This window comes from Oncorhynchus gorbuscha, linkage group LG23, assembly GCF_021184085.1.
Source record: "Oncorhynchus gorbuscha isolate QuinsamMale2020 ecotype Even-year linkage group LG23, OgorEven_v1.0, whole genome shotgun sequence".
Taxonomy (NCBI): domain Eukaryota; kingdom Metazoa; phylum Chordata; class Actinopteri; order Salmoniformes; family Salmonidae; genus Oncorhynchus; species Oncorhynchus gorbuscha.
The window spans coordinates 47,190,622-47,262,710 of NC_060195.1; the positions used below are offsets into that span (position 1 = coordinate 47,190,622).

At 42.6% G+C, this 72,089-nt stretch overlaps 3 protein-coding genes across 4 annotated transcripts; all 3 read left to right on the plus strand.

Moving 5' to 3' along the window:
- The first annotated feature begins 5,027 nt into the window (after positions 1-5,027).
- On the plus strand, positions 5,028-9,423 carry LOC124011086 (glutathione S-transferase P-like). 2 transcript variants are annotated; one of them, XM_046324080.1, is made up of 7 exons: positions 5,028-5,153; positions 5,960-5,995; positions 7,755-7,861; positions 8,192-8,279; positions 8,407-8,510; positions 8,695-8,796; positions 9,025-9,423. In XM_046324080.1, coding segments are annotated over exons 1-7 (627 nt in total). In that variant the 5' UTR covers positions 5,028-5,152; the 3' UTR covers positions 9,214-9,423. The 2 variants fall into 2 exon arrangements, with proteins under 2 accessions (XP_046180036.1, XP_046180037.1); XM_046324081.1 differs by lacking the exon at positions 5,028-5,153 and adding an exon at positions 5,335-5,353.
- A 4,892-nt stretch (positions 9,424-14,315) lies between these two features.
- On the plus strand, positions 14,316-27,275 carry LOC124011313 (protein farnesyltransferase/geranylgeranyltransferase type-1 subunit alpha-like). Its single transcript, XM_046324552.1, has 9 exons — positions 14,316-14,523; positions 14,883-14,968; positions 16,717-16,831; positions 16,970-17,074; positions 17,351-17,477; positions 18,372-18,520; positions 18,891-18,953; positions 24,978-25,149; positions 26,616-27,275. Exons 1-9 carry the CDS (start codon positions 14,324-14,326, stop codon positions 26,781-26,783), a joined length of 1,185 nt encoding a protein of 394 aa, XP_046180508.1. The 5' UTR covers positions 14,316-14,323; the 3' UTR covers positions 26,784-27,275.
- A 28,881-nt stretch (positions 27,276-56,156) lies between these two features.
- On the plus strand, positions 56,157-56,954 carry LOC124010681 (transmembrane protein 271-like). Its single transcript, XM_046323340.1, has one exon. The coding sequence runs from the start codon at positions 56,157-56,159 to the stop codon at positions 56,952-56,954; it is 798 nt and encodes a 265-aa protein (XP_046179296.1).
- Positions 56,955-72,089: the final 15,135 nt, after the last annotated feature.

Genomic DNA, 72,089 nt, shown 5'->3' on the forward strand with positions numbered 1-72,089 from the left:
AGGTGTTGGGTCCATTCTGGGGATACACATTCTTGTGACAATGTAAAAAATCGAATTTGTTATTACAGGGTTTTCACACAGAGGCCTGAGTCTGCTAACCAGTTTGTGTGTCAGGATGGTGTTGAAAGTGGAGCTATCAAAGAAAACGCAATCTGACGTATGTAAAATGCATAACTGACAAATTTGTTGGGACAACAGGCAAACTGGAATTGGTCCAGTGAATTATTCTTGGTACACCGACACAGACACTGCAGTCAAAAATGCCAACCAGCGGCTCTCTATCCTACGGTGGCTGAAGAGGTTTTGCCTGACGTCAAACATTAAGAGATTCTGATTGAAGTGTCTGAAAAAATTAAAACAGAACCATAATAGCAGATTCCCTTTTTTGGTAATCTTTACTGGCACAGTGGTTTTAAAATCATTTCTAATTGTAGTCACTTTCAATTGATTCATTGACTCCAAGAACTATAGATTGTTTGCAGTTCGTAACATGAACACACAACTAACATTAAACGTTGCTTGACCGTAGATTGGGATACATGTTTTAATAACATTGGATATTTGATTGGACTTAATGTTGCGTACCTTGCAGTGTTGTGCATGCCAACCAAGTGAGAATCACCAGAATGAATTGATACTTGATGAATCAGGTCTTCTCTGCTGTTTTATCAGCCTCCCTCTTGCCCACTCCAAGCTCCTCTTCATGGTTTCCTTTTGCAAGACACAATTGTGTGAAAATAAAGCGGAAGGAATGGGAACCCTACTCCTTTGAAGCAGTACTATATAGTACTGGTACATGCCTGAAGTTGTTGTGTTACCCTAATAGGCTTTGATGGAATGTAAATATACCAAAAACGAAGTGAAGGTTAAAGTCTACTCGGTTAGAAAGCTGATGTTGTAGATGTTAGCAAAGGTTTTACAAGGTTGTCACTGGCCAAATTTGCTTTATGTGAGCTTTTCAGTTTCTTATGCTAATCGCGAGCTAGCGCGGCTAACGCGAGCAGTAAAATACAAGGTTGTCACTGGCCAAATTTGCTTTATGTGAGCTTTTCAGTTTATTATGCTAATCGCGAGCTAGCGCGGCTAACGCGAGCAGTAAAATGACAGCCACTCCGGCTGAAGAAGTTGCCTACCTTCAGCTGTTGTTTTGCTTAAATACAAGGCTTTGGGCTAAAAACGTAACTCAAAGACATGTCCTGCTTCAGTACTAGTCTATAAGTCACATTTAGGAAGCTTGTCTTCCTTTAGTCAAAGATAAAGCAAAATAGAGACAACATAGTCCAAAAATCAACAACGACCAGGATTAATAGCGTTAGCCCCAGCAGGATGTTTTTGGAGTATCACCGTCGTCTAATCTATGTATGCCTGGCCCTGCATTCAAGCAACAATTGTGCTAATATTTAATTTACCTTGATAGTATTAACATTCAATGTGTTTCCGTGGTGGTTATAGTATACATGTTTTTAATAAAACACAAGACGGCACCGTTCACTGCGGTTAGCAGTGTGGCCGGGCAGAGTTTGAGGCTAACTACCGTTATATGATATAATATGGCAGGGTTTCAAGGCTACCAACGTTAGCTAAATTAGCTAGCCAGTATATGATTCTGGTGCTAGATTAATGTTAGCTGAATGTTATAGCCAGTGATGAGAAACAGATCCTTCCACTGTAAACTGGATGATAAACTTTATGATTCAGTAACAACAAATTTCAAAGACAAAAACCGTTAAATTGTGAAGGTTCATACTCTGCTTGCAGTGGAAAAGGAAGTTCTTTCAAACTGTTAAATCTGGTTGAAAGGAGGAGCTAGGGAAATTGGCTGGTAAAATTAGCATATTAAAGAAAATGTTAAGTAAAGCGTGTATACAGTGCCTTGCGAAAGTATTCGGCCCCCTTGAACTTTGCGACCTTTTGCCACATTTCAGGCTTCAAACATAAAGATATAAAACTGTATTTTTTTGTGAAGAATCAACAACAAGTGGGACATAATCATGAAGTGGAACAACATTTATTGGATATTTCAAACTTTTTTAACAAATCAAAAACTGAAAAATTGGGCGTGCAAAATTATTCAGCCCCTTTACTTTCAGTGCAGCAAACTCTCTCCGGAAGTTCAGTGAGGATCTCTGAATGATCCAATGTTGACCTAAATGACTAATGATGATAAATACAATCCACCTGTGTGTAATCAAGTCTCCGTATAAATGCACCTGCACTGTGATAGTCTCAGAGGTCCGTTAAAAGCGCAGAGAGCATCATGAAGAACAAGGAACACACCAGGCAGGTCCGAGATACTGTTGTGAAGAAGTTTAAAGCCGGATTTGGATACAAAAAGATTTCCCAAGCTTTAAACATCCCAAGGAGCACTGTGCAAGCAATAATATTGAAATGGAAGTAGTATCAGACCACTGCAAATCTACCAAGACCTGGCCGTCCCTCTAAACTTTCAGCTCATACAAGAAGACTGATCAGAGATGCAGCCAAGAGGCCCATGATCACTCTGGATGAACTGCAGAGATCTACAGCTGAGGTGGGAGACTCTGTCCATAGGACAACAATCAGTCGTATATTGCACAAATCTGGCCTTTATGGAAGAGTGGCAAGAAGAAAGCCATTTCTTAAAGATATCCATAAAAAAGTGTTTAAAGTTTGCCACAAGCCACCTGGAGACACACCAAACATGTGGAAGAAGATGCTCTGGTCAGATGAAACCAAAATTGAACTTTTTGGCAACAATGCAAAACGTTATGTTTGGCATAAAACCAACACAACTCATCACCCTGAACACACCATCCCCACTGTCAAACATGGTGGTGGCAGCATGATGGTTTGGGCCTGCTTTTCTTCAGCAGGGACAGGGAAGATGGTTAAAATTGATGGGAAGATGGATGGAGCCAAATACAGGACCATTCTGGAAGAAAACCTGATGGAGTCTGCAAAAGACCTGAGACTGGGACGGAGATTTGTCTTCCAACAAGAAAATGATCCAAAACATAAAGCAAAATCTACAATGGAATGGTTCAAAAATAAACATATCCAGGTGTTAGAATGGCAAAGTCAAAGTCCAGACCTGAATCCAATCGAGAATCTGTGGAAAGAACTGAAAACTGCTGTTCACAAATGCTCTCCATCCAACCTCACTGAGCTCGAGCTGTTTTGCAAGGAGGAATGGGAAAAAATTTCAGTCTCTCGATGTGCAAAACTGATAGAGACATACCCCAAGCGACTTACAGCTGTAATCTCAGCAAAAGGTGGCGCTACAAAGTATAACTTAAGGGGGCTGAATAATTTTGCACGCCCAATCTTTCAGTTTTTGATTTGTTAAAAAAGTTGGAAATGTCCAATAAATGTCGTTCCACTTCATGATTGTGTCCCACTTGTTGTTGATTCTTCACAAAAAAAAAGTTTTGTATCTTTGTTTGAAGCCTGAAATGTGGCAAAAGGTCGCAAAGTTCAAGGGGGCCGAATACTTTCGCAAGGCACTGTATTTAGCAGCTGTAGGCGTTAATTTGACTGTGCGGGACCGCTTGCAGCAGTTTATTTAGCACAAGTTGGACCACCTGCAAGCACATTAGCACGGGCTTATTTGATGCGTGTAGGCGTTAATTTAGCGCCTGCACCTGCAAACACGGAACTCAAACCGGCTGCGCGCGTGCGCCATCATGCATAAATGGTTTTGTCCCCCCACACCAAACGCGATCACGACACGCAGGTTAAAAATATCAAAGCAACTCTGAACCAATTATATTAATTTGGGGACAGGTCGAAAAGCATTAAACATTTATGGCAATTTAGCTAGCTAGCTTGAACTTCCTAGCTAATTTGTCCTATTTAGCTAGCTTGCTGTTGCTAGCTAATTTGTCCTGGGATATAAACATTGAGTTGTTATTTTACCTGAAATGCACAAGGTCCTCTACTCCACTAATTAATCCACACATAAACTGGTCAACCAAATCGCTTCAAGTCATCGCTCCTCCTTCCAGGCTTTTTCTTCTCTTGTCTTTACATAGCGATTGGCAACTTTCATAAATTACGTGCATTACCACCACCGACCTATTTCTTCTTTCAGTCACCCATGTGGGTATAACCAATGAGGAGATGGCACGTGGGTCCCTGCTTCTATAAATCAATGAGGAGATGGGAGAGACAGGACTTCCAGCGCGATCGGTATCAGAAATAGAACTGACTTCTATTTTAGCCCTGGTCAACGCAGACGCTCGTTGGCGCGCGCAATAATTGAATAACATACATTTATAAATGTATTTTGCAACGCTCGCGCAAGTGACGCGAGTGGTGTAGTCAGCCTGTTAGCCCTTGGCAACGCAGGTGCGAGCAGTGTGTATGCAATAACTGAATAATATAGATTTTTAAATGTATTTTGCAATGCCCGCACATGCAAGCAGTGAAGTCAGGGTATTACTTGACACGAGTAGCATTGACAATATTGAGTTTTGACCACGGGCTTTTTGACCCACACGGCGTTCCATACAGTGATGCCAATTTAGTAATTTTGTTGCAAAATTGTATATCAACTTTTCAGACTACCCTGGCAACTTTGTTTTCAAACAGCTCCTAGCAACAAATTTAGATACTTAAAAAAATGTATTTGGAACTTTTAGCAACATTTGAAAAGTGACTCAAACGCTGAAATGCACGTATTTACCCTCTGAATGACACAAAAACGATTTTCTCTGTAACACACTCAGTCACAACACGTGCCTGGTTGCAAAAGTGCATTGTGAGTTACGTCAACAGCAGGCGCTCAGCTCGTACACAGGCATGCAAATCATTGTTGGCTGACTGCAGCAGTAGTAGTACGAGATCGACGAGCCAAACCCAATGAATATAGTTGGTCACGAATGTTTGATCTTGAACAGAACGCACAACATCAATCAACATCATACAGCCAGAATTACGAAAAGAGTGGAAATCTGTACCGGAACAAATGTCAAATCATATTTTTGCGGAGCTGAGCCAGTCAATTTGAGTAACGTGATTGTGTATTATACGTAATGACGTAGTTTGACGTACAACGTGATTTAGCAACTTTTAGCAACAAATCAACCTGCCTCTAGCAACTTGCCCTGAAAATTAGTTGGCAGCACTGGTTCCATAGTTACTGTCAGGGCCACTACGACTCTTACAGCATTAAAGTAAGTAACTAGCTATATACAGTAGTGCCTTTTAAACATTGTAAAGCGATGTGCAATAGCTAATCTAAATTAGGATTTTACCCCTCATACTAGCACACAGACAGCTGTCTGTCGTGCACTCAGTGTGCCATTTAATGAAGATAGTTTTGAACTAGCCTAGTGATCTAGGACTAATCGTTTTTGCAACTTGATCGTCGACGGTAAACGAAAAAATACGACCAAAAAGCACTATAGTTAGCTGGAAGTTAGGCTATTTTCTTGGTTTAAACGGAGGGTTCTTATGTAACGGCACAACCGATAGCCCTTCTACCCAGTTATGCATGGATGACGTTTTTAATTCATTATATTCTAGCTAGCTGAAGGTGCAATGTTTTCACGTGCAGATAAAAATTTCGTATTCGAGCATGTCTATATTTTAGTCGGTTGAGATGTGTTGTAAGACAGTGGCCAAAGATTGTTATGTTCCTTGCATAAGTGGTGTGGGGTGAACTTTACTCGACCAGAAAGTACCCGGATACTCGATATGCTAAAAAGACCCACAGACCGGTCACACTGACAGTTTTGTTGCCAATCAAATCTATGTCAAGCAATATGTAATGTTGCATGGCATTTTCACATGCAAATAGCACTTGATACTATACATTATTAAATGTACTAAAATCAGCTATGTAATTAGTTGAAATATCAACGGGACGCAGACTTGTCAGAATCCATGTAATAAGTCAGACTAATTAAGCTACATTGATTTTAAAATATTTTTATTTCAATAACTTGACGTGTGTTGTGTTTTTATCTCCTCTCCACAGTGGGTCCCTACACAATCACCTACTTTGGAGTCCGAGGTATGTTGAGTCAGTTAATCCTATTCAACATCACATGCTAGAGCCTGGCTATTGTTTCGAAGTAATAATAGCCTACTATTGGAGAGTGCATTCCCTGTTATAAGCTTTTCATATTGATAATTTATTACTAAATCTTTCCTTCAATTTGACAGACATAAATGTTATATTGTGATGGAGTAAGATTGCTTGAAGTCAAAGACAAAAGCCTTGCAAATTCTACTGCGCATATTCATAAACTTTGCATTTAAGTGTCATATCCAAAGACCTTATCTGTCATTCATTACCCAATAGCCCAGGGTTTCCCAAATTGTGTGTTTTAGTTTTTGCCCTAGCACTACACAGCTGATTCAAATCATCGACTAATCTTGAAGTGTTGGTCATTTGAATCAGCTGTGTAGTATTAGGGCTAAAACCAAAACGTTCACTCCTAGGGGTCCCGAGTACCGAGTTTGGGAAATGCTGCAATAGCCTACTGCTAGCAGCTTGAATCAACACTCAAAATTGTGTTTTCAAGGCGGTGGCCCGTTCCTGTAGGTTCATGCTCTACAACATCCGCAGAGTACGACCCTGCCTCACACAGGAAGCGGCGCAGGTCCTAATCCAGGCACTTGTCATCTCCCGTCTGGATTACTGCAACTCGCTGTTGGCTGGGCTCCCTGCCTGTGCCATTAAACCCCTACAACTCATCCAGAACGCCGCAGCCCGTCTAGTGTTCAACCTTCCCAAGTTCTCTCACGTCACCCCGCTCCTCCGCTCTCTCCACTGGCTTCCAGTTGAAGCTCGCATCCGCTACAAGACCATGGTGCTTGCCTACGGAGCTGTGAGGGGAACGGCACCTCAGTACCTCCAGGCTCTGATCAGGCCCTACACCCAAATAAGGGCACTGCGTTCATCCACCTCTGGCCTGCTCGCCTCCCTACCACTGAGGAAGTACAGTTCCCGCTCAGCTCAGTCAAAACTGTTCGCTGCTCTGGCTCCCCAATGGTGGAACAAACTCCCTCACGACGCCAGGACAGCGGAGTCAATCACCACCTTCCGGAGACACCTGAAACCCCACCTCTTTAAGGAATACCTAGGATAGGATAAAGTAATCCTTCTCACCCCCCTTAAAATATTTAGATGCACTATTGTAAAGTGGTTGTTCCACTGGATGTCATAAGGTGAATGCACCAATTTGTAAGTCGCTCTGGATAAGAGCGTCTGCTAAATGACTTAAATGTAAATGTAATGTAAATGTGTTTCTATTAGTTTTAAACTGTAAGTGAAGTCATCCCAGGTAATCTTATCACCGTGCGTGATCTTTCACACAAGATATGACCTGGATTTCACCCACAGTTGCAGTTTAGCCTCACCCATACCTTTTTGATTGTTATCACAGGAAATACTTGGAGTATTAGTTTGGCTCAGCTGGCCCCCATGATCACAGTTCATAAACTTAAGCAGTTTTGTTTCCAAAGTACTCCTATTTGTTTACATTATTTATGGTGCTTGAGTAATGAGGCGGGCTGGCTTTCTGTCAGGAGCATGTGACCCAGATTAATGCGGAGTGCATTGGTGAACAATTGTGTCATGGGACTAAGGGTTCATTGACTTGAACCCATAAAAGGTTTTTTACTTGAATAATCATGAAAAGTTGTATATATAAATAATTATCTAGTCTGGAAACATATGTATGACTTGTTAGATCTGTGCCAAAGTGTCTTATGATTGAGATCTGTTTTGGTTGACCTGTGCTAACAGAGACTCTTGTTTACCACAGGGCGCTGTGGCGCTATGAGAATCATGATGGCCGACCAGGGACAGGAATGGAAGGAGATCGTGGTGGACTTTGCGGACTGGATGAAGGGAGATCTGAAAGCCACTTGTGTGAGTGGGGAATGGATCATTCCTTTGTTACCATCTTTTTCATTTGTCAACCTGTTCAGTTTAGCCAGTGATAGTCTAGTGATAACAGCTGGGATGTGCTTTTGAAGGATGATCGGTTTGTTTAGTATACACTGTTTGTTTCTACAATCTCTGCCTGCGCTTTCCATGAGTCTTATTTAAGTAAAGAGATTAATCTCTTGTTCCATTATTTACCTGTATCTTCTGTTATCATCAATGTAGATTTGATTCAGCTACAACAAATGTAAACCCCCATGTCCCCATTAGTTGTTAAAATCTATAATAAATATCACTTCCATTTTGGGGTTTTAGGTATTTGGTCAGTTGCCCAAGTTAGAAGATGGAGGATTTGCCCTGTACCAGTCAAATGCCATTCTGAGGCACTTGGGCCGCAATCATGGTAATTGATCTCAATCGTTATGTCATATATTTACATTGTTTTCCTCACTCTATTTATCCTTTATAATCTATCAAATATAGGTGAAAGTATAATTTACATTTTATGCTTAACTCGAATACACACACAGATGCCTATGGGAAAGATGGCAAGGAGGCTGCCCTCATTGACATGATGTGTGATGGTGTTGAGGACCTTCGTCTTAAATACGTAAAAATGATTTACCAGGAATACGTAAGTATTCATAAAAGCTAAAAATCAGACTAAGGGTACAGTTCATAAAACGTTTTACCTGTATTGTGCAGTAAACATTTGTTTCAAAGTGTAGAGACCAAACATTTTTTATTTTATTTAATACAGCTTAATGGGTAAACATTTATTAAGTGTCATTATGATGAATCACTTTGTCTTTTCATAGGATACTGGTAAAGACGTATACATCAAAGACCTTCCTAACCACCTTGACAAGTTTGAAGCTGTGATGGCCAAAAACAAGACTGGTTTTCTTGTTGGCGACAAGGTAATCGATGCTGCAATGCACCCAAAAATGGGGTTCTTGAATAAATGGAGTTCTAATATAGTACATACTGCAATCATTAGTTGTATATATTTACCAAAATGCATTAACTAAATGGTTTGGTTCTCTTGTAATCACAGTGTCTGTTACAAAACTAGAATGAATAGAGCAGGCATCCCCATTGAAGTTAATAATGCGAGATTCTATTTCTATGATCCCTATCCTACGTAGCCATCCTTTGCTGACTATAGTCTGTTTGAAGTCCTTCTCAACCACCTGGTGCTCTGCTCCAGTTGCCTGGATACCTTCCCCTCCCTGAAGAGTTTTGTCGAGAAGATGTCTGCCCGTCCCAAAATCAAGACCTTCCTAGACTCTGAAGCCTACAAGAAACTGCCCATTAACGGCAATGGCAAACAGTGAATTCTGCTGAACAAAGGAGGCTAAATTCCACCCCTTATACTGTAACCGGTCATGGATAATAGCCATTTTTTTTGTGTCCAACTTACAGATTAGCCTACAATAAGCTTGTAGTTAACTTTATGTACAATTGTTAGATACTAATGACTTTTGTATGACATGATGAATTGTAATTGTCATGTGTTCAAAAAATAAAGGGCTTTTTGAAAAGCACTTTTGAACTTAAACTTGAAATTTAGTAGACATTTACAGGTTCAATAGTACATGTATCACTTTGCAGTTCTGTGAATGTTATGGTAATTGTCATTATAATGACAAGCCATGAAGAATTGGTACAGTACATACAAAAGATGGTCAGTAGGGGGCACTCCTCTCCTTGGCCTTTTGACATACCGAGGTAAAGACCGATTCAGATTGGATATTTGGCTGTAGTTTTCCTTTGTCTTCCAACAGCAGTTAGGGACCATCAACATAGTGACAAATCAAAATGTTCAAATTTCAATGGCTCTTTAACCATTACTCCTAAAACTTTAAACTGGTTCTAGCTAACCCGATGGCATAGACACATTGCACACTTTTTTTTTTGTAGATTTACATCTCGCACTATTATTTATTTACATTTTTGAAATTCAATAGCACCCACACATTTTAACAAGGTTCATGATGTACACTCAGTGGGCCTACATATTGCACACCCATTTGCATCTCACGTGATTTTAGTTTTATTTTAAATGTTTTTCAATGTTTCTAATTACAATTGCTCCTTGGTCATGTGGCCTACAATTCTCAAACTACTTTCAGAGTATCCACTCACTAGCAATATATATTGCACACCCTATAGATTGTCCATTTTAATCTCAGGTGATTTTACTTGAATTTCTTTGTTTTTCATTGTTTAGAATTTCAATAGCAACTACTGGACAAACAAGGTTCAGGAAGCCTACTGACTACCCTTCTATATTGCACACCCTTTAGTTTGTCCATTTTCATCTAACACGATTTTACATAAATTGTGTAAACTTTAGAATTTCAATAGCCCCTTGGTCATGTGACCTACTGACCTCAAACAAGGTTCACTCAGTGGACCTACATATTGCACACCCTTTCGTCTGTCCATTTTACATTAATTTTCCTGCTCTGCCCACCCCCCGGAAGGATAGTCTCACTCACACACCAATTCACTTGGGCCTTCTTCCTGGGGCCTTCCTGAACTCCAGGCAGGCCCCCAGTGACCTCTGACTCCCTGCCCGCCTGCCTGCCCTCTCCCTGGGCCTGTGAGTATAGCTTACTTCCTGGAACTACAGACCTCCAGGCCTCCGTACCTACTCTCCCTACCCAGTCAACACTCCTCTCCGCCTTAGAGTATAGCTTACTCCCTGGAATTACAAAACGTCTAGTCCCGGCTGTCAGGAACCATGTGCACATGGTAACCCAAAAACAGACTGTGCACCTGGTGACCTGCCCACTTTTCACCCACTCAGACTAAGTCCCTACTCCAACAGCCTGAGTGCCTACTACACAGCCTGAGTGCTGACCCCAGTCCGGCCGCCCCTGCTCAGACTGAGTGCCCCCCCCCCCCTTGGGGGAGGCCTCCTCGTGCACCTTGTGACCCTTTGACTTCCACAGCGAGTCACAACCTGACTCGAAGTCCCACCAGAGCACGGGCACCTAGTCCCCTACCTATCCAGAGCCCAATGTCAATGTCTTACGCCTTCTATCCGCCTGCCTGGGCTCTCACACTCTGTGTCTGGCCTCTGGCCCATCTGTGTGCACCTGGTAACCGGTTAGTACAGAAGGATGGTGGTGGAGGAAGACGCCTTCCGTCCCCGACAAAAGCTTGGATCGACGGCTGACTTTCAATAAATCGTAGTGTGTGAGGTTCTCTGCTACGTATGAAACCTTGACCCTCAACCTTGACCCATTCACTTGTCTACGAGTGAATTAGCACCAGGTTCCCCACAAATATGCAGTGCGCATCAGGAGAGGGGTGGCAACTCATCCGGCTGCACCCCAACCCCGTCATGAACGGCTCTAGTCACCTGCCAAAAGAAGCAGGCTATGCCGGGCCAACCGAAGATCCGCAGCGCTACGGTATCATTGCGTTTAGGGCTATTCCACAGGTGGTAGCTTCGCAACATTGGCTCCTCAGCCAAGCACATACACCAAATGTCTGAACCTGCGGTTCCTCTCGTACTGAGCAGGATTACTACAGATGGGTACGCTCCTTTGAATTTCATGAAGTTGACATTCAGTGATCCCTGCCCAGTGGGTACCTAGGCTTCTACCGTCCGTTTTCTGAGGTCTGCAGCAAATCAATAGGGTAGATGGTGCTACCCACATCAGATGTAGTCCTCCCTCCTCATACAAGATACCTCTCTCCACTTCGTAGGGCATGAGCCAGATCCATGCAATTCCGTATCACTGCGGGTTCAATGGGTTAAGTCTCAGCCTCGAGTCTAGTGAGCATAGAGGAGACCTCCCCACCTACAATGTATGATGTCCCGCACTCAGGCAAGCCTGAGGACTGGTAGCGTCAGCTAATGGTAAGGCACATACCATCTCCACTACATGCTCCAAGGAGCGTGGAGGAGAGCTCCCACATAGAATGTGTGATGTCCCGCACCCAGGCGAACCTGAGACCTGGCAGTATCCATAACCGCTAAACACATTCCATCTCCACCTTAGTGCTCCACTGTTAGCGGGTCTAGTCGAAGCCAGCGTTCGATTCAAACCTTTGTGGTTTAGAGTTAGCTAAGTATACGGGGGACGCGTATTTAAACGGTTCACCAGAGCCGCTCTGTGATCAGACTGATGCCAGTACTATACTTTCATCAGCTGTCTCCCAGGACTTAACTCCCCCCTCCCAGCTAAAGCCAGGGATGTGTTCAAGCCATCATTCTCAGATTGGCTTCCTGTCAAGGTCAGGATTAATTTACAAGAGCCCCACAGCAAATCATTGAGTCTGGTGGAACCGCCCACACATTTTCATGCTTGACCCATATTCCAGGATCGACTTCCGCCATCCGTAAACGATCAACAGCCATCACCATCTGCAGGTAACTCCAGTTTGGATTGCATCGTTAGCGACACCTGAAAACAGGTGACACAGGGAGGGATCGGAAGAGTCCTGGTAGAGGGCTATCTCGTTATCTCCCTTACACCCCGTGTACTAGAGACAGTTTTCCTCCTAGCCGTTGGAGAGACTCCCTCAAACAGGTGACACAGAGTAGGAGTTGGAAGAGCCCTCCAAGGGCTATGGTACTATTTATCCCGAAGTTATGGAACTGACTTTTCCGTCTTTCCTTATCTCCCCTGTCTTAACCTATTCGAGGTAGTCACTCTCAGCCGGACCAGGGTTTCGTTCGACCTGAAGGCACCTTCTGCTCCAGTTTGTTGCTATGTTAGGGCCATCTGCAAGCAGGTAACACAATGTATGGTTTGGGGTCGCCCATATTTGACTTTGCATTCATTCGGGAAGTATGGATCCCCAATGTCCTGGTGTAAGGACTCCTTAAGAAGGTCATAGTTACTCCTGCCGTTTATGACATTCAGAGCAATGGGCAGAAATCACATCACGTCAACACCCACATTGGGGCTTCACGATGCTTTGTTTTAATTAAACAGTCGGATTCCCCTAATCCACACCAGTTCTAAGTCAGCTGCTAGGCGCCGTCCGAAGTGACCCCACGTGAACAGGGCGGGCGAGCGCCGCAGCTAGGGAGATCCGCAAGAAGGGCCTGGTGCGTGTCCAGAGTTGCGACCGCCAACCGCCGGACCCAACCACCCACCTGCCCGCCAGACGGACACCACTCTGACAAACACTGGCACGCAGCTCATTGCGAGACCACGCACGAGAGATCGCGAGATGGGCCGCACAAAGAACTTCCAACGGTGGCGAATGCTCCCCCAGCTGGCGGCTTGAGCCCAGCCCCACTTCGCACCCCAACCTTCGCAACCTGACCCAGCCCTTAGAGCCAATCCTCATCCCAGTTACAGATCTGACTTTCCAATTTCCCTTACCTACATTGCTATAACATCACAGAGCCTGTTCACCTTGGAGACTTGCTGCGGATGTGGGTACAGCCCGGCTTGAGATTTACACCCTCCCCCGGATTTTCAAGGGCCAGCGAGATGTCACCGGACGCTGTCGGAACCGCAACTCTTTCCAGGGCTTGGGCCCCTCTCTCAGGGCGAACCCATTCCAGGGTGCCCTGCCCTTCACAAAGAAAAGAGAACTCTCCCAGCTTCTCTGGAAACAGTCACTTTACCGCATTGGACAACTTGCGGCGACCGTCTTCGCCAGTCCGTGGACATTCTGAAAGTAGTTTGAGGTCATTAGGTCACATGACCAAGGAGCTATAGAAAATCAAAAGTTTACAAAATTAATGTAAAATCGTGTGAGATGAAAATGGACAAACTAAAGGATGTGCAATGTGTAGGCCCTCTGAGTGTACATTCTGAACCTTGTTTGAAGTCAGTAGGTCACATGACCAAGGAGCTATTGCAATTCGAATGTAAAAAAGTTTATACTTAGTTTAACTAATTCAACTAAGAAAACAAAATGCTGCTCACATTTCCACATGTTTATTAGCTTTTGAAAGAGAATAAATGTCCAAATCGTGAAAATAAGACCTGTGCAATTTTCTTCCAACATCATGACACTTTGGAGTCTGGAGTCTGTGGCTCAAGTGGTTTGAAAGCAATTGAGGGTTGAAAGCGCGAATATCCGTCGAATTTCCCAACCTGAAACTGGCTTTAACTCGGTTTTTGGCATTTATGGATAGATCAGTGATGGGATACATCCTTAAACTCAAAACGGTGTACTGAATCTCTCAAAAGATCCAAAACAATTAATCCAGTTTATGGAATAAAATACATGTTCGTGCCAAATGTAATATGCTCTTTGGTAAACCTGTGTGCATACTAACGAAACGCACACATATTAATCAATTCGTAAGGCTATTTATTCGAGAATGAGATGAAAGACTGCGGACATTAACGCTAAATATTTAAAAACGTTCCTTTATATACATTTTTATCAGCCCCTACACGGAGCATACGTGCTCCAGTACACTGCTCCTTTACGATTAAATAGAGTTGCACAAAACAGGAAATGACGTCAATGAGTGCAATAACACAGAAGACCGACCTTGCAAATAAGGCAGCTCTTATTCCGCTTGCGACCGAAAGACCAGCTTATTACAGAATGTCAGGTATTGAAGAAACTTCAAATGTTTCCTCAGAATTTCAGGAGGAGAGAAGCGAGGAAGAGGAGATTGGCTATGAAGACCAGTTGCGTTATGTGTTTTACAGGTAGGCTAAGCTAGCTAGTTAGGCTAGCGTTAAGTAGTGTAGCTAGCTGAACCAGTATCTAGACGAGTATGACGAGTCCGTGAAGTAAAATATTGTTCTCTGTGTTGCAATACGCCAATTCCCCCCACTTCACTAGCCGGTGTGAGTTCGTTAATTAACGTTAGCTATTGCTCGCCTTGATCTATACTTGATAGTAAGTTTACAATTAGCTAGGTATTCTTGTTTTCTATCTTTAATTGATTTAAAAGTGATACCTGAAATTCACGTCAATTGAGGTAGGCGCATTGGACGAGACTGAACAGTTGCCCCATTCGCTAATGTCTCCATCTTCACCTTCCCTCTCTTGCCCTCGTGTACAGAGACAGGAAAGAATGGGCTGATTTAGAGCCTGTTCCTCAAGATGATGGTCCCAATCCTGTTGTGAAGATTGCCTACTCTGACAAGTGTAAGAAATTAAACTTGGCATATCATTTATAACCAGCCATCCATATTGTTTTATGTTGTCAATGTCATGCATTTAGCCTACCAAATACAGTTGAATTTGGAAGTTTATATACACCTTAGCCAAATACATTTAAACTAAGTTTTAAACAATCCCATTTAATCGTAAAAATTATCTGTCTTAGGTCAGTTAGGATCAACACTTTATTTTAAGAATGTCAGAATGATAGTAGAGATTTATTTAAGCTTTTATTTATTTCATCACATTCCCAGTGGGACAGAAGTTTACATATACACCCAATTAGTATTTGATAGCATTGCCTTTAAATTGTTTAACTTGGGTCAAACATTTTGGGTAGTCTTCCACAAGCTTCCCACAATAAGTTGGGTGAATTTTGGCCCATTCCTCCTGGCAGAGCTGGTGTAACTGAGTCAGGTTTGTAAGGCCTGCTTGCTCACACACGCTATTTCAGTTCTGCCCACAAATGTTCTGTAGGGTTGAGGTCAGGGCTTTGTGATGGCCACTCAATACCTTGACTTTGTTGTCCTTAAGCCATTTTACCACAACTTTGGAAGTATGCTTGGGGTCATTGTCCATTTGGAAGACCCATTTGCAATCAAGCTTTGACTTGCTTCATTATATGCAAAAAAAATCCCCTCTTGATGCCATCCATTTTGTGAAGTGCACCACTCCCTCCTGCAGCAAAGCACCCCCACAGCATGATGCTGCCACCCCTGTGCTTCACGGTTGGGATGGTGTTCTTCAGCTTGCAAGCCTCTCCCTTTTTCCTCCAAACATAACAATGGTCATTGTGGCCAAACAGTTCTATTTTTGTTTCATCAGACCAGAGGACATTTCTCTCAAAAGAATGATCTTTGTCCCCGTGTGCAGTTGCAAACCGTAGTCTGGCTTTTTTATTGTGATTTTGGAGCAGTGGCTTCTTCCTTGCTGAGCGGTCTTTCAGGTAATGTCGATATAGGACTCATTTTTACTGTGGATATAGATACTTCTGTATCCATTTCCTCCAGGATCTTCACAAGGTCCTTTGCTGTTATTCTGGGATTCATTTGCACTTATTGCACCAAAGTACATTAATCTCTTGGAGACAGAACTCCGCTCCTTCCTGAGCGGTGTGACGGCTGTGTGGTCCCATGGCGATTATACTTATGTACTATTGTTTGTACAAATGAACGCGGTACTTTCAGGTGTTTGGAAATTGCTCCCAATGATGAACCAGACTTGCGGAGGTCTCCAATTTGTTTTCTGAGGTCTTGGCTTATTTCTTTTGATTTTCCCATGATGTCAAGCAAAGAGGCACTGACTTTAAAGGTAGGCCTTGAAATCCATCCACAGGTACACATCCAATTGACTCAAATGATGTCAATTATAGCCTATCAGAAGCTTCTAAAACCATGACACACTTTTCTGGAATTTTCCAAGCTTTTTAACGGCATAGTCAACTTAGTGTATGTAAATTCTGACCCACGAATTGTGATACAGTGAAATAATCTGTCTGAACAATTGTTGGAAAAATGACTTGTCATGCACAACGTAGATGTCCTAACCGACTTGCCAAAACTATAGTTTGTTAACAAGAAATTTGTGGAGCGTTTGAAACACTTAGGTTGGAGTCATTAACTTGTTTATGTGAACTTCAACTGTATCTCTGAAGTCACTTTAAATTATTTCACTTTGCATCAGAAACTTTACATTTCACACGTAACCAAACATGTTACATTTGTCTCCAATAGTCACAGATGTGTATGACTATTTCCGAGCTTTACTGAAGAATGATGAAAAAAGTGACCGGGCATTCTTGCTGACAGCTGAAGCCATTGAGCTGAATGCTGCAAATTACACTGTATGGTAAGCAGGTGTTATTATGATTTATGATTTATGAACAGAACAGTGGAAAACCAATTATTTTTCTTATTTCCCCTCTTTTGAAAATGAAATCATACAGAAAGGGTAAACTTTTCCTCTCTCCATTTTGTGTATGTGAAGGCACTACCGGCGAGTGTTACTGCAGGCCCTGGAGAAGGACCTAAGAGAGGAGATGAGGTACATCACAGCCATCATCGAGGACCAGCCCAAAAATTACCAAGTCTGGTGAGCTTTGCCAATCCAGTGTCACGACCATAGTTGATTTTCGATGAAGCAGACTAAACTCTATGGGCCTTTAAGAACCTAATTTATGTCAAATATTGTGTACTATACTGTTAAAGAAATTAACAAATGTGACTGGATGACAACATCAGGCTGTTTGTCTCCAACATTGGGTTGTGAGCATAAAGACACATTTCCGTTCTCTGCAAGTTGGACAATAAAGTTCTTATTTTTTTTCTTCGGTTCTGCAAAGACTTAACCGTCTGCTCCGTATCCTAGGCACCATAGACGAATGGTGGTGGAGTGGCTGAACGACCCCTCAGATGAACTGGAGTTCATTGCAGAGATCTTAAGTCAGGACGCTAAGAACTACCATGCCTGGCAACACAGACAGTGGGTCATCAAGGTATGAGCCTCAACAACCAGACTTCTTTTGTAACCAATGGTGAATTGTTAGCTAGTTATCTGTGTGTGCGCTAGTAGCGGCCATCGTGCAAGTGACATCTCCTGCCCTGAGACTTAAAATCGTTGTCCTGGACCTAGCTGAACCTTTGCTTGCACCTTGGCTCTTCTGGGTCCATGGTCTTAACGGTGCTTCTTGAGCAAGAAGTGTTGTTCTGCAGAGTGTCTCTGGTTAAGCCCAGTTTGGGTTAGGGACTCTTAAACATTCACAATCAAAATTACCAATTTATTTTTGCAGGTCTGTGTAAATGAAGTCCCATTTGAATTCTGCCACCAAACACTAGCTCTCTGAAATGGACTGCATTTTTTATTTTATTTTTATTTTTTTTAAACCTTTTATTTAACCAGGCAAGTCAGTTAAGAACATATTCTTATTTTCAATGACGGCCTGGGAACAGTGGGTTAACTGCCTGTTCAGGGGCAGAACGACAGATTTGTACCTTGTCAGCTCGGGGGTTTGAACTCTCAACCTTCCGGTTAGTAGTCCAACGCTCTAACCACTAGGCTACGCTGCCGCCCTGTGCAGTATCACTGTGCAGTTTTATTTTAATACAGTTGTGTGATTGAATCAATGTATTGTCTTGGAAAGTATCTAGTAGTGGATGGATCAAAAATATGATATCAGAATGAATGGTGATATCTGAACAAGAAAATCCTTTGTGCGATGAATATTAATCACAAATCTGAATGGACACATGCCATTGGAATAGACAATAGCAAGGACAATGGTGTTTGTATGTCAGTACTAAATAAGTATACTCCAGAAGTACAAGCTGTGGGACAGTGTGTCTGTACTAAGTTAATTTGTGTGTCAGTACTAAAGTGTCATATTTTCTAGGAGTACAAGCTCTGGGACAGTGAGCTGGAGTATGTGGAGCAGTTATTGGAGGAAGATGTGAGGAACAACTCGGCATGGAACCAGCGGCACTACATCATCTCCCACACGACAGGCTACTCAGACCCAGCCATACTCAACAGAGAAGTGCAGTACGTACCTGCTCTCCTTACAAGCCGTATCTCATGTCAGCCCCAGAAAATGAAAATGGGAAAGGCTTGGTCCAGAAACAACCTCCTAGCCGCTGCCCACTTGGCACTTCAACCTCCAAGCCCCTACCCACTCCATATATCTAAAAGGATGAGATGGGTATGAGCAGCATGATTGTAACTCCACCTTGCCCTCTGATAGGCTTGGTAGGAGTTTAACCGGCATTAAAGCTATCAAACCCTTTTGGATATCCGTGGTTAGGGATTGTTTTTGAAAATGCGGTAGGTCTTGTTTCTGGATTGGGCACAGTTCACCAGTGTGCTATATCAAACAAATATGTGATAAATGTGTTCTCCTTTTGTCTTTTTTAAGGTACAGTCTCAAACAGATTAAGAAGGCTCCCCACAATGAAAGTGTGTGGAACTATTTAAAAGGGTAAGCGTCATAGGATTCATTGAGGGAATTAAATCCTACTTACTTTCTGAGTCTACAACGTTATGGGTAATAACACATTTGCCATGCAGTTTCTATCTTCCACCAGCAGATGTCAGAAGTCACCAAAAAAGTGTTGAGAGCCGCACAAGAAATGTGAGCCTTTTCAAGCCAATAGCGGCAATATCTTATATTCAGCACCACGGATAGCAGTCAGATCAAATTACCATGAAATCTGACGTTCAGGTTCACAGAGCAGTGGACACAGAGCGGCTGTCTGGTGAAGGTGTAGAGAATAAATCTCGTGAACATACAGTAAATGTGCTACAGGAGTGATGTTACTTTTTGATTTGGAAAAACAGTCTGGACAACACCCTGTCATTCTCTGCAAATCTCAAAGCAAGGACTCGCTCCTGCAGGTTCTTGCTCTACACAACATCTGTAGAGTACGACCCTATTTCACACAGGAAGTGGCACAGGTCCTAATCCAGGCACTTGTCATCTCCCGTCTGGACTACTGCAACTGGCTGTTGGCTGCGTTCCCCGCTCATGCGATCAAACCCCTGCAATTTATCCAGAACACCACAGCCTAGTGTTCAACCTTCCCAAGTTCTCCCATGTCACCCTCGCTCCTCCGCACACTCCAATGGCTTCCAGTTGACGCTCGCATCCACTACAACATCATGGTACTTGCCTATGGAGCAGCAAGAGGAACTGCCCATACCAACATTCAAGCTATGCTCAACCTACACCCCAACCTGTGTAATGGGGATTATTTATTTTCTCCAAAATCTATCAAGTTTCAATACCGGGAATAATTCATATTTATCATGAGAATCCCGGGAAATATCGCAAAAAATCGGAAGTGCCCATTTAAAGTGTTTAAAACCAAGATATGGCCACTATGCCAGGGTTCTCCCCAAATAGATGGGCGCGGCACCACCTTGTTGGCTTGGCTGCGGCACTATGTGAAGATTTCATAGCAAATTAAACTGATATTTAGTAATGATAGAGTAACTGTTTGATCAGGAATGATGTGAATTGCCAAACAGACGGTTCACAAATTCAAGGCATTTCAGCAGTAAGCCATCTCGACACCGAGCGCACCCGAGTATAGCGTTGTCGAATCATACATATTTGAACGGCAGTCAAACAAAAGTCAAATGTCCAAAGTTTCTAAGCTTGATGGATAACCTCGTTCAAAGAATGACAGAATATCTCCTATATTTTGGCCAAATCGAGATGTTTATACAGATAGCAGATCAGTTCTTGAATAACGGTCAAACGAAGAATGGAAGTAGGTTTAAATATCAAGGTATCCTAACTGGGACTAACTCCTGAAAAATAAATATCAATATCTACGCTCGTACCGTATGTGGATCACACGTTCTCTACCGAAGCGCTCATGTGGGCAGCAAGTACGAGAAATGAGAAATGTTAGACTTCTATTTTGACATGATGTATAGGCGAGAGATGTGCTTTGATAATGTAACCTATGGATTACAGAAGAAAGTTAGGAATTTTCAAGCAAGATAAGAGTCAGGATTTGGGGTTTCAGTGGGATTGGGACTGGATAGGAAAATAGCCTAGGGTCTAGGACAGGAGAAGATAACAATTCAGTGGCATGACAGAAAATTGTCTGTGACCGAGATGCCTATGTAGTGAATTGTGTATAGGCCTATCAGAGGCACACGCTATTTTATAGGCTGCCCATCTTCCCAAATATTCTGAAACCCTACCTCTTCAAAGTGTATTTTAAATAATCCCACTGCACCCCCCCTCCAAAAAAAAGATTTTAAGTGAAGACTTGTCTCCCCCCACCAACCCACTAGCACTGACTTTGCTGATAGCTACTTTATTGAGAAAAAAAAATGCTGCAGTGATTAATTGAAAATCCCATATCAAGCCCCACAAGAAATTCTATAATGAAACACAGATGCATGTATTGTAATGCAAACGGGTTGATTAATCAATATTTATTATACTGCTTTAACTAAAGTGTTTAAAAACAGAATAAATTAAAAGTAAGATGAGGTTTTAACACGTATTGTCCTGTATATTGTAACGTCGCCCATCTCGGATAAGGGCTGTTTCAGTGAAGTATTACTGCCCACATAAGTCATGACCACAGTAAAATTCCACGACTTGCTAACTAACATCAGGTCTCCATAGAGGCACATACCAGCTCTACTGGTAGTACTGCTACTACCAGCAGTACTACACCTGCACCTGTCGACAACACACGTTGTTCTGCTTCCACATGCACATCCAATGCTAGCCTCCGTAATTATACGTTTGTTGTTAGCCGGTTCATGGACACTGACCGTTGTGAATCTGATGCAGCCGAAGAGCTACTGCCCCCTTACCCGGGAAAGCACTGAACAACAGAGGGATGTTGAATCATCGAAGAGGCGCAAATATGATGAGAACTGCATTGATTTGGGGTTCACTTTTCTATTGGGAGTAGTGTCTTTCCTCAGGTACAGTACTTTCGCACATAAAACACGGTCTCACAACTCGATGAAACCTTCACTCATGTGCAGACATTTAGAAACAAATCATGCCCATTTGGAGAAAAAAAAAGCCATGGGAGTTTTTTGAGCGAAAATTAAGACTAATTTCGAGTAGTACGACGTATAAAAGCCACAGACCATTTTTAATAAGAAGGGGCTAGAAGCGTCTTATATGGTGAGCTACCTTGGCTAGGACAGGCAAGCTGTTAGTGTTTCATACTGGAGAGGGAATGCAAATCAACGACGCTGGACAGAGTGGAATCAGGTGTATCAAAAATGCAGTTTATTGGTCAAAGATATCTTGTTCTACATCGTGCACGGACCTAAGGAATGTGACCCTGTGAAGAGTCAGAATAATTAGCCTGCTCAGCCAGAGTTTACAGCAGAATGTATACACAGAATAATGTAGGTGGAGTCTTGTCGTGTTGGTCTTCTGACTGGTCCTGAAGAGTTGGAGGCAGGCCTTGCTCTAGCCAGAGCGGGCCCCATTGGTGCACAGCAAAGTCCTTTGCTCTTGGCACCCGACCAGTAGGGGGGTAGAGTGTGAGTGTACAGTGCTTCATGAGATGTATGTGTGTCAAGGATACGTGGATTTAGGGACTGGTAATGTCTGCTTTAGGCCCAGGTGTTTTCTATCTTTGCAGGAGTGCATGCAAGGGTCAATGTCAGTGAGATAGCTTGGCACTTCTAAGCTCGTTAGTGTTGCAGGCTGCTCTTTGTAGTTTTACAGGGGAGTACATTTGCGTGATGGCAGCTGTGTGTCCTTCGGATAATCATGTTATTGCACACAGGCTCTAGACTTGACTGAGGACACTGGGCCCAGAGTTATCTGAGGGCATCCGGTTTAACCAGAGCTTTGGTCTGCTAGTAACGCTTTATATTAGATTATTTGTATAACAAAGCCCCATACTATTGTGGAGGACTTAATTCTTCCTGCTGCCACGGATATGGCTGGGACAATGTTGGGGGAAAAGGCCCAAAAAACTATACAGACAATGCCTTTATCAAACAACACTGTTTCACGAAGCATCAGTGACATGGCAGGAGATGTTTTGAAACAATTACTGCTTGCATACAAGCCAGTGAATTCTATGCCTTACAGCTGGATGGGCCTGGCACAGCTCCTGGTATATGTCCGTTACATTTATGGTGCCAAGGGAATGCATGACCGCTTGAAAGATGTTTTGGATACTACAGTGAAAATAGTTAACTTTGTTTAAGCAAGGCCCCTGAACTCGTGTATTTTCTGCACTATGCAACGATATGGTGTGCTTGTTATCAAGGGGGAAAGTATTGACACTTTTTTTTTACATTGAGAGACGAGCTTGAAGTTTTCTTTACTGACCACAATTTTCACTTGTCTGACCATTTGCATGATGACGAGTTTCTCACACGAATGGCCTATCTGGGTGACGTTTTTTCTCATCTGAATGATCTGAATCTAGGAATCTTACAGGGACTCTGCAACTATATTCAATGTGCGGGACAAAATTATATGATTTAAGAAGTTGGAGCTCTTCTCTGTCTACAGGACCTTCCTCCAGTCCACTTACCGATATCTGAACAAGAGTCATCGAAGTTGCAACAAGCGGTTCTGTAATCTTTTTAATCATAAACCACTGCCAGATTTCTGGATTGGGCTGCGCTCAGTATCCTGCCTTGGCAAATCACGCTGTTAAAACACTGATGCCCTTTGCAACCACCTACCTAGGTGAGAGTGGATTCTCAGCCCTCACTAGCATAAAAACTAAATACAGGCACAGACGGTGGAAAATTTATTTTTAACACAGTCCAATACAACCCAACATTGCAGAGTTATGTGCATCCTTTCAAGCACACCCTTCTCATTAACCTGTGGTGAGTTATTCACCATTTTTGATGAACAAATAAGGTTCTATATGTAAGATGGTTACGTAAAGAGCAAAGTAACTGATTATTATTTTTTGTGCCCAGGTCCTATAAGAGCTCTTTGTCACAACCCGGCTCGTGGGAAGTGACAAACTCACACTCATTCTTATGTTTAATACATGTATCGTATAGTGTGTGTGTGTGGCAGGCTTACAATGATGGCAAAAAAAAACATTTGAGAGTGCGCTGACCCTGGTGCTAGATGGGGGGGGTACGCAGCTTGAGGTTCAATGTTTGATGGGGTACGGGACTAAAAAGTTTGGGAACCACTGGTCTAGCCTATACTCTAAAATTAAACAAATTCAAGTAATCGCCTTTGAACTGTATTATGCATAGTGGATTTAAGCTCCAAAATGTATATCCATGAGTCCATGGGAGAGAACGTAAAGCCCTATAGGAGATGCTGTCGGTTCACTGATTGTGCAGGGCAGCTGACAGTTGGCCTACAATTAGTGAATTTGATTTTGAATAGCCTAGTAATAGGGCACTTTTTAAAAATGTTTTAAGTTAATTGGATGACATTTACCTTTAGATATACAGAATCTCACCATGTGTTTCCATCTCCTTGATTCCTTTCTCGAACGCACCGACTGGCTGTCAACTGTTTAGTGGAATATGTTTAATTGTGGAAAAAAATGTTACTGTTGATGTTACCGAACAGATGATGCTTGGTTTCCAAAATGTAAGCAATAGATAGGTGCAGGAACAAGTTTAGAGAGCCCATAGCATACAGAGTTTGGGCTGAATATCACCCGTCTGACAGCGAGACAATGCACCTCGAGCCGTGGTTGATGCAGTGGCGTAAATTAAGTGTGCTTTATATTTATTTCTAAAGCACATGCATGCTCCGCTATAACACCGAAGTAGTCTACAAAACGGTCCCGCGGGAAAGCGCACGGCCTCCATTCGCTATTTGAGTGCGTACAAATTACATGAATTTCCTCTGTCCCTGCCCATTTCATAATGGCCCATTACTAAAATTAAAAATAAAATAAACGTTTATTTTTTATGTTTACGTATTAGTAAAGACAAGATTAAATTGAGTCTTGATGGCGGTTGAAAATATGATCACTCGATGAGAGAAGAGCTGTGTGGCCTGAGGCAAGGAATGGAGCGCACACTTTTGCTACTTTCTCAAATCATCAATAGCCTACAGTCATACCATTCAGCCAATATGTTTTGATTTCTACAGTTTATCGTTCTCAACTAATGGTGTCTAAACTCTAAATATAGCATATAGGACTTGTTTCAAATAATCACTTATGCGAAACACAGCCACTTCATATGCGGACTTACTCCATAAGGGGAGAAAGAACGTTCTATTTTATTCAGCTAAGATACATTCTATTCTTCTTACTATAAAAAAATGGCACTGCACTTAAGCATTTATTGTCAGCTAAATTAACATGTCTACAGCCTATGGCATGGAGCATAACCAGATAACATAGGTCTACTGTAGGGAGGTGCAAGGGGAGGTTGAAGAGCCACATGTGGCTTGACCACCTGGTTCCCGACATGGTTTAGGAGCTCTGAATAGTAATACTGCTTTTGCAGAGTTGGTCAAAGCTTTTCACACCCCTCTCTCCCCACTATCCCCCACGCCCAGGATTCTACAGGACCTGGGCCTGTCATCCCACCCGGGTCTCCTGGAGCAGATTCTGGAGCTTAAGGAGACCCACTGCTCGCCCTACTTGTTGGGCTTCCTGGTGGACATCTACGAGGACTTTCTGGAGAACACCTTGGAACACCACGAGGATGTCCTCAGTAAGGCTCTGGAGGTGAGCAGCACTAGGACCTATCTGGGCTAGTTTAGCACATTTTCCTACTAGACTTAAAGGGATCATTCAGCATGGGGACCTATCTGATTTTTAAAAGAGTTCAACATGGGGACTTCTCCCACTTCAAAGGATAGTTCAGCACATGGACCAAATGTATGGGAAAATGGGCACTATCTTATTTGGTATTACTCTAGAGTTGGGATTATACTGCTTTAAACTAATTTAGAAAATATGGTGGCAGAAGTGGGATTGTGCACTCAGCTGAAAGTCTTTAGACTTTGAAAGTCTCAGCTGAAAGTCATTTCCTGGAGGATGCGAAGGGAATGCACTTATTTTATTTTAGCCCACCAGTAACACGCTTGATTAAACTAAACACCAGGCTTTGATGAGTTGAAAGAAATGTTCTAGCGCTCGGCACAAACAGAAATGTGCACATTTCATATTGGGGATCCCCTCAGGAATGCACTGGGAAACTGGTGTAGATGCTGAAGAACTTGGCAACAATGTGCAGAGAATGGAAATTTTGTCTTCTACCATAGCCGAGACGTCTCCTTCCTTTGTTTACCTCGAGTGTAAAACATTGACTGAGAGTCAATCAGTGTAGAGCAGCCCTCGCACAAAGAGTTCAAGGCTGAGGAACAAGGAAAATCAGTCTGAATTATTCAACAAGTCTGATTTGAAAACGCTTTATCCTATTGCACCGGATCTCTTGCATGTTATTCCAAGTCTCCAATGACAATCTCCCTGGCAGTGTGAGTGACAGATTGTATGTTGCCTCTATTTTCGGCAACTAAATGCTAGGCTGTCTGTCGGAGTTAATTAGGTTTCTTGGGAAGTGTTTTATTTTTAAAAAAAAATTGCTGTTTTCAACTGTAAAAAAAATAACACAATTAAAACGTGTCTATGCTTATAATCATGAACATGGGTGTTGTCTGTCAGAAAAGGCACTACAGGAGCTCTGCATATTTGAGTCTCCACTACTCAGAAATGCATGCAGCAGGAAGGGATTTCATTCAATTGGTTGTTGAAAATGAGATTCTCTTAGTTTTCCTCTTTATTTACTTAGAAAATTGATGTTTCGCAACGCTAGTGCATCCGTGAGAAGTGTAAAAGGTATGTTGAGAAGCCACTAGCCAACTACTTCACTACCAGTACTTCTACCATGGCTATGTTAGCTGTAGTAATAGATCATTTGATTTGCACATAAGCGAACAAGCAAGTGTTAGCAAATCAGCCCAAAGTTCCAAACCCTTGGGTTGCAAGACTATGCAAAAAGAAATATTTTGATTTGGCTTTAAAAAAAATTGTATTTGCATTAAAGTGAACGATATCTGGTTTCACCCAGCACAATATCAATTATTCCTTTAATATTTCTGCTCTGTTTAAATAGATCTCTTGTCCATCTCTCGTCCTTTGCACCTTCAACCCTTTAATCCTGCTATATCCATAACCCTCTCTCTCTCCAGCTCTGTGAGCTCCTGGCCCGTGAGAAGGACACCATCCGGAGGGAGTACTGGAGCTACGTGGGCCGCTCCCTGCAGACTAAATACGGCTCCAGTGACTCCTGTACCACCACCAGCGCCCCAGGATCAGCCTCAGGCTCCGTTCACCAGGAGACACCCTGCAGTAGCTGAGGGAAGACATAGAACTCAATGGGAGTCAAGGGAGCAACCGCTTTTAACCAGCTCAAGTTTGTTTGGCAATAGCATTACCACATAAAAGGAGATAAGTAACAAAATAAACACTTGTAACTTACTGTAAAAGAGGCAACTCACTCCAGATAAGTGTTATGAGATCGGGTTGGATCATCCCTGGATTTCCAAATATGGACAGCTGCTGTCATCGTCATGTATTGAAGTTTATAGCCATAGTTGAGCTAGTTTGGATGTTTATTACGTGAGTGTGTGGTAACGAGGCATTACTGTGAAATTAGGCTCATTTTGGATTTGTTCTGCTACGCAGTACACAGGAACACTGTAGCTTAGAAGCCGTTAAGCCATTAACAAATCTCTGTGTAGATTCATATTGATGACGTTGCCAAAACACTGTATAACCAGACTCGGCATTGCTGTAGGCTACAGAGTCTTTTGTACGCTAGAACTAATTATGATTATTCTAAACTGGAAGTTTTGCCCTTGTGTTTTTCTCTCTCTCGATTCCAACACACGTGCCTCATTCTAACATCCCTACTTTTCAGTCATTCACTCTACTTGGCATAATGGGCCTGTGTTTTGAGTTCAGCCAGTAATAGTCTCATCTGGATTCGCTCCCACTAACGAGCGAGATGAATAAAACACATCCACTCATTGAACAACCATTTCACCGTATTAGCAGTTAGCCACTGAGCTAAAATACATTAACCAGGGATTGTTTTTGGTCATTTAGAAATTATACATCGGAAGCATGACTCAATCGCAACGTCTTCCCCAAATGAAATTGGCCCCGTGTTGCGAAACACAATTATTATTTTTTTTACTTTGCTTCGACTAATTTATAGCTGATGGATTTGGAGGGGGAAAAGCGTATCATCTTAAATCACTGGGCTAAAAGAGTCAAATCACAATTAAATGGAGCAGCATGAGGTTAGCTTCCAGGCTTTCTTGTTAATTGATTCTGGAGCCATTGCATCCATCTCTGCAGCTCCAGAGGCCATAAAAGGACCGTTGGATCAAGTCATTGGATAGCTGAGAGTGGGAGTACCCTTCATGGGACTGTTTCACTGGGCCAGCTATGGAAAGTCTAGTCATCACAAGATATGAAGGGTTGACCTTTTTGAAATGGTTAACTGCATATGGTTCCATAACAATGTATTGCTTTTACACTGCTCTAAGTGCAGCATGTATTTCAATGCAGACATTTTTCAACAGACTGAGAAAAAAAAAACTTATTCAGTCAGGAGCATTGTGAAATCATGAAGACTTAGGATACATACGACAAGTCTTACAGTACAATGCATTTTAACCATATAATGAATTTTACCTGTTGGATTTAATCAAAATGTTACATCAGTTGTGCTGATTCTCTGTAATTCCTCCCAGTCGCATCAGTATTTAAGGAGCATAAATAATTGGGCAGAATGTAATCAGATCTCATAAATGCCGGACTGTCGGGGAGTCAGCCAGACAACCTAGCGTTCATTAGCACACGCCACGCTGATTAGCAAGATTATAGGCATATTATCTATATTGACAAGATAACTGAGTGAATGCTCTAACAATGTAAATAAATGTCATCAATGATTGAAGGCAGGTGAGATCAGGTGGGACCATTCTAGCCAATGAGAGATTAGATTTATATTTTTTATTTCACCTTTACTTAACCAGGTCGGCAAGTTGAGAACATGTTCTCATTTACAATTGCGACCTGGCCAAGATAAAGCAAAGCAGTTCAACACATGGAGGAAAACAAACATACAGTCAATAATGTAGAAAAATACATAAAGTCTATATACAATGTGAGCAAGTGAGGTGAGGGCAAAAAAAAGGCCATGACGGTAAAGTAAATACAATATAGCAAGTAAAACACTGGAATGGTTGATTTGCAGTGGGAGAATGTGCAAAGTAAAGAGGAAAATAATGGGGTGCAAAGGAGCAAAATAAATACAGGAGGGGGAGAGGTAGTTGTTTGGGCTAAATTATAGGTGGGCTATATACAGGTGCAGTAATCTGTGAGCTGCTCTGACAGCTGGTGCTTAAAGCTAGTGAGGGAGAAGTGTTTCCAGTTTCAGAGATTTATGTAGTTTGTTCCAGTCATTGGCAGCAGCGAACTGGAAGGAGAGGCGTCCAAAGGAAGAATTGGTTTTGGGGGTGACCAGAGATAAACCTGCTGGAGTGCGTACTACAGGTGCGTGCTGCTATGGTGACCAGCGAGCTGAGATAAGGGGGGACTTTACCTAGCAGGGTCTTGTAGATGACCTGGAGCCAGTGGGTTTGGCGACGAGTATGAAGCGAGGGCCAGCCAACGAGAGCGTACAGGTCGCTGTGGTGGGTAGTATATGGGGCTTTGGTGACAGAACGGATTGCACTGTGATAGACTGCATCCAATTTATTGAGTAGGGTATTGGTGGCTATTTTGTAAATGACATCCCTGAAGTCGAGGATTGGTAGGATGGTCAGTTTTACAAGGGAATGTTTGGCAGCATGAGTGAAGGATGCTTTGTTTTGCGAAATAGGAAGCCAATTCTAGATTTAACTTTGGATTGGAGATGTTTGATGTGAGTCTGAAAGGAGAGTACAGTCTTACCAGACACGTAGGTATTTGTAGTTGTCCACGTATTCTAAGTCAGAGCCGTCCAGAGTAGTGATGTTGGACAGGCGGGCAGGTGCAGGCAGCGATCGTTTGAAGATGCATTTAGTTTTACTTGTATTTAAGAGCAATTGGAGGCCACGGAAGGAGAGTTGTATTGCATTGAAGCTCGCCTGGAGGGTTGTTAGCACAGTGCCCAAAGAAGGGTCAGAAGTATACAGAATGGTGTCGTCTACGTAGAGGTGGATCAGAGACCCACCAGCAGCAAGAGCGACATCATTGATGTATACAGAGAAGAGAGTCGGTCCAAGAATTGAACCCCGTAGAGACTGCCAGAGGCCCGGACAACAGACCCTCCGATTTGACACACTGATCTCTATCAGAGAAGTAGTTTGTGAACCAGGCGAGGCAATCATTTGAGAAACCAAGGCTGTCGAGTCTGCCGATGAGGATGTGGTGATTGACAGAGTCGAAAGCCTTGCCCAGGTCAATGAATACGGCTGCACAGGATCGTTTCTTATCGATGGCGGTTAAGATATCGTTTAGGACCTTTGAGCATGGCTGAGGTGTACTCATGACCAGCTCTGAAACCAGATTGCATAGCGTAGAAGGTATGGTGGGATTCGAATGGTCGGTAATCTGTTTGTTGACTTGGCTTTCGAAGACCTTAGAAAGGCATGGTAGGATAGATATAGGTCTGTAGCAGTTTGGGTCAAGAGTGTCCCCCACTTTGAAGAGGTGGATGACCACAGCTGCTTTCCAATCTTTGGGAATCTGACGACACGAAAGAGGTTGAACAGGCTAGTAATAGGGGTGGCAACAATTCGGCAGATCATTTTTGGAAGAAAGGGTCCAGATTGTCTAGCCCGGTTGATTTGTAGGGGTCCAGATTTTGCAGCTTTCTCAGAACATCAGCTGACTGGATTTGGGAGAAGGAGAAATGGGGAAGGCTTGGGCGAGTTGCTGTGGGGGGTGCAGTGCTGTTGACCGTGGTAGGGGTAGCCAGGTGGAAAGCATGGCCAGCCGTAGAAAAATGCTTATTGAAATTCTCAATTATAGTGGATTTATCAGTGGTGACAGGAAACACAATCTTCAGTACAGTGGGCAGCTGGGAGGAGGTGTTCTTATTCTCCATAGACTTTACAGTGTCCCTTAACTTTTTTGAGTTAGTGTTGCAGGAAGCAAATTTCTGCTTGAAAAAGCTAGCCTTGGGTTTTCTAACTGCCTGTGTATATTGGTTTCTAGCTTCCCTGAAAAGCTGCATTTCACGGGGGCTGTTCGATGCGAATGCAGAACGCCATAGGATGTTTTTGTGTTCAGTCAGGTCTGGGGAGAACCAAGGGCTATATCTGTTCCTGGTTCTAAATTTCTTGAATGGGGCATGCTTATTTAAAAAAAATAACCAGGCATCCTCTACTGACGGGATGAGATCAATATCCTTCCAGGATACCCCGGCCAGGTCGATTAGAAAGGCCTGCTCGCTGAAGTGTTTCAGGGAGCATTTGACAGTGATGAGTGGAGGTTGTTTGACCACTGACCCGGATGCAGGCAATGATGCAGTGATCGCTGAGATCTTGGTTGAAAACAGCAGAGGTGTATTTAGAGATGTTGAATTTATTATGGATTTATTATGGATCAATGAATAAACAATATCCCCATTTTAAATAGAATTGTATCTAGGTAAACTTATACTCTGTTGTATAAGTAATAGACAATGAGTTCATAAGAAGAAATTGTGTGACAGGACAAGGATTAATAAAATGTTAATGAACACCATTCCAACTAGGCAGGAACAAATGGGTTGTGGACTGTGTAAACACATAAGGTCGTTAGCCTATGGTTGACCCAACTGAAACTTAGCTCTGGGGTTTTTAGATAAGGCAGTGAGTGCATTCCTAGGGTTTCTGTTAATTAAAACTGTCAGTTCAGTGGTGATCGATAATGTTGAGGGGTAAAAAGTTATCTGGGAGTGTGTTAGTAAGTTAGAATGAACCTTTCACCTTACTTTGTCCCGGTCGAGAGGAGGGGATTCGGTTAAGGCTGTGAAATGACATCCTGATCTGTATATAAACTCATGCATGTGTTTAAGTGGTAGCGCGCTCCGAGAATAAATTATATTACCTATTATTTAAAGACTGGTCTGCATCTATTTTATGCAAACAAGAAATCTTACAAATTCTCATAAAATAGATTAAGGGCTTTCAATTGATGAAAGCACATTGTCATAATTAAATTATACTAACAAGAGGGCAAGTTGGTTAGGATGATATGAGTGTACCCATGTTTACGGCTTTGGGGTGGTACATGGTAGGTTCATTGATCATTTGTGTGAGATTGAGGGCATCAAGCTTAGATTGTAGGATGGCTGGGGTGTTTATGTTCCAGTTTAGGTCGCCTAGCAGCACGAGCTCTGAAGATAGATGGGGGGGGGGGGGCAGGCGGCAACGGTTATAGACTTGTTTTTAGAGAGGTGGATTTTTAAAAGTAGACGTTCAATTTTTGGTGGTACAGACTTGGATAGTAGGACAGAACTCTGCAGGCTATCTTTGCAGTAGATTGTAACACCGCCCCCTTTGGCCGTTCTATCTTGTCTGAAAATGTTGTAGTTAGGGGTGAACATTTCAGAATTTTTGGTGGTCTTCCTAAGCCAGGATTCAGACATGGCTAGAACATCCGGGTTGGCAGAGTGTGCTAAAGCAGTGAATAGAACAAACTTAGGGAGGAGGCTTCTAATGTTAACATGCATGAAACCAAGGCTATTACGGTTACAGAAGTCATCAAAAGAGAGCGCCTGGGGAATAGGAGTGGAGCTAGGCACTGCAGGGCCTGGATTCACCTCTACATCACCAGAGGAACAGAGGAGGAGTAGGATAAGGGTACAGCTAAAAGCTATGAGAATTGGTTGTCTAGAACGTCTGGAACAGAGAGTAAAAGGAGGTTTCTGGGGCGATGAAATAGCTTCAAGGTATAATGTACAGACAAAGGTATGGTAGGATGTGAATACAGTGGAGGTAAACCTAGGTATTGAGTGATGAGAGATATTGTTTCTAGAAATATAATTGAAACCAGGTGATGTCATCACATGTGTGGGTGTTGGAACAGAAAGGTTGGATAAGGTATAATGAGCAGGGCTTGAGGCTCTACAGTGAAATAAGCCAATAAACACTAACCAGATATGTGTGTGAACAACCGGTGCAATATTCAATCTGTAAAGCTGCTTACAGATTCCACGATAGAAATGTAAAGGTAATTTCCGATTGAGCCGACATATGCAGTATTTACTGTGAATGCAGTGTCTGCTAAAGCAGGAACATTGCTTCAAACTTCAATCACACTGTAAAGGAGAAGTTCCACGATGCGGATTGAATAGAGCCTCGCTTCTCAAAGTTGTCGGGAATGCCACATGCATCCACATACAGTGAATTGCAAAAGTATTCACACCCCTTCTATATTTTTGTAATATACCAATTGGTACTGAAAAGGAGATGAATGTGTGTGTATTTATTTGGCTTTCCTTCATTGATCCCAAATATTCTGAACTATTCTCTCCGTATATTCGAGTGAGTCTGTTGAGAAAATTAAAGTTTAAAGGGTTGGCTTTTGATAAATGTCCTGAAAACCCTAATGAATGAAAACTCCACTAAATAATCTGTTGGCCAGCAGTTTATTCAGCATGCGCAAGGGGACCATGGCGGCAAAACCCGTTACGCACCTGCATAATGGCTGAATACCAACTACTGAGAAGAGTGTAAGAATGGGATGTAAGAAAAGGCTGAATAAGTCTGAATTGGTCCCTGTGTGAAACGAGATCGTTAAGTTTGTGTTTATTGAGAAGTGTTTCTGTGGGAGAGGACATTTAAACTGAGACACATGGAATTGTCCAAGTACTCCAGGAACATTCTCTACTTCAACCGTGACTCACTCTAATGTACTACATTTCTACAGGGTAAACTGCGAGAGGTCAATTTGCAATGGTATTAAACAGGCAGTCATAACCCAAGCTAAACACCCATACTGCACACGTCTCAGGCCTGGCGCCTTGCAGTGATCGAAATGCATAACTGGGAATCCCAATTGTTCTCAGACATGGCTCTCTTAAGACAATTTACAATGGACAAGAGGATGGATGGAAAGTAATTTTCTGTTTAGCCCCTCCCATCTTTAAGCTAACACACACAGCCCCCTTCCTCCCTGCTACATGACCAAGTCTCCCACCCAAAGCGGTCCTGATAATCTCCATTGGTATAACAAGATGTCACAGGAGAGGTGGCAGCCCTGGCTATTAAGCTCCGTGTCGGTCTCCCATGTGTTCATGGAAGCCTAGGAGGGATTGGCTCGGGTGCTGACAACTCCATTACATGGGCCCTCTCCTCTGTCTATCTCACTCCTTCACACTCACCTCCAGACACTCTGGGACTCACAGCAGGGCATCTTTATACCTCTCCCATCTCTCCCTAATGGATACTGGTTGTAGGCTCTGGCATCTTGAACTCTCCGCCTTTCTCAATCTGTCTCTTTACCCCCCCCCTCCTTCTACCCTCTCTCTTACTCTGCTTCCCTTCCTTGATTCTGATTATCTGTTCCAGCATGAGAGCGGATAAAATGAGAAGGCATGTTGCACAGCCTCATCAGGACTGTGACTGCTCAGCATTCAGACTACTCTTAATATACCAGCGGGTTATTTTGCCCGCGGTTGAATTTGCTTATAATTAGTCATGTTATGGCTAATTGATGGAGAATTTTGGTCCTATAGCCACTTTAAAATGATTTAATTAGAATATAAAATCGCCACCATGAGTAATCTTAGTTCTTACTCATTCCAAACAAGTCAACCCACAAACTGTTAATTTGTTTTTCTCCATTATGACAACGGTTCATCGTTCCGAAGTTGAACTATGTTGCAAGATAGGTACTTAGGGCTAGATTGTATCAGATCCGTGCTAGCCGACACCCGCATCTAATTGAATCTAGGCCTTACCCCCAAAGCCACAGCTGCTTTCACAATTCTTCTCTTTCTTTGTATGTTTGATTTTGATAGTTGCAGGACTCAATATGCAAAACTATTAACTGATAGCCATTATTGTGGCAAGGCAAGGAGTTACCCCAAAGCCACCTTAATTTAAAGGTCTACCTGTCTAACTGACCTAATAGCTGGGAATACGATTACGCCGACAGAGATGGTCGCCTTGCTTCGCGTTCTTAGGAAACTGCAGTATTTCGTTTTTTTAATGTATTATTTCTTACATTTTTACCCCAGGAAATCTTAAGTCTTATTCCTTTCAGCCCAGGAAGAACTATTGGATATAAGAACAACGTCAAGTTACCAACATTAAAACCAGGAATACGACTTTCCCGAAGCAGATCCTCTCTTCGGACCACCACCCAGGACAATGGATCTAATCCCATCAGCTGACTGAAAAAAACAGCGACGCAGAAGGAGCGGTCTTTTGGTAGGGCTACCTTAACGGCACATCGCTCACTGCTCCTGAATATACTACTCTGTAGAGGAGATTTGAGCAAGGGTTGCCTTCCAGAGAGACAGAGACTAACATTCTCTGTTTCACAAAAACATGGCTCTCTCGGGATATGTTGCCGGAATCGGTCCAGCCACCGGGCTTCTCCATGCATTGCGTCGACAGAGATAAACACCTCTCTGGGAAGAGGAAGGGCGGGGGTGTATGCTTTATGATTAACAACTCATGGTGTGATGATAACAACACGCAGGAACTCAAGTCCTTATGCTCACCCACCTAGAATTACTTACAATCAAATGCTGGCTATTCTACCTACCAAGAGAATTCTTGTCAGTTATAGTCACAGCTGTGTACATCCCCTCAAGTGAACACCAAGACGGCCCTCAAGGAACTTCACTCAACTTTATGTAACCTGGAAACGATATACCCAGAGGTTGCATTTATAGTGACTGGGGATTTTAACAAAGCAAATTTGAGATCAAAGTTACCTCATTTTATCAGCATATTGACTGCACGACACGTAGGGCTAATACTCTCGACCACTGCTACTCTAACTTCCGCAATGCCTACAAAGCCCTCCCCCGCCCTCCCTTTGGAAAATCTGACCACGACGCAATCTTGTTCGTGCCTTATAGGCAGAAACTCAAACAGGATGTACCAGTAACGAGAAACATTCAATGCTGGACTGACCAACAGGAAGCCACGCTCCAAGATTGTTTTGATCACCCGGAATGGAATATGTTCCAATCAGCCTCAGAGAATGACATTGATCTGTACGCTGACTCGGTGAGTGCGTTTTATAAATATGCATTGGCAATGTCGTAACCACTAACTATTAAAATCTACCCTAACCAGAAACTGGAAGGATGGCGGCATTCGTGAAAAACTCAAAGCGCAATCCACCGCATTTAACCATGGAAAGAGGTCTGGCGATATGGCTGAATATAAATTGTGTAGTTATTCCCTCCAAGGCAATCAAACAAGCAAAATGCCTGTACAGGGACAAGGTGGAGTCGCAATTTAACGGCTCAGACACGAGACGTATGTGGCAGGGTCTACAGGAAATCACGGACTAAAAAAACAAAAACAGCCAAGTCACGAATACCGAAGTCACACTTCCAGACAAACTAAACACCTTCTTTGACCGCTTCGAGGATGATACAGTGCCACCGTCGCGGCTCGCTAACAAAGTCTGCACCCCCCCTCTCTCCTTCTCAGTGGCTGACGTGAGTAAAACATTTAAACATGTTAACCCTAGCAAGGCTACTGGCCCAGACGGCATCCCTAGCCACGTCCTCAGAGCATGCGCAGACCAGCTGGCTGGTGTGTTTACGGACATATTTAATCGCTCCCTATCCCAGTCCATAAGGGTGTGTGCTCAGCCCTCTCCTGTACTCCCTGTTCACCCATGACTGCGTGGCCATGCACGCCTCCAACTCAAATCATCAAGTTTGCAGATGACACAACAGTTGTGGGCTTGATCACCAACAATGACGAGACAGCCAACAGGGAGGAGATGAGGACGCTCGAGTTTGGTGTCAGGAAAACAACCTCTCACTCAACGTCAGCAAAACAAATGAGATGCTCGTGGACTTCAGGAAACAGCAGAGGGAGCGTCCCCCTATCCACATCAAGGGGTCAGCAGTGGAGAAGGTGGGAAGTTAAGTTCCTGGGCGTACACATCACAGACAAACTGAAATGGTCGACCCACACAGACAGTGTGGTGAAGGAGCAAAAAAACGGACAAACTTTTACAGATGCACAATCGAGAGCATCCTGTCGGGCTTGCATCACAGCCTGGTATGGCAACTGCATTGCCCTCAACCGCAAGGATTTCCAGAGGGTCGTGCTGTCTGCACAACGCATCACCGGGCGCAAACTACCTGCCCTCCATGACACCTGTGTGATCTTGAGAAATGTAAAAAAAACGGACAATTAAAGACCATGCTTAGCAAACGTAATTTGAAAATACAACTTGCTTCCAAACGACACCAATAATTTTCTACATATTGACATAATTAGCTTCACATTATAATGCACTGTTTTTACAAGATAAGATCCATGCATTTCAGGGTTTGTGTCATCATCAATTGAGCCTTTGCGGTGGTGAGGATCATGCCAGCATCAAATTGACATTAAACACAATGTGGCTAAATTAGGAAAAGGGGGGAAATTTTAAAGTATTCTGTTGTAAAAGTTGTATTTTATTAGACAGTGTTGCTACTTTTGGATTCCTGAGTTTACAACTCTTAAATTTATCGGCAAGCTCAGCAGGCAAGCTCAGCAAGCAAGCTCAGCAAGCAAGCTCAGCCCTGTGATCTTCATAAGTTATTTAGGTAAATGCCAAGCACCTGAAAATAAAAAGGGTAGAACAGCATTGGAGGAGGTGAGTGGGGAAAATACTGACAGATCCACTTCCCCTACAGCTATCCATAATGAGTCCGATGCTGAGCCCGTCAAGGAACGATGACGCACAAGACCAGAGGTCGGTCTTACGTGCACGCTCCCACACATACACAGGGCTGTGTGATATAAGATGCTTGTATACTGTACAGAAAAAGGGAGGACTGACTCTGGACTCCAACCAAACACACCATCCACTATGACAATAGCTAACATGCTGTAACAAGGAGCCCTGAGACATTAGAGAAGCTATGCTTCAAGTGACCACTTTTAAGTGTCAGCTTCATCAACAGTTGTCATCCAATCAGTTAGCAGCATCAATCAGCTCAGTTCCATTTCACACAAAAATGTTAGGGCACTTTTCAATCAGATCCTTTTTAGCCGAAATCCTCATTTCGTTTAATTATTTTTCTAGCGTAATTATTTCAATTCAATTCAAGGGGCTTTATTTGCATGGGAAACATGTTAACATTGCCAAAACAAGTTCGGTAGATAAAATACAAAAGTGAAATAAAAATGAACAGTGAACATTCCACTCACATAAGTTCCAAAATAATAAAGACATTACAAATGTCATTGTCTATATACAGTGTTGTAATGATGTACAAATGGTTAAAGTACAAAGGGAAAAATAGATGAGCATAAATATGGGTTGTATTTACAATGTTGTTTGTTCTTCACTGGTTGACCTTTTCTTGTGGCAACAGGTCACAAATATTGCTGCTGTGATGGCATGCTGTGGTATTTCACCCAGTAGATATGGAAGTTTATCAAAAATCTGGTTTGTTTTTGAATTCTTTGTGGGTCTGTGTAATCTGAGGGTAATGTGTGTCTCTAATATGGTCATACATTGGGCAGGAGGTTAGGACGTGCAGCTCAGTTTCCACATTTTGTGGGCAGTGTGCACATAGCCTGTCTTCTCTTGAGAGCCAGGTCTGCCTACGGCGGCCTTTCTCAATAGCAAGGCTACGCTCACTGAGTCTGTACATAGTCAAAGCTGTCGTTAGGTTTGGGTCAGTCACAGTGGTCAGGTATTCTGCCACTGTGTACTCTGTTTAGGGCCAAATAGCATTCTAGGTTGCTCTGTCTTTTTTAATTACTTGATACATTGGAAAGAATTATCTTTTTGTTTTCTCGTGATTTGGTTGGGTCTTGTTGTGTTGCTGTCCTGGGGCTCTGTGGGTTGTGTTTGTAAACAGAGCCCCAGGACCAGCTTGCTTAGGGGACTCTTCTCCAGGTTCATCTCTCTGTGGGTGATGGCTTTGTTATGGAAGTTTTGGAAATCGCTACCTTTTAAGTGGTTGTAGACTTTAACAGCTCTTTTCTGGATTTTTGATCATTAGCGGGCATTGTCCTGCTCTGCATGCATTATTTGGTGTTCTACACGGAGGATATTTTTTGCAGAATTCTACATGCAGAGTCTTAATTTGGTGTTTGTCCCATTTTGTGAATTCTTGGTTGGAGAGCGGACTCCAGACCTCACAACCATAAAGGGCAATGGGTTATATAAATGATTCAAGTATTTTTAGCTAGATCTAATTGGCATGTTGAATTTTATGTTCCTTCTTGCCTTGTCTCTCAGATCTCAGATTCACAGCTTTGTGGAAGTTACCTGTGGCGCTGATGTTTAGGCCAAGGTATGTATAGTTTTTTTTGTGTGCTCTAGGGCAACGGTGTCTAGGTGGAATTTGTAATTGTGGTCCTGGCGACTGGACCTTTTTTGGAACACCATTATTTTGGTCTTACTGAGATTTACTGTCAGGGCACAGGTCTGGCAGAATCTGTGCAGAATATCTAGGTGCTGATGTAGGCCATCCTTGGTTGGTGACAGAAGCACCAGATCATCAGCAAACAGTAGACATTTGACTTCAGATTCTAGTAGGGTGAGGCCGGTTTTTCTATATAGCCTACACTTTCTCTTTCTGAGTTTCTAACAGTAGTGTGGCGGGTGAATCTTCTTGAAAATGATCGCAAAAGCAGCTGCTCACCCGAATTGATGGCTCCCAATGCAGTTGCACCTCTGACACCGCCAAAACATCCGCTATGCGGGTGTCTACTATGGCCGGTTAACTCTTGCTCTGATTGAATCTAGGCCTTACACAATCATTTTACCGTGCCAAATGGTCTTTCTGTGATTCCTCCCCTCAGAACTTTTTCCCCAATGCATCTTGAGGAGGATGCAAGGAATCGAGAAAAGATTCATTGAGAAAGTGACCGTTTTTTTTCTCCTTTATTCATTTTTTACTTAACACTTTTTTTCCATTAACTGCATTGTTGGTTAAGGGCTTGTAAGTAAGCATTTTACTGTAAGGTCACGTATACCTGTTGTGTTTGGCGCATGTGACAAATACTATTTTATTTGATATGGCATCTTTGGAATGAAGCAGAGTCCAAACAAAGGCTCTTAGTAGGAGATGACTACCTGTTAGCAGTGTGCTTGGCTATTGATCTAATTACCACAGAGTGTGATGGACTCCTACTGAGATGAATCAACATGTTCCAATAAAATATTTTAAAAAATACAGCTATATGAAGTTAGGTAGTGTGCATGTATAGGCCTTTGCATTCTTTTCACAGGTAATGGGTTTGCCTGATTCCTTTTGAAGGGTGCAACATCTGTCTTTGGAGCACCATGTTCCACAAATATAGTGTGTAGTGTCAACACTTCAACCGCAGTCAGCTGAACTGTGAGAGAAATGTTCTGCGCAGTGCCTGACATTAAATGGTGACTGCATTTTGGCCTCATTTTAGATTTGGTTCATTAATGCTAGTGGCCATGACTGAATTTAAACTTGAGTTGGTTTTGGGGTGTGGTTTGATGTAGGTGTATCTTGTGTGTTCACAGGTGGGAAGAGTTAGCCTAATCATTTGTTGTCAATCAGCTACAGCCGGCTGGTGTGTGACTGTGGCAAAGTTGGTTGACTTTAGATAGCCGCAGGGGCTAGTTGGGGACCATCAATAAATTACACAATGTAAATGAGAATATATTTATAGGTTGCACACCTTTATAAGTAAAAATAATAATAATAATGCTTTCATTATTTGTTCATTAATTTCTAGAATGTATAGTTGGTTTGTGGTTTTAAGTAATTGAAAGTTGGAGCTATTGCAATTTTTACAGATTGTCCCATGTACATTGTATAATTTACCAATGATCCCTAACTAGCCCCATAGGGATATCCAAAGTCAACACAAATTTACCATGGGCATTACGATTGGTCCATGTTTAGCTGCACTCCACATGTGTGCCACCGGTTGTGGGCAGGGTTGAAACCAACTCAACCTTCATTTATAATGTGATGTAGTCTCACAAAACTCAGTTTTTGACGAGACTGACTTCATGACCAAAATTATCCCATTTACACTTTGAATTCAATTTTTACAGTAGATTAAATGTTTGACTCATATCAAGTTTTCTAAATGAGAAGTTGGTTTTTAGGTGCAGTTGCGGTTTAAAGTCATTTCATTACCAAATGTAGAAAATCATTCTCCGTATTGGTGAGGTATGAAGACTTTGCTGATATACAGTACTGTACATCAGGGAAGGCTCATTGTAAAGGCTGGAACAGTATCAAACACATGGGAACTACATGTTTGACCCCATTCCATTAACTCCATTCCAGCCATTACAATGAGCCCACCTTCCTATAGCTCTGCCCACCAACCTCCTCTGCTGTACATGTCCATTGATATCCACATTTCCCTTGTTCGCATGCACCATCATTGTCATTGAGCCCTATCAAGGCATCACACGCTACATTGCATTTGTCCTCGTTTTGGGAAAAATTCAGAGGGCGAGAAAAAGAGGATGGTTGCTTAGCAACGGCAGGTAAAACTTGGTTCACTCAGCCCTCGTTATTGTGGTATGAGGGAGAAGGGGAATGAGTTTGGAAGTGACAAATAGAAACCCCCTCCACCCTCACCTTGTCACGGCACAGGTAAACAATCTATGGCCCGGCTGGGGACGAGAGAACTGATGGAGGGAGAGGCCACCTCGCCTAAATGTCTCACATAGGCCTGTGCCTGTCTAGCTTAATCTCACACTTATGAGAAGAATGAGATTTTTACCCTGTATGATCTGTATCGTGATGCCATTGTCTTGAGTCGTTTATTCAACAGATGGGACACTTCCATCCAATGTTTTGAAAACCTGTAGTGAGTCCTAAGTCTAGGGCCTTTGGCTTGTTAGTGTAAGTGTCTCATGGACTGGATCTCTAGCAGCTTTCAACGGTTAGAGACCTACTGATGTATACCGCCCCTTGAGACTGTCATGTAACGAGGAAAAATGGCCAAAAGTTTGTACTGAATTGCTTTGCACGGGTAGGCACACGCACACTACCTAACATCACATAGCTGTATTTTATTGAGAACATGTTGATTCATCTCAGTAGGAGTCCATCACACTAGGTGGTAAATGGATCAATAACCAAGAAACTTGGAGCAACAAACCAAGCACACTGCTAACTGGTATTTTACTAAGAGCCTTTGAACTCTGCTTCTTTCCAAAGATGGAATATGTTTTCTCTTTCTTTATTCTTATTTTTTTTCTAGATTCCTTGTATCCTCTCTCTCCTTGCATTGGAGAAGGTCTGAGGGGAGGACTCACAAAAACACAATTTGTGTCACGGTTAAATGATAGTGTAAGGCCTAGATTCAATCAGATTAGGATTTAACCAGCCATAGCAGACACCCGCATAGCTTTTGGCGGGGTGCTGTTAGAAATTCAGAAAGAGAAAGTGTAGGTGTGTTTCGCTCAAATTGAAAAATCATTCCACTAAATAATGACAATTTCTATCATCTTAATTACATCGCACATTCCAGTGTTCAAACTTGTAAACAAGGCTTCATGAGATTTCTGTTAATGCAACTCTGTGCAGCCAATGGCAATGTCCACTTTAGGTATAATGCCAGGAGCCTTTTGTGGATTTGACAGCTCTAACTCTGTTCCACTTCCGACACCACCAAAACAACTGCTATGCGGATGTCGGCTAAAGCGGATCTGATTGAAAAGTGCCCTAACATTTTTGTGTGAAATGGTCTGGGCCCATTGCTGCTGCTAACTGATTGGGTGAAATGAACAGGTTCTCTGAGCTTTATCCTGAAGTGACAATTGTAGCTGTCACTTGAAGCTTAGCTATTCTCTAATAATGTCTCAGTGCTCCTTGTTAAAGCATGTTAGCTATTGTGCTGAATTACTTTGCAAAGGTAGGCCACCCTTTGTTTCTATCTCACACACACATCTGTTTTGCTGCCCTCATTAGGCTTGGGTTGTTTGCTGGCGTATTTCATGTCGTTCAGACAAACAGGAATTTCTCCGTATCCTGCTCTCAGATGGTTTAGATGCAGCAGTATCCATGCTGTTGACAGTGTTGCTCCACCCTATTTTCCCTGATCACTCCCAAGATCCTATTTCTGGAAAACAACTGTCGTCAGCTTTTCACTTAGGCGGTATACCGGTATTGATGCACATACCGGTTTGGGTTTTTACTTTATCGTCTATAGCAGTATTTGAATGTTAAATGCCATGTGTAACGTCCATTTTTATAGTTTAAACCACTACTTAAGTCATCCCTCTCCGTGCCACTCTCCGAGTCCTAGCCCCGCCACCTTTCACTTGGTCTACATGGCCAATGCAACAATGCTGTTTCCACTTTTCTTCTTAATCTAAATCATTTTATAATTTTATTTTGTCATTTAGCAGACCGGTCTCCCTTGGGACTCAAACCTTCATCCCTGGCATTGCAAGTGCCCTGCTCTACCAACGGAGCCACACAGAGTTCTATAATTACACTATTAGTTTGTGCCTCTTACATTTGAAAGCAGCTAGTTTGTCTTTTCTTAGCAAGTTTTAGTTAAATCGTTTTAGCCACTAATGCTGGTCACTAGTTAGCTGGCTAGCTAGCTTACGGCAAAAAAAGAGCTTCTGGATATAATCACCTCGGATTAGACAAAGATTTTTTCTTCAACAAGCAAGACGCACAAGACATTCTCCAAATACCCGACAGGGCCATCATCAAAGTTATTTGCAAGACGAGGCGATGCAGGTACAGAGGACAAAGAGGGGGGGGGGGGGGTCTGTGCATATTTGTGAACAGCTGATGCACGAATCTAAGGAAGTCTCTAGATTTTGCTCGCCTGAAGTAGAGTATATTGTGATAAATTGCCCGTCACACTACTTGCCTAGAGAGTTTTCAGATATACTTTTTGCGTCTGTTTATTTACCACCACAGACAGATGCTGGCAATAAGACTGCACTCAGACAGCTGTATAAGGAAATAAGCAAACAGGAAACCACTTACCCAGAGGCGGCTCCCCTAGTGGCCGGAGACTTTAATGTAGGGAAATTTAAATCAGTTCTACCAAATTTTCATCAACATCTTAAATGTGCAACCAGAGGGGATAAAAATCTAGATCACCTGTACTCAACACACATAGAGATGCATACAAAGCTCTCCCTCGCCCTCCATTTGGTAAATCCGACCACAACTATCCTCCTGCTTACAAGCAAAAATGAAACCAGGAAGCACCAGTGACTTGGTCTATAAAAAAGTGCTCAGATGAACCAGATGCTAAAGTACAGGACTGTTTTGCTATCACAGACTGGAACATGTTCCGGGATTCTTCCAATGGCATTGAGGAGTACACCACATCAGTCACTGGCTTTATCAAATAAGTGCATCGAGGACGTCGTCCCCACAGTGACTGTACGTACATACCCCAACCAGAAGCCATGGATTACAGGCAACATTCGCACTGAGCTAAAGGGTAGAGCTGTCGCTTTCAAGGTGCGGGACTCTAACCCGGAAGCTTACAAGAAATCCTGCTATGCCCTGAGACGAACCATCAAACAGGTAAAGCATCAATACAGGGCTAAGATTGAATCATACTACACCGGCTCCGACGTTCCTCTTTTTTGGCAAGGCTTGCAAACTATTACAGACTGCAAAGAGACGTACGGACGCGAGCTGCCCAGTGACACGAGCCTACCAGATGAGCTAAATCACTTCACTGCTCACGTCGAGGCAAGTAACACTGAGGCATGCATAAGAGCATTAGCTGTTCCGGACGACTGTGGGATCACGCTCTCCGTAGCCGACGTGTAAGACCTTTTAAACAGGTCAACATACGCAAGGGCAGATGGATTACCAGGACGTGTGCTCCGGGCATGTGCTGACCAACTGGCAGGTGTCTTCACTGACATTTTCTACATGTCCCTGACTGAATCTGTAATACCATCATGTTTCAAGGAGACCACCATAGTCCCTGTACCCAAGAACACAAAGGCAACCTGCCGAAATGACTACAGACCCATAGCACTCACGTCCGTAGCCATGAAGTGCTTTGAAAGGCTGGTCATGACTCACATCAACACCATTATCCCAGAAACCCACTCCAATTTGCATACTGCCCAAACAGATCCACAGATGATGCAATCTCTATTGCACTCCACACTGCCCTTTCCCACCTGGACAAAAGCAACACTTATGTGAGAATGCTATTCATTGACTACAGCTCAGTGTTCAACACCATAGTACTCTCAAAGCTCATCACTAAGCTAAGGATCCTGGGACTAAACACCTCCCTCTGCAACTAGATCCTGGACCTCCTGACGGGCTGCCCCCAGGTGGTGAGGGTAGGTAGCAACACATCTGCCACGCTGATCCTCAACACAGGAGCTCCCCAGGGGTGCGTGCTCAGTCCCCTCCTGTACTCCCTGTTCACCCACGACTGCATGGCCAGGCACGACTCCAACACTATCATTAAGTTTGCAGACAACACAACAGTGGTAGGCCTGATCACCGACAACGATGAGAGAGCCTATAGGGAGGTCAGAGAGCTGGCCATGTGGTGCCAGAATAACAACCTATCCCTCAACGTAACTAAGACTAAGGAGATGATTGTGGACTACAGGAAAAGGAGGACTGAACACTCCCCCATTCTCATCAACGGGGCTGTAGTGTAGCAGGTTGAGAGCTTCAAGTTCCTCGGATCAACAACAAACTAGAATGGTCCAAACACACCAAGAGTTGTGAAGGCACGAGAAAGCCTATTCCCCCTCAGGAAACTAAAACGACTTGGCATGGGTCCTGAGATCCTCAAAAGGTTCTACAGCTGCAACATCGAGAGCATGGGTGCATCACTGCCTGGTACGGGATTGCTCGGCCTCTGACCGCAAGGCACTACAGAGGGTAGTGCGTACGCCCCAGTACATAACTTGGGCTAAACTGCCTGCCATCCAGGACCTCTACACCAGGCGTTGTCAGAGGAAGGCCCTAAAAATTGGCAAAGACCCCAGCCACCCTAGTCATAGACTGTTCTCTCTACTACCGCATGGCAAGCGGTGCCGGAGTGCCAAGTCTAGGACAAAAAGGCTTCTCAACCGTTTTTACCCCTAAACAATAAGACTCCTGAATAGGTAATCAAATGGCTACCCGGATTATTTTCATCATGTGCCCCACACAACCCCTCTTTTTACTCTGCTGCTACTCTCTGTTTATCATATATGCATAGTCATTTTAACTACATTCATGTACATACTACCTCAATTGGGCCGACCATCCAGTGCTCCCGCACACTGGCTACCCGGGCTATCTGCATTGTGTTCCATCACCTGCCAACCCCTCTTTTACGCTACTGCTACTCTCTGTTCATCATATATGCACAGTCACTTTAACCGTATCTTCAGTGCGGCAAAAAAGTATTTAGACAGTAGCGAGGCTATAAAAGTAGCGAGGAAACATACAGACACCGGTTTGTCAGGCTGATTGAGGTAGTATGTACATACAGTGGGACAAAAAAACAATTGTGCAAGTTCTCCCACTTAAAAAGATGAGAGAGGCCTGTAATTTATCATAGGTACACTTCAACTATGACAGACCAAATGAGGGAAAAAAATCCAGATAATCACATTGTAGGATTTTTAAAATTAATTTATTTGCAAATTATGGTTGAAAATAAGTATTTGGTCACCTACAAACAAGCAAGATTTCTGGCTCTCACAGACCTGTAACTTATTCTTTAAGAGGCTCCTCTGTCCTCCATTCGTTACCTGTATTAATGGCACCTGTTTGAACTTGTTATCATAAAAGACACATGTCCACAACCTCAAACAGTCACAATCCAAACTCCACTATGGCCAAGACCAAAGAGCTGTCAAAGGACACCAGAAACAAAATTGTAGACCTGCACCAGGCTGGGAAAACTGAATCTGCAATAGGTAAGCAGCTTGGTTTGAAGAAATCAACTGTGGGAGCAATTTATTAGGAAATGGAAGACATACAAGACCACTGATAATCTCCCTCGATCTGGGGCTCCACGCAAGATCTCACCCCGTGGGGTCAAAATGATCACAAGAGCAAAAATTCCAGAACCACACAGGGGGACCTAGTGAATGACCTGCAGAGAGCTGGGACCAAAGTAACAAAGCCTACCATCAGTAACACATTACACCACCAGGGACTCAAATCCTGCAGTGCCAGACGTGTCCCCGTGCTTAAGCCAGTACATGTCAAGGCCTGTCTGAAGTTTGCTGGAGAGCATTTGGATGATCCAGAAGAAGGTTGGGAGAATGTCATATGGTCAGATGAAACCAAAATATAACTTTTTGGTAAAAACTCAACTCGTCGTGTTTGGAGGACAAAGAATGCTGAGTTGCATCCAAAGAACACCATACCTACTGTGAAGCATGGGGGTGGAAACATCATGCTTTGGGGCTGTTTTTCTGCAAAGGGACCAGGACGACTGATCCGTGTAAAGGAAAGAATGAATGGGGCCATGTATCGTGAGATTTTGAGTGAAAACCTCCTTCCATCAGCAAGGGCATTTAAGATCAAACGTGGCTGGGTCGTTCAGCATGACAATGATCCCAAACACACCGCCCGGGCAACGAAGGAGTGGCTTCGTAAGAAGCATTTCAAGGTCCTGGAGTGGCCTAGCCAGTCTCCAGATCTCAACCCCATATAAAATCTTTGGAGGGAGTTGAAAGTCCGTGTTGCCAGCAACGGCCCCAAAACGTCACTTCTCTAGAGGAGATCTGCATGGAGGAATGGGCCAAAATACCAGCAACAGTGTGTGAAAACCTTGTGAAGACTTACAGAAAACGTTTGACCTCTGTCATTACCAACAAAGGGTATATAACAAAGTATTGAGATAAACTTTTGTTATTGACCAAATACTTATTTTCCACCATAATTTGCAAATAAATTCATTAATAATCCTAGAATGTGATTTTATTGATTTTTTTTTCTCATTTTGTCTGTCATAGTTGAAGTGTACCTATGATGAAAATTACTTTTATAGCCTCTACTGTATAAAGCCTGTCTTTTTACTGTTGTTTTTGTTTCTTTACCTACCTATTGTTCACCTAATACCTTTTTTGCACTATTGGTTAGAGCCTGTAAGTAAGCATTTCACTAAGGTGTGTTCAGCGCACATGACAAATAAACTTTGATTTGGTGTAGGCTTAAATCAGCATGTCTGACAACAGTATCTTATAAATCAAAGAAGCAAAGCATAAATATATTGGCTACATGAAGAAACATTTAATGCAGCCAAAGATGATATGTTCACAAACTATGGGGCGCGCGAGGGGTCAGCAGGAGGGAACCTACTCTTGAAAGTTTTAATAGTAGAATGCACAAGGTGCAATTTCGAAATTGGGTAATGAATTATCAGTTCTTCTTGTCATGTTAGTCATTGCATACCTTAGAGCGCTATTTATAGAAATGTCAGAAATGCCCAGATCAACTAGCCTATGTCAGCTAACATTTTTATTTTGTTGTTTTTTAGCCCATAGATTTTGTTGTAATTTTTTTAGTCACTCAAATCACATGAATAAACATTAGACATGGAAAAATGTATAGAATTGCAGGAACGAAACTTTAAACCTGCAAAATCCTCTCCACTAACAAGAGGGGTGTGAACAGTTTGTAATGAACAGTACTTGTGCACATAGAAATAGATGATGTGGATAAGCAGGTCTGTTCCCCAAGTGAGAAAGTTTGGGATCCACTGCCCTATTAAACACTGATCATCACTTTGGTTCCTACCCTGTCACAATAACTCCTCCCTGGCATTTATATTTGTTGACATGTCATGCAACACTGTATTCAAAGTACCCACTATTATATTCTAACTATATACTTAGAATGTTTATTGTATTTCCATGATTCCAACAGTCACCCAAGTGTTTTCATCTAAATGGCAAGTCAAATAAATCACAATTGCAATATTTTGTTAAAAATAAGGCCTAGTTTTTTTGTCCATATCGTGGAAATCTTCTCAAATGGATGGAAATGCAGGAAATTATTTTAGGTTGAAGTTGAATTGAATATAAAAACAATCAGAATGGAGAAAGACCCATTTAAATAATTTAGAATATATGTGTTGCCACCACAGGGTCACACTACTCATAAAGCAAGTTTATAACGTTTATTAGTAAAAAGCAAAATACCGCCATACTGTCAAACATTTAAAATATATTGTGATATTTTGTCCATATCCCCCAGCTCTACATAGGCCCTGATTACAACACGCATGCGTAAATTGAACGTTATTCACTTTTTTATGCACAACAGAGATGCCATATTTGAACCTTGATTTAATTCCCGCATTCTCCATGCACTATAATTTACAATGATCAAAGCTAGGTAAAATAGTAATCCGTTTGGATAAGGGAATTGTAAACATAAATTATACTTGTTTTAGACAAACCAGTTATATTGCAGCAAACTGAAGCTATCAACCTTCCCAAAGTAAACTTTATGAAATGCTGTGCCGTCATGCAGAATTTAAATTGTACAGCATTTTAACTTGCAGGGATGGGCACTCAAATGTCTTAATTATAGCCTACCCTGACTTTATGTTTACTGTTTCTATCATGTTAAATATTAGCCACTATTAGCATAGACTGTCAGTAGGCCTAATAACCACACACATTCAACTGCCAATTTACTGTTAGTTCCCTTTAGTTGGCATAGCCTACATTATCATGACATTGTTACGTTTACCTTCACTTGCTTCTTCTAAACACCGTCACAACCACGTGTTTGTTTGCTGAGGATAATTAGTAACAGTTGATAATTAAAGAAGACAGGTAGGATAGGGCTGGGGTGGTCATCCAATTTTGTCAGCCGATTATTGTCATGCAACAGTCTGCTGTTAATTTAGCAGACAAGACATGCTTATAATCCCGTGCCATTTTATATTATATGATTTTATAGTAAGAAGAATATAGATCAACTGAATAAAATTGAAAATATATTTTTTCCATTCCACATGGAGTGCGCTTATGAAGTGGTTATGTTGACCCTAAAAGTGATAATTTGAAACAGGTCCGATACATTATTTGGCAACTTTAGTTGTGAATGATACAAACCTTAGAAACAAAACATATATCGGCTGCATGATGTGACTATGTGCTATACATGATTTGAGAAAGTCGCTAAAAACCTTGACCTCAGGCTGCACACCCTGTTCTCTCATCAAGTGATCCTATTTTCACCCATCAGACTATTCTCAATTGAATCTCTTCTTTACTAACAGAAATCTGTTTGGGAACATCAATAGTAACTTGTTTTCACAACGGAACACATTTCATTAAACTGTTGACAGCCCCTCTCTCTGCACGCTCGAGAAAGGAATGAAGGAGAGATTGGAGGAGATGGAAAAGCATGGTGGTGAAACATTCTGTAGTTAAAGGTAACGTGTCAGCCTATTAATTAGGAAAATATAAATAATTCCCTATTACTAGGCAATTCAAAATCAAACTGAAATTCACTATAATTGTAGGCTAACTCTGTAAGCATCCCCTGCACAATCAATGAACCAACAGCATTGCCTAAGGCTGTTTGGAGCGTAGCATAAGGTAACCAGTCCATCCAGTATACATAATACTACAGTCCACACTCAGGCCATTACTACAAATTGTTTAATGTTGGAATGTAAGCTAGACCAATTATTTACCAAAGACATATTTTCTGCCATGTGTAACATGTGGTAGGCTATGTGTTGTATAAAGGCACAATCATTATATTAATTCGGTTTTGGGGGGGCTCATATATAGGACTATTGGTATGCACAAGTTCCAAAATGCTAAATGCAAATCTGTGTTTTGAATGAATCATCACTTTAGAAAGTGTGGTCCACTTCATTGTGTTAGGCGTTGAAACAACATCCACAACGACCATGTTTTCCACTCAGTTTCAACCTGTTGTTGAACTTCTTTCTTCAAATTGATCGATCACTGGGAGGTGAGTTTTAAAAGCATGGTACTGTTTTGATGATAGGTGTTTAATGTGACTTTGATTGGATTTTCATTGATGTCAGAGCTGTAAGAGGGACAATAGAGCGCTGAGTGCCAGGCCATTAGTGACCTGACAGTACTACAGACTTTGGTACTACCAACGCATGTCGTGAGTGCATAAAAGGAGATTACCACGACTCGACAGTTACTGTGGAATTTTACTGCGGTCATGACTCATGACTGCCAGTAATATGGTCACTGCAACAGCCCTAATGTAGGCTAATTCAATTTTTCGGCTAATTCAATATTTCGGCTAATTCAATTGTTATGGAGCGGCGCACAGTCCAAGCCATAGCAGTTTGAACACGATGCATGGCGCAATACTTGGCTGTGTCATCACACAGTTCCATGGTTAGTACAGGCAATAGAGGAGGGTATAGCCGACTTTTGTAAACTATTCTCCCTATTATAATTATATGTACACTAATCTTCCAACATCAAACCACTGTATGTTTGACTCATCAATATATATTTATTTTTCTGCGTAAAGGCTCGCCAAAAACGTTTTTTTTTAATGATTCATACATCATTTCCTAACCCAGAAATGTGCCTAAATAATCTACAAGATCAGAGTACTTGCTATCTACCAGTTGGTGTTGAAACAGAGACAAATATGCATATATTTAGATGGCTCTCTTACTGAACCTGTTCTCTCTATGTATTCTAGCTTGTCGACAAAATTCTAACTAAAAGGTGCACCGTATTTAAAGGGAGGGCTAAAGATAAATATACTGAAAACTCTATTGATGTAAACCTCCACGAGAAAATCTGTTGGCCAGCAAGACGGTTGAATTACATTTATTCAGCGAAGGCAAATAAAAATATGAAAATAACACACTGCCTGCAAAGCCCGCTAAGGACCCTTTTTATAAGGTTAGTCTGAATACCAACTACAGAGAGGTGCGTAAGAAAGGCTTCATTTCTTAAGTCGGAATCGGGCCCTTAACGAAAAAGCAAAGTTTCCCATTGTCTCTCACTCGCCATGGCTGCCTGACGCCATGGCAACCAGAGCAGCGGTGGGGTTGATGAAAACACATGAAGGGCGAAACAAAGATCTACAACAAATAGAAATCTCTTCATCTGTCCTCGAGGTGCGTTTATTTGTATTTGACCTAGTAAGCAAGTGTGAACAAACAAGCTGGCATCACAGTCAAACAGGACACATGCACAGACGTCTCACATCAACACATGTACAAGTTATAAATAAATACATAAGCATTATGCTGCTCATGCATATGTACGCTGGAAGGAACGCACACACACCTAAGCATGTGCATAATATCAAAGATATGAGAACAGTGTGAAGGGATTCATAACCATGGTAGAATTAAGTTATCCCCGTTTGGTAGCACTTTCTATGAGCCACCTGGTTTGTAAGGCATTACAAACACATAAGCATTTAGTCATCAGCTTTGCTTATGTAGTATTTTACAATGCATTTGGTCATATTTCTGCTGTCAGTCGATTTTATGAATGCTTATGTTTTATCATGTGTATGTCCAGGTGAGTGATCCTCTAAGTATTGAAATGTAGACTTTAGACAATTATAAAGGGTGTTACAAGTAGCTATCAATAAATATGAATGCTTATAGCACGTCTTATACATTCACCATGTGGTGATATGCATCCATAATGTAATATAAACAGGCGGCTCTTAGAAACGGCTTTTCATGATCCCTTCTTCTAATAGCCACCAGTTTATGGAAGGTGTTTAGTTAAAAACCACTGTGAAAATGTATATTTGTGCCATTCGCAAAACTTTTGGCCATGTTTCAGTACCATTGACAACTCAAAACATACAGTTGTAGAGTTCAAATTAGAGGTGTTTCAGCACCATGGCCAGTGCAGAACATACCATTTGCAGCCCATGCAAGAGATAGGCCTTTCAGCACCATGGATAGCTCAGGCAATACAGTTTGGGCCTCTGGGCTCCAAAGATATTAATGGCCATATTGTATTACTATGTGTGAAGGTACTAACTCTAGAGAAAGTGTGGAGATGGGAAACCGAAACTAGACCAACAAAAATAACAAATCAAATTTTGCTGTTTCAGTGTCTTTAGATATTTTTGTCAGATGTTACTATGGAATACTGAAGTATAATTACAAGCATTTCATGAGTGTCAAAGGCTGTTATTGACAATTACATCAAGTTGATGCAAAGAGTCAATATTATTTTTTTCTTATTTTTCAAAACCTCTGCAATCCGCCCTGGCATGCTGTCAATTATCTTCTGAGCCACATCCTAACTGATGGCAGGCCATTCTTGCATAATCAATGCTTGGAGTTTGTCAGAATTTGTGGCCTTTTGTTTGTCCACCCGCCTCTTGAGGATTGACCACAAGTTCTCAATGGGATTAAGGTCTGGGGAGTTTCCTGGCCTTGGACCCAAAATATCGATGTTTTGTTCCCCGAGCCACTTAGTTAATACATTTGCCTTACGGCAAGGAGCTCCATCATGCCGGAAAAGGCATTGTCTGTCACCAAACTGCTCCTGGATGGTTGGGAGAAGTTTCTCTCGTTGGTACCATTCTTTATTCATAGCTGTGTTCTTAGGCAAAATTGTGAGTGAGCCCACTCCCTTGGCTGAGAAGCAACCCCACACATGAATGGTCTCAGGATGCTTTACTGTTGGCATGACACAGGACTGATGGTAGCGCTCACCTTGTCTTCTCTGGACAAGCTTTTTTCCGGATGCACCAAACAATCGGAAAGGGGATTCATCAGAGAAAATGACTTTACCCCAGTCCTCAGCAGTCCAATCCCTGTACCTTTTACAAAATATCAGTCTGTCCGTGATGTTTTTCCTGGGGAGAGGTGGCTTCTTTGCTGCCCTTCTTGACACCAGGGCATCCTTCAAAATCTTTGCCTCACGGTGCGTGCAGATGCACTCACACCTGCCTGCTGCCATCTCTGAGCAAGCTCTGTACTGGTGTTGCCCCAATCCCACAGCTGAATCAACTTTAGGAGACGGTCCTGGCGCTTGCTGGACTTTCTTAGGGGCCCTGAAGCCTTCTTCACAACAATTGAACCACTCTCCTTGAAGTTCTTGATGATCCGATAAATGGTTGCTTTAGGTGCAACCTTACTGGCAGCAATATCCTTGCCTGTGAAGCCATTTTTGTGCAAAGCAATGATGACGGCACATGTTTCCTTGCAGGTAACCATGGTTGAATGAGGAAGAACAATGATTCCAAGCACCACCCTCCGTTTGAAGCTTCCAGTCTGTTATTCAAACTCAATCAGCATGACAGAGTGATCTCCAGCCTTGTCCTCATCAACACTTACACCTGTGGTAACGAGAGTATCACTGACATGATGTCAGCTGGTCCTTTTGTGGCAGGGCTGAAATGCAGTGGAAATGTTTTTGGGGGATTTAGTTCATTTGCATGGCAAAGAGGGACTTTGCAATTAATTGCAATTCATCTGATCATTCTTCATAACATTCTTGAGTATATGCACATTTCTGTCATACAAACTGAGGCAGCAAACTTTGTGAAAATTAATATTTGTGTCATTCTCAAAACTTTTGGCCACAACTGTATATCTAACTTCAATTCTGCATATATGTGTTTAACACACACACACACACACACAAACACACACACACACTGCCCAGTTTGGATAGTGTTCAGGGTTATTCTCTTTAAGATAGCAAGTCAATCAGATGTCGGGTTTAGCAGTTAATTGCAGTTATTACTTGTTTAGCAGGAGATAATGGAGGGTTTAAATGGTGGAGATGAGTGCCTTGGATGTCTATGTATTATGTGAAAGGAAACACTTTGATTGTTCTAAATGGATCTGTGCCTTTTGGAGAAACTATTGTCAACCTCCATATGGTTTTACTTCCAGTGAGTAGATAAATGTGGGGATGCTCTCTCATCTGAATTCTAGATTGTCTTTTCAGATGCAGGATTACAGGTGCAGAAAAAGTTATAAACTGTCCCTCAGTTTTAAATGTCTAGGCAATTCATTTCATTATCAATTTCCACAGCTGTATACATACACTGATTGTACAAACATTAGGAACACCTTCTCTTTCCATGACATAGACTGGCCAGGTGAATCCAGCTGAACGCTATGATCCCTTATTGATGTCACTTGTAAATCCACTTCAATCAGTGTTGATGAAAGAGAAAAGACAGGTTAAAGAAGGGGTTTTAAGCCTTGAGACAATTCAGACATGGGTTATGTATGTGTGACATTCAGAAGGTGAATGGGCAAGACAAAATATTTAAGTGCCTTTGAACAGGGTATGGTAGTAGATGCCAGGCGCACCGGTTTGAGTGTGTCAAGAACTGCAATGCTGCTGGGCTTTTCACGCTCAACAGTTTCCCGGGTGTATCAAGAATGGTCCACCACCCACAGGACATCAAGCCAACTTGACACAATTGTGGGAAACATTGGAGCCAACCCAACATGGGCTTAGCATCCCTGTTGAATGCTTTCGAAACCTTGTAGTCAGTCCATGCCCTGACGAATTGAGGCTGTTCTGAGGGCAAAAGGGTGCAAGTCAATATTAGGAAGGTGTTCCTATTTTTTTGTATGCTCAGAGTGTATTGAAGGCCTCAAATATAAAATGTCGACATGCATTGATAAAGAACTTCTTATTTGAATCAGTAGATCCAAGGTTAATTGTACAATGTTTGAATTTAATTATGCTCCCCACCAACTTTCAGCTAAATTCCCAACACCCTAAAGTTGCTCAAAACAACGTGTCACAAGACTCTGGGCGCCTAAAAATTGGAACTAATATGGCACTAAATCTTGTCACTAACAAAAACAACTCCCGTCATCTGAGTGTCAGTCTAGAAATTGATTATGATTGGACACCTGCTCCTGCCTGAACGACATTATGTGGACAGTATTGCCTTAAATCACAGACATGATGTTACGTGCCTAGATTGAAATTAAAATGGTCCCAGACTAAAAAGCATGGGGCTATTTGTTTTATTTTCAAAACAAAACCACACCATTGTGTGTCTGGTACCAATTATTCACGAGCCAGGTTGGATATAACTTTAGCCAAAGGAGTAATGGTGTAGAGTGGGCAGCCAGTATGGCCATATGCTATGAGCCGCAAGCCTGTGGGATTCTGAGCAATTTAAAAGCGTCCTTCTCCCCTCTGTCCTCCCCCGGAATAGTTATTCTGCGCTCCTAGCGGCACTCCACTGCCGCATTCTGTTTAGCACTCATTGTATGATCGCAATCACGCGACGTGGAAATAACCACCGGTTTGAGCTAATCGTCCTCCATAATCATTTCGAACCGCGTTTGGAGATGTGGATGCTTGCATAACAGTGTGGATGGGGGGCGAGCAGGGTCATGAGGGTGAACATTACCTTTCAATTGGATTACGGGGGTCGCTACCGCAGAAGGAACGCGCTCTTCCTATCAATAATTAATCCACTCCCGAAGCAGCGGGAAAGGGGGAGAGAGCACGCAGCTCCGGAGATCCAAGTTTTGAACTGCAGTCACCGGTGTATCATGTCAAAATCTGACAGTGCTTCGAGACGGGCTGACGAGGAGGACAAAGGAGGATGAAGGAGGGAGAGGGACCGGGAGTGGTAGAGGAGGAATATAATGAAGTTGAGTGGGAAAGGACTGTGTACCATCGTCTCCAGCACCCTCCTCTTCGTCTGCGCCGTGAGCGAAGTTGTGGTCGGATTCAAATGCATCTCGCTGGGCACCAAAGTAAAAGTGCATTTTCACCTCTCGACCGCGGCTGGGGCTTTCTACTCGGGGATACTGGTCGGACTAGGGCAGGCGCTGCTGGGTTTTGCGCTGCTTTGTTGCAAAGGGAAGCCCGGGTGTCGGAATTTCTTTCTCATGGGTATCCTGGTGTTTTTGTTGGGAGTTCTCACCGCTTTCTCCGGCGCGGTGGTGGACGGGGACACTGTGTCTCTTGTGGAGCGCAAATATTCCCATTATTGCCTAGACATAGACTCTGTGGAATTAACCACCATCTGCAACCAACTGAAGGATTATCAGAAAAGTCTAGTCATCTCGACCATTTTTAGCACTTTGGAATGCCTTCTTGGGCTTATGAACTTGGTGATCATCAAAAGGTACAAAACCGCGCAATTTTACAGACGGAGGCAATCACATAGGCAGAGCGCGGGGGATATTCTTAGCAGCGAGGAGCAAGACTTCACCGTGTCCGAATTCCAACCGGTTTCCTATATTAACTTGGGGATATTTCACGTGTTCGACGAGGCAGGTGTGGAAGTACAATGCAGGGGCCACCCGTCTATCGAGCTCCCGGGTTATTCACCCACGGATCCCGAGCTCAACCATTCCTACCCGTTTTCTTACCCGCTCCCGAACGAGCTACCGCCCGCGTACGAAGACATTTTCCCCGGAGACGAAAGTAACAAATAGCAACTCAGAACAAACAAAGTTGCAACATGGGCTCTACATTCTGCAATGACAATCACTGTATTCCCCCCTTCGGCGTATTCAGTGTTGAGACAAACAATCGTGGAGAGATTCTTACCTAAACAGTTTTCCGTTCACAGCCGAAAACAGTTTCGCCTTCATGCTTATTTCTTCTTAGCAAAGGTAGCCTGCTGGTACACTGGCAGTATATGCACATCTACTATTATACTGCCAATGAACTAGCCCATTGCCATCGGTCAAAATAGTGAAAATTCCATGGTAATAAAGACACTTGAAACAGATCTATAGACCATTAGATGCTACCATACGAGTTCAGATATCAAAGAAGCATTTTGTGTTTTGAATTCAGATTGTATACACATCATATGCCCATATAGTTTGCTGTTGTTATTGTTTCCTTTAAAACATGAATAAACGTGTATTTACTCTCGCCTGATGTTAGAAGTTCTATTTAAAAGTCAACCTCCATTTTTACCTTCATACTCCTAACATTTACATTTAAGTCATTTAGCAGACGCTCTTATCCAGAGCGACTTACAACTAACATCTACGCCTGTAATGCGTCTTGCACACCCAACAGGTGTGGCCCATTTAAATCAGGCCAGTGCTTGACTGAACAAGATGATAGACAGGCCCACATCATTTGAAGTCTAAAATTAAATTACTTTGCCATCTACATGCAATACAGAACTAATGAAAAAGTTGTACGTAGTAGATGTATTCCCCTATCACCTTTTTTCTCACTTAGCGGAGCCAATTGCTCTTGTTCTCACTGTAGTATAACCTGGTGGGTAGACTGCATTTGTCCCACATGCTTCACTAAATGGCCACTAAACCATTGAATATTATGTTTGTGCCCCAAATGGCACATTATTCCCTACATAATGCACTAATTTTTACCTGGGCCTATAGGTTTCTGGTCAAAAGTAATGCAGTGTATAGCGAACTGGGACATGCTGCTGTGATGAGCGAGACAATTTCCTCTCTCCATATGCAAAATTAGTTCTGATCGTAAAATATTTAAAATCCAATTGTGGGAAAAATACAACTTTGAAAGCTTCGTCCCCTTGTCCCCGAAGAGAGGATGGTTTAAGCTTCTATAGGTATAGTTATTATTTCTCAACTCGCAGTATTCAGCTTAATAGCGACTACAAACAAACTATTCGTTATGGCTTTGCGATATGGAGCGGCGCGCGCGATATGTCAATTCAAATCTAATTTAATTTGTCACGTGCACCGAATACAACCGGTGTAAACCTTACAGTAAAATGCTTACTTACAGGCTATAACCAATAGTGCAAAAAAGGTATTAGGTGAGCAATAGGTAAGTAAAGAAATAAAACAACAGTTAAAAGACAGGCTATATACAGTAGCGAGGCTACATACAGACAATCATTAGTCAGGATGATTGAAGTAGTATGTACATGTAGATCTGGTTAAAGTGGCTATGCATATATGATGAACAGAGAGTAGCAGTAGCATAAAAGAGGGGTTTGCGGGACACAATGCAAATCGCCTGGTTAGCCAATGTGCGGGAGCACTGGTTGGTCGGCCCAATTGAGGTAGTATGTACATGAATGTTAAAGTGACTATGCATATATGATAAACAGAGAGTAGCAGCAGCATAAAAAGCGGGGTTGTGGGGGGGTAACCATTTGATTACCTGTTCAGGAGTCTTATGGCTTGGAGGTAAAAACTGTTGAGAAGCCTTTTTGTCCTAGACTTGTCACTCCGGTACCACTTGCTATGCGGTAGTAGGGTGGCTGGGGTCTTTGACCATTTTTAGGGCCTTCCTGTGACACCGCCTGGTGTAGAGGTCCTGAATGGCAGGCAGCTTAGTCCCAGTGATGTACTGGGCCGTACGCACTACCCTCTGTAGGGCCTTTGCGGTCAGAGGCCGAGCAATTGCCGTACCAGGCTAAACCAGGCAGTGATGCAACCAGTCAGGATGCTCTCAATGTTGCAGCTGCAGAACCCTTTGAGGATCTCAGGACCCATGCCAAATCTTTTTAGTTTCCTGAGGGGGAATAGGCTTTGACGTGCCCTCTTCACGACTGTCTTGGTGTGTTTGGACCATTCTAGTTTGTTGTTGATGTGGACGCCAAGGAACTTGAAGCTCTCAACATGCACCACTACAGCCCCGTCGAGGAGAATGGGGGCTTGCTCGGTCATTCTTTTCCTGTAGTCCACAATCATCTCCTTAGTCTTGGTTACGTTGAGGGATAGGTTGTTCTGAGGGATAGGTTATTCTGGCACCACATGACCAGGTCTCTGACCTCCTCCCTATAGGCTGTCTCAGTGTTGTCGGTGATCAGGCCTATCAATGTTGTGTCGTCTGCAAACTTAATGATGATGTTGGAGTCGTGCCCGGACATGTAGCCATGGGTGAACAGGGAGTACAGGAGGACACTGAGCACGCACCCCTGGGGAGCTCCTGTGTTGAGGATCAGCGTGGCAGATGTGTTGCTACCTACCCTCACCACCTGGGGGCTGCCTGTAAGGAAGTGCAGGATCTAGTTGCAGAGGGAGGTGTTTAGTCCCAGGATCCTTAGCTTATTGATGAGCTTTGAGGGTACTATGGTGTTGAACGCTGAGCGGTAGTCAATGAATAGCATTCTCACATAAGTGTTCTTTTTGTCCAGGTGGGAAAGGGCAGTGTGGAGTGCAATAGAGATTGCATCATCTGTGGATCTGTTTGGGCAGTATGCAAATTGTAGTGGGTCTAGGGTTTCTGGGATAATGGTGTTGATGTGAGCCATAACCAGCCTTTCAAAGCACTTCAAAGCTACAGAGATGAGTGCTATGGGTCTGTAGTCATTTCGGCAGGTTACCTTTCTTTTCTTGGGCACAGGGATTATGGTGGTCTGATTGAAACATGTTGGTATTACAGACTCAGTCAGGGACATGTTGAAAATGTCAGTGAAGACACCTGCCAGTTGGTCAGCACATGCCCGGAGCATACGTCCTGGTAATCCGTCTGGCCCCGCAGCCTTGTGTATGTTGACCTGTTTAAAGGTCTTACTCACGTCGGCTACGGAGAGTGTGATCCCACAGTCGTCCGAAAAAGCTGATGCTCTTGTGCATGCCTCAGTGTTGCTTGCCTCGAAGTGAGCATTGAAGTGATTTAGCTCATCTGGTAGGCTCGTGTCACTGGGCAGCTCGCCGCTGTGCTTCCCTTTGCAGTCTGTAATAGTTTGCAAGCCCTGCCACATAAGACAAGCATTAGAGCCGGTGTAGTATGATTCAATCTTAGCCCTGTATTGACGCTTTGCCTGTTTGATGGTTCGTCGCAGGGCATAGCAGGATTTCTTGTAAGCTTCCGGGTTAGAGTCCCTCACCTTGAAAGTGGAAGCTCTACCCTTTAGCTCAGTGCGAATGTTGCCTGTAATCCATGGCTTCTGGTTGGGGTATGTACGTACAGTTACTGTGGGGACGACGTACTCAATGCACTTATTGATAAAGCCAGTGACTGATGTGGTGTATTCCTCAATGCCATCGGAAGGATCCCGGAACTTGTTCCAGTCTGTGATAGCAAAACAGTCCTGTACTTTAGCATCTGCTTCATCTGATCACTTTTTTATAGACCGAGACACTGGTGCCTCCTGCTTTAATTTTTGCTTGTAAGCAGGAATCAGGAGGATAGAGGTGTGGTCGGATTTACCAAATAGAGGGCGAGGGAGAGTTTTGTATGCGTCTCTGTGTGTGGAGTACAGGTGATCAATAATTTTTTTCCCCTCTGGTTGCACATTTAACATGTTGATAGAAATTTGGTAGAACTGATTTAAGTTTCCCTGCATTAAAGTCTCCGGCCACAAGGAGCACCGCCTCCGGGTGAGTGGTTTCTTGTTTGCTTATTTTCTTATAGAGCTGACTGAGTGCGGTCTTAGTGCCAGCATCTATCTGTGGTGGTAAATAAACAGCCACAAAAAGTACATCTGAAAACTCTCTAGGCAAGTAGTGTGGCCTGCAATTTATCACAATATACTCTACTTCAGGCGGTAAAAATCTAGAGACTTCTTTATATTTCGTGCACCAGCTGTTGTTTACAAATATGCACATACACCCCCCCCCCCCTCGTCTTACCGGAGTGTGCTGTTCTATCTTGCCGGTGCAGCGTATATCCCGCTAGCTGAATATCCATGTCGTCATTCAGCCACGATTCCGTGAAACATCGGATATTACAGTTTTTGATGTCCCGTTGGTAGGATACTCGTCTAACTTATTGTCTAATGATTGCACGTTGGCGAGTAGTATTCATGGTAACGGCAGCTTTCCCTCTCACCTTCTCCGGGTCCTCACCAGGCATCCGGCTCTTTGTCCTCTGTACCTGCGTCGCTTCCTCTTGCAAATAATAGGGATGTCGGCCCTGTGGGCTGTTTGGGGAATGTCTTGTTCGTCCTCCTTGTTGGAGAAAAAAATCTTCGTCTAATCTGAGGTGAGTGATCGCTGTCCTGATATCCAGAAGCTCTTTTTTGCCATAAGACACGGTTGCAGAAACGTTATGTACAAAATAAGTTACAAATAACGCAAAAAACCCCACAATAGCACAATTGGTTGGGCGCCCATAAAACTGCTGCCATTTCTTCCGGCACCATTTTCTGTATAATATGTGCATCGGCCATTGAGAGAGCATAGGCCTATAGGTCTCATGGATAGTAGTATATAACTGCAATGTTTTCTTTTTAGGACATTGCATTTACTGTTGGAAGAATACATGGAAACCAGCAAAGGGTAATATATTTAGAGTTATAAATCTAGTTCATGTGTTTTGAGTTTCCACTTCCTTAGTGCACATAAATATGTATGTGATTCATCTCTAGTGAACAAAACAAAAATCTGGAAATTCTGGAGTCCTATTTTGACAATAAAATATAGCAACTGTAGTCTAATTTTCAATCCATAATTCATGTCAATCACTGGATTTGGTTGCACATCAAAATATCTTGAGTCATGCATTCCTGCTTGGACTTGGTAGATGAAACAACTAATTTCTTGAATACCTCAGTAGTCTATTTAGTATACATCTAATAAAGCACTATGAATTACTTAATAAGATAATTACTCATGATTTGGGTCCCTACCAAATCATGAACTAGTGACACCTACTGTAAAAGTTAGTGGCACCAGTAACAACAGGGGGAAATGTTTGTCTGGATCCATGTAGTAATTAACACAGACAGACAGAGAAGAAGAAGCAGAGAGTGACAGCAGAGATGATGCTGAGACCGATAGACAGCACAACAGGGATGCAAACAAAATGGCTAAAGCAGAGACAGAGTTATAGTGGAGAGTTTTGTCTCCAGTGGTGTTTTTACATACTGTATTTGTTTTAAACATGAGCTTTTTAAAAAAGATGTGAAGCACCATGTCTCGTGCCCATATTGGGGCTCTTTTGAAAATATGTAACTTTAATTTGAGCAGACAAAGACCTGAAGGTGAAATATTGGTGAAGCATGGGTGAAATATGGTCCTAGAATATTGCTGGGTCTGCTAGTTGTTGCAGTCCATTGTGGTCTATCGGAGATCTCAATGAGAAACTGATTTCTTGAATTGCCTAGGGACCACAAGCCTTGTTGCTGTCTGTTTTACCTTGGATATTTTACAGAGCAGTTTGCATAAAGGGGAAGGGGATACATAGTCAGTTGTACAACTGAATGCCTTCAATTGAAATGTGTCTTCCGCATTTAACCCAACCCCTCTGAATCAGAGAGGTGCGGGGGGCTGCCTAATAGGCTACCTGTATGATTATGCTTGCATGTATAGCTATTTCTTACAGGCGCTATACTTCAATACACTTTATTTTGCTACTAATGAAATTATGTCATTAGCACAAAATATGTACAGTGTGTACTTGCATCTACAATATATAGTGCTTATTAGTGATCTTTCAGTATCAAACCTAGCAAGCCGTTTATAAGCAATTTTACATACTTTGTTACAAGGACACTGATGCAAGGCGTGTCTATAATGTTACATTGATGGCATCTTGGCATCCTGTCGTCCTGAAAGGTCTATTGTACATCAAAACATGTCAATTTAAAGGTGACTTTAAAGATATCTGTGGTTGATCAAATCCCTGCTGTTTAATTTGCTTAATGTAATGTATTGCAATCGAATGCAATCTTCTCACTTCTTTCCTGCTCACCTCATCCAATTAGTGAATATTCAAATGACGAGGAAAATAACAATCAGGGCTGTTTCAGAAGGCACATGCCCCAGGGCTGTTAATTAGACTAATTAAAACGATTTCCCAGTTGTAAATTCAAATTTCATCGCCTATTTGTCAGAGAGAAAAAGAGGGTAGGGACTAAGATTTACATGTATCTGGACATGCATTGACACGTCTCTACTAATATGACTTTCGTGTGGTGTGTGATCTCATCAAGTACAGTAGAGTCTTTGAAAGCAGTGATACAAGAGTGTAATTTAGGCTCACTGTTTCACAGGCTTTTTAACTACACTGATTTACACCATGTGGGCTTCTGTCTTATTAGTGCTAATGCACTTTAGAAGACTGCAAGCAGTGAAAGGAGATATGACCCATATTCTTTCTGACTCTCAAATAGCAATTCATAAGGAACTGTGGTGTTATCGCAGTGGGCTATGGTATTGAGGTTAAGTCGATGGCTCAGGGAGGGGATGACTTAGAATGATGACGTAGGTAGGAAATCTGAAATAGACATTTTAACTCTGCGAAGGCCGGTGTGGGTGCATGTTTTTGTTCCAGCCAAGCAGTAACACATCTAATTCAACTAATCAGCTAATCATAATCGTCAATATAAACTTCTCGATTTGTTGAATCGGGTGTATCCTACTGCTCGACTGGAACAAACGCCTGCATCCCCACTGTCCACCCCTAGATAAGACTGGCCACCGTCTGTGTTGAGCAGGGATCATCAACTAGATTCATTTGAGGGACAATGTTTTTCTTGAGCAGGTGGTCAGGGGGGCGGGAACATAATTACACATCATTTATAGACAGCAAATTGACCACAAGAAGCCCAAACAAATGACTAACACATAATCACTTCAAACCTTGCTGACATTTGTACACAATCACATATATCTCTATATTATGCGTGATAATACTGTGGAACAGATTACCAAAATTAAAATCACTTGAAAGCTGATTTGCTGATATTTTTACAGTATTTTATGTAAATTTAGTTTTTTAGTAGTTTTTTTATATTTTAATTGGGAGGTCGCGGACAAGCCAGTTGCAGAACCCTGGTGTAGAGGAAACGTAGCTCCCGGTATTGTGATGCAAACCATGTGTCTGATGCCGGGCATTTTACCCTGCAGTGTTTCTGTGTGTTTCTCTGTCAGTGCTGGCCTCCAGACTAGGTCCTGACACCTGCACTGTGGTTACTGCACTCACTCACTTGACAGGGAGGAAGAGGAAATGAGGAATGGTGGAAGGGTGGGTGAAAAACAGGGCCTAAATCTTTCTGCTCAGCAAAAAAGAGCTGGCAAAGTGAAAATCACTATCCTTTTGTCTCTCTTCAAATGTTGTTTGAAAAAGCTACAATCTGGTATTTGTGTGCCAGCCCAATGGCAGTCCCACCACTTCACCTTTTACTGCAGTGGGCTAAACCAGGGTCACACAGAGTGTTTCTTGGTCGTCCTAAACAAATCTACTTTGAAACAAAAGTCTACACATCAATTCCTCCGCCACATTGGTACAGTTGGCTTCCGGGTTGTAAAGCGGGTGGGTTTGGCGGGTTATGCTTCTGAGGGCGCATGACTCGACCTTCGCCTCCCAAGCCCGTTGGGTAGTTGCAGCGATGACACAAGATCAAAATTTGGGAGGAGAAGGGGGTAAACATCACACGCATGGTTATGTGCTTAAAATAAAGGAGACACCTGTACCATGTCAGATATAGAGTTGAAATGTATTACATTTTGAGTTCACATCCAAATATTACACTTTATATACAACAGAGAAGACTGAAATATAACAAAACTGTTAGACATGGAAACACCAGACTTTCGGCACATTTTTGGAATTTCTTTTGACTAATTATGAAAAATATGAATAACATTCCACTAGGTCATTTGACTGCAGGAAAAGGTTACACTGAGCGATTGGGCTGTAGAACTGTAACAAGTCTTAAATTGATAGACACATTTTTGGTTGCAAAAACAGGTTATGACACCTGTAAATATCCCAGATTGCACCGAATTATTTTCAGCCTCATCAATCTCAGGTGGAATCTTCAAACCCAGGGAGACACGTTGCATTAAAACAGCCCGTTCAGTTGATGCATATCAAGTGTTTAATGAAACCTGTTTATTCAATTTGGCTTTATTGCTTAGCCTTTCTGGGCAATTCCACAGTAATGAAGCTGATTTACTGCACTGCCGCTCGCCGACCACCAAGTGGATCATCTAAATCAGAGGACTGCAAGCCCGTGTCCCAAATGGCATCCTATTCCCTACGCAGTGCATTCCTTTTGACCAGGGTCCATAGGGGTGTAATGCACTATGTAGGGAATAAGGAGCAATTAGGACATTGGTAGACCTTGAAAACTATATCACTCCGTATTCACCTCTCCAACTGGTGTCTTCATTAAAATACAGGACATGTATACTTCCCTATCAACTTTTAGACCTTATTAGCATGATTTAGAAGTTAAAGATGAGGTTTTGGATGGTCTCTAACACAACCCATGAGAATGTACCAGGCCACTCAGTGAGAATTAAAGTAGGCAACCTTTACAGACTGGAGTGAGAAAAAGTAGTCATTTGTTATTTCCTTTCACAGTGAAAAAAACCTGCATTTTATGGAGGTTTATTAATAAAGAAAGAATTACCACCTGTTTTTGCCCAATTGTTTTTGTTTTGTTGCAGCAACAATTAATACTGTCTGTTTGAGGACCTGAACACTGGAAAATATCAGAAAGATAACTGCACATGCTATTACAATTGAACCTCCACTGTGCCTACATAAATGTGAACTTTGACAGAAAATGTTGAAACCGAAATGTATAGACATGAGCTGTAATGACAAACGGAATTTAGGAATGTGTCTTAAAACCATGATTGGATTTATCTGCAAACCTCTTGGAAATATGGCATTATAGCAATAATATGCTGTCTCATTTATGATATCAAATATACCAAATTCAACATGGCTGTGTGTGGTCAACATTCCAAACAAGCCATTTTCATACCAAAAATGCAAAAACTATAAATCCACAGAAGGTGTTTATCTTTCAAATTGCCTCCACTGCTCCATTGCCTCCACTATTTCACTTTGATAAAAGTTATTGGAAATTGGCTGATAAGACGACGAACAGAAATGTCAGCCAAAGAAAATACACAGCAAACCTCATTTATTGGCCTTTTCCATGATTTAATTTATCATGAGCAAATTTCAATACGTTCTGTAAGACACAGAAATGCTTCTTTGAATAAATTGTTCTTCTTTTAATATGAGGAAGACAAGCACCTCACAGACTCACGCAGCCTCTAGAAACCTCCAATTCCCTTCTTGGCAGGGGAGTAATTCTGTGGGCTGCATCAAACACAGATTGCAGGCTATTCTTTCCCTCATTCAATCAGTTGAGTAGAAAATATATAAACCATACAGTGTATACAAAAATATTTGTACACCCCTTCAAATGAGTGGATTCTGCTATTTCAGCCACACTTGTTGCTGACAGGTATAAAATCGAGCACACCACCATGCAATCTCCATAGACAAACATTCACAGTAGAATGGCCTTACTGAAGGGCTCAGTGACTTTCAACGTGGCACCGTCATAGGATGCCACCCTTCCAACAAGTCAGTTCGTCAAATTTCTGCCCTGCTAGAGCTGCCCCCGGTCAAATGTAAGTGCTGTTATTTTGAAGTGGAAACGTCTAGGAGCAACAACGGTTCAGTGGCGAAGTGGTAGGTCACACAAGCTCACAGAATGGGACTGGCGAGTGCTGAAGCGTCCAGTGCGTAAAAATTGTCTGTCCTCAGTTACATCGCTCACTACGCTCACTACCGAGTTCCAAATTGCCTCCGTCAGCACAAGAACTGTTCTTCTGGAGCTTCATGAAAGGGGTGTCCATGGCTAAGCAACCACACACAAGTCTAAGATCACCATGCCAAGCATCGGCAGAAGTGGTGTGAAGCTTGCTGCCATTAGACTCTGGAGCAGTGGAAACGCGTTCTCTTGAGTGATGAATCGTGTTTCACCATCTGGAAGTCTGACGGACGAATCTGGGTTTGGCGGATGTCAGGAGAGCGCTACTGTACCTGTCCCAATGCATAGTGCCAACAGTAAAGTTAGGCGGAGGAGGAATAATGGCCTGGGGCTGTTTTTCATGTTTCGGGGGTAGGCCCCTCCAGTGAAGGGAAATCTTAACGCAACAGCATACAATAACATTCTAGACAATTCTGTACTTCCAACTTTGCCCTTTTGTCGAGATCGGTGTGGAAGAACTTGACTGGCCTGCATAGAGCCCTGACTTCAATTCATCTAACACCTTAGGGATGAATTGGAACACCGACTGCGAGCCAGGCCTAATCGCCCAACATCAGTGCCCGACCTTACTAATGCTCTCGTGGCTGAATGGAAGCAAGTCACCGCAGCAATGTTCCAACATCCAGTGGAAAGTCTTCCCAGAAGAGTGGAGACTGTTATAGCAGCAAAGGGGGGGACCAATTCCACATTAATGCCCATGATTTTGGAATGAGATGTTCGACGAACAGGTGTATACTTTTGGTCATGTAGTGTACATGACCAACGAAAACCTGGGAAAAAAATCGGAGACCCTTATAAGTAAAATCCAGTGTTTCGTGATAAAGGACAAACATTCCCTTCCTTGCCCTGCAAGAATGCACTTTCAGTTTGTTCTAAGCAGAGCGATATTCACAATCTAAAACATAAAGAAACTGAACTTCCCAATAATTATACATTCGTTTTCTCTGCAAGGGAAGACAGTGAACAGGGCCCCCTGTATCCCACACAAGTTAGTTGTCAGCTTATCCCCATAGCCTTATGTTCCCGACTTCCTGAGCTGTATTCGCAAAATGTCCTCCGCTCAGTTCATGAGTAATAGAGACGAGGCTGCTGGAAAATGATGCTTGTTTTGAGAAATGGCCTCCTGTGATGACCCCACCGCTTTTCTCTTTGCCTGTGAAGATGTAAAGGTTGAGAGCTTTTCCAAAAAGCCCTCTCTCCCATTTCCTCAGTCCCCAGGTGTCAGACATGCAGGGGAAGCCTGTTGGTACAGTCACCGTCTCCCTTCAACGCATTTCATATTTCGAACACTGCTCGAGCAACTCCCAGCGAACGCCAACATCTCTGTCAACATCTGCCTGGTCTACTTTCTCCCAGCTCCTAGTTCTGCAATTGAAGCATGTTTTGGTTAAGAAATCAAGGCGAGTTGGATTCTGATTAATTTATTTCACTTACTGGCGAAGTAGTTATCCTCTACCTCTACATTCTTTTTACAGTTTTCTTTCATACCTAGCATGTGTACAGTGGTCTTTAACATCTAATTGAAGTGGAGCTGGAGAATCTGTTTTTTGTCTTATTTCTTGTTGGTTTCACAATTAAACATATTTTGCATCTTCAAAGTGGTAGAAATATTGTGTAAATCAAATGATACAACCCCCCCCCCCCAAAAAAAAAAAAAACATTTTAATTCCAGGTTACATGGCAACAAAATAGGAAAAATGCCAAAGGGCTGAATACTTTCACAAGCCACTGTATATGTTATAGTTTAAAAACGCTGTACACACTGTTCAAATATCCTTGTGTAAGAACACAACTATTGCCAATGCATGCAACATGACAGTAAGCCTTTAATTTGTCAAACGGTTCAAAGTGTCACCGTGACAGTGACATAAGCTTTCAGGAGACGTGGGTACTGTCAGCGGATACAATAGTTAGTACAATTTCTTAATGTTTGGAGGTGTCAAACTTTTAACAGATCATATATACTGTACTATCACATCCCGCTTTACAAATCAGTAGTTGGTTCATTTAATCAAATTTGTCTGGGCTTCCAGTGCCCAGATATTATGAGGGAACAGGAGCAGACTGGCCATTGGGCAGTTCTGGCAAATGCCAGAAGGGCTGGTTCTTTATTTAGGCAAGTGGACCTGTCTACATTTATTTGTTCTTTCCTTTTTTGCTTTCAGCCTGGGGGCTTGAAAGAAAGATGGGCCGTGCGGGGGCCTTGAGGAAAAAACAAAGGTCTGCCCAGGCTGAAATCTGGTCCCAGTCCGTTCCTGGAAACCACTCCAGTACTGATGATAATGGGAAAATAACATCATCAGAGGCGAGACTGCTAAGTTGTGATCCCCTGTGATTGGCTTCTCAGTGGCTGTTGCTGTTCAAACAGCCAGTTGATTACTTTGTTGGGGCTCCTGGGTTTAGGCTGCACACTGGTAGCAGCTTTGGGATCCATATCACTTTTCCTGTACATGCTCTTAGCTTTAACTATTGATTGGGCGCTGCCAGTTGAGTTGTCCGCTGAGGAACTAATTGAGGGTGTGGCCTAAATGGGGTCAATTGTGAAATTAGGTAATGTCTCTGCCAGCTCTCTCGTGTGTGTGTGTGTGTGCGTGCGTGCGTGCGTGTGTGTGCATGTGTTTGTACTATAGGTAAGGCTGTTTAGAAGGAATCATGAAAAAGAAAATGAGAAAAACAGTATTCAGTCATAAGTGTAGAACAGTCAAAGACAAAGAGAAACAACAAAGACCTATTAGCCTACCACGAAAGCCAATGTTACCACAGACTAACCTATACAGTGGGGCAAAAAAAAGTATTTAGTCAGCCACAAATTGTGCAAGTTCTCCCACTTAAAAAGATGAGAGAGGCCTGTAATTTTCATCATAGAAATGTCATCATACAGAAATGTGGGAATTTGTCATCTGTATCGCCTGTGTAAAAGAGTGCTTGCTTGAGTTTGTTTGTTTGTATTACTCTTGTATAGCCAGCCAGCCCAGGGAGTTTTACAACCCTTCAAGCGTAAAAATGTGCTGGAACTCTTATCTAGTCAACTATGACAGACAAAATGAGGAAAAGAAATCCAGAAAATCACATTGTAGGATTTTTAATGAATTTATTTTCAAATTATGGTGGAAAATAAATATTTGGTCACCTACAAACAAGCAAGATTTCTGGCTCTCACAGACCTGTAACTTCTTGTTTAAGAGGCTCCCCTGTCCTCCACTCGTTACCTGTATTAATGGCACCTGTTTGAACTTGTTATCAGTATAAAAGACACCTGCCCACAACCAACAGTCTAACTCCAAACTCCACCATGGCCAAGACCAAAGAGCTGTCAAAGGACACCAGAAACAAAATTGTAGACCTGCACCAGGCTGGGAAGACTGAATCTGCAATAGGTAAGCAGCTTGGTTTGAAGAAATTAACTGTGGGAGTAATTATTAGGAAATGGAAGACATACAAGACCACTGATAATCTCCCTCGTTCTGGGGCTCCACGCAAGATCTCTCCCCGTGGGGTCAAAATGATCACAAGAACGGTGAGCAAAAATCCCAGAACCACATGGGGGACCTAGTGAATGACCTGCAGAGAGCTGGGACCAAAGTAACGAAGCAAACCATCAGTAACACACTACGCCGCCAGGGACTCAAATCCTGCAGTGCCAGACGTGTCCCCCTGCTTAAAACCAGTACATGTCCAGGCCCGTCTGAAGTTTGCTAGAGAGCATTTGGATGATCCAGAAGAAGATTGGGAGAATGCCATATGGTCAGATGAAACCAAAATAGAACTTTTTGGTAAAAACTCAACTCGTCGTGTTTGGAGGACAAAGAATGCTGAGTTGCATCCAAAGAACTCCATACCTACTGTGAAGCATGGGGTGGAAACATCATGCTTTGGGGCTGTTTTTCTGCAAAGGGACCAGGACGACTGATCCGTGTAAAGGAAAGAATGAATGGGGCCATGTATCGTGAGATTTTGAGTGAAAAGCTCCTTCCATCAGCAAGGGCATTGAAGATGAAACGTGGCTAGGTCTTTCAGCATGACAATGATCCCAAACACACTGCCTGGGCAATGAAGGAGTGGCTTCGTAAGAAGCATTTCAGGGTCCTGGAGTGGCCTAGCCAGTCTCCAGATCTCAACCCCATATAAAATATTTGGAAGGAGTTGAAAGTCCGTGTTGCCCAGCAACAGCCCCAAAACATCACTGCTCTAGAGGAGATCTGCATGGAGGAATGGGCCAAAATACCAGCAACAGTGTGTGAAAACCTTGTGAAGACTTACAGAAAACGTTTGACCTTTGTCATTGCCAACAAAGGGTATATAACAAAGTATTGAGATAAACTGTTGTTTCTTGACCAAATACTTATTTTCCATCATAATTTGCAAATAAATTAATTAAAAATCCTACAATGTGATTTTCTGGATTTTTTTTCTCATTTTGTCTGTCATAGTTGAAGTGTACCTATGATGAAAATTACAGGCCTCTCTCATCTTTTTAAGTGGGAGAATTGCACAATTGGTGGCTGACTAAATACTTTTTTGCCCCACTGTATATTCCCAGTTACACGTCTCAGATTTCAGACAGAAGGCCAGAACGTGTCAGCACTTCTCAGCCTAAGTGCTTTTTGAGCCTATTTAAAGCACATCAGTACATCATAAGTGCTTTCTGTGTCCAATGCCTAATGTAGCCGTGTTGTTGTGTTCTACAATACTAAGCTAAACAGTTTGTACCACTCAAGATCATAGTTTGGGGTGATGTAGCAAAGACATGTCAGGTGTTAGAGGTAGTTATAGGTATAAAGGCAAGTCTATTATCCAGAAGATATGTTACTTCACCATTTCATTATTTTCTTTCTGGTCGGGGAATGCAGTTTTGTAGGGAAGTGATGCATTAGTTTAATCACAGCCTACAGCACTGACCATACAAACCCGAAATCGTTGACTTGCAAATCAAACTAGCTCCTGTGATTCATTCCCAGTGATACATGGGAGTGATTCTGACGCAACTCATTACACAGAGGAGAATTGAGATGAACGATAACTTATCAACCACAGTACGTGTTTGGGAGGAATTGGTGGTTGAGGTAGGCCTAAAGGTAAAGGGCTAGGAGCTCATGTAGGAATAGCAGGAGGATAGATCAGCGACACAGGCATGATTAAT

Excerpts from the sequence above, each read along its gene's own strand:
- LOC124011086 (XM_046324080.1), top strand. Across the intron at positions 5,996-7,754 it reads CACCTACTTTGGAGTCCGAG|GGCGCTGTGGCGCTATGAGA; the intron begins GTATGTTGAGTC and ends TGTTTACCACAG. Across the intron at positions 8,280-8,406 it reads GCACTTGGGCCGCAATCATG|ATGCCTATGGGAAAGATGGC; the intron begins GTAATTGATCTC and ends ATACACACACAG.
- LOC124011313 (XM_046324552.1), top strand. The coding sequence starts at position 14,324 with ATGACGTCAATGAGTGCAATAACACAGAAGACCGACCTTGCAAATAAG. Across the intron at positions 18,521-18,890 it reads ATACTCAACAGAGAAGTGCA|GTACAGTCTCAAACAGATTA; the intron begins GTACGTACCTGC and ends GTCTTTTTTAAG. Across the intron at positions 18,954-24,977 it reads GTGTGGAACTATTTAAAAGG|GATTCTACAGGACCTGGGCC; the intron begins GTAAGCGTCATA and ends CCCCACGCCCAG.
- LOC124010681 (XM_046323340.1), top strand. The coding sequence starts at position 56,157 with ATGAAGTTGAGTGGGAAAGGACTGTGTACCATCGTCTCCAGCACCCTC.